Here is a 72,089-nt window from a genome sequence, read left to right as displayed (position 1 = left end):
TTGGTTGTTTTTTTTTGCTGAATGAGATACAAATAGCACAGTAGGTGGAATCTTCTGAAACTGAATATCTAAGCCAAGGATATTTTCCCTCCCAATTTACATTACAGCGTAATTGCTTTTCAGCAAACTTTGTTTTGACCCACTTATTTTTGAGAAGGCATTACTAATCCTCATCTTCTAGTGGTGTACTTTTCAACTGGGCTGGATCCAGTTCATGTAGAAATGTGTCTGTTTAACTGACAAAAGCTCTTTCACCTCTCATCTCCCTCTTCTCTATTGTCACCTTTGTTCCAACCTCGTCTCCCCCAGTAGTGCTCTGCTTGTCTGCTGTCTCTCGTTTTCTTGGCTGTCTCCTGTGCTCTTTTGGTCAGCCTCCTTTTCTGCGTCTTTTCTTCTTTACTTAACCTTCTCCTTCTCCCTCATATCCTCTTGTCTCTTTGTATTTAACATTATATCCTGTCTGTACATTTCACTGTCTATCTTCAACTCTTTGTTCTCTCTCCTCTCTTACCCCCTGTGTTCACTGCCTGTCCCTTTCTTTGTGACTCCTCACTTGTCTCCTTCCAGTGTGACATAAATAATTTAGCAAAATTAGCCACATGTTCTTTATTTCATTCTTTTCCATGAGATTGCATTGTATGCAGTACAGTGTGCAGTACCTGCTGCTCTTCCTTTGTCATCTCCATCGCATTCTCTCTTTCTCCTTTTTTCATTCACCTCTTGTCCCACATCTTCTACTCCTGTCCCAAAGCTCAGGGTTGTCTGTCTTATTTTTTCATTTTCTTCCTTGTCTCAGTGAAGAAAGTAAACACAGGGTCAAATGCTGTATTGAAAGAGAAGCATTTGCTTAAAGTTTATCTATCTGCCGTCAGATGATGGTTACGTTAGCTAGCTAAATCACTGAGGTGATAAACGTAATAGATAGCCACTGAGTGATTTTGGCGCTGTATAAAATCTTTGCTGCACGAAAGTTAAATCATTTTAAGCAGTTTTTTCACAACTTTATTAATATACACAATGGAAAAAAATACAGAGGTCCTGACCTCAGGGACTAGAATGGTGCATATAGCAATGGCTACTATTCTACCTCATTGGCTGTGATCACAATGTCAGCTGTAATGTGTGTTTCTGTGTGTTCTCTGTAGGCTCGGGTTCAAGATGACCAAGAGCATGAGGAAGCAGTACACCTGTTAGAGGTACAGTTACATGAACAAACACATTATTATGTTCAGGAACATTAAACAATTGAAGAAATTTGTATTATAAAAATGTGTATTATTTTCTTATGCAAAATTGCTCATGTGGGAACATTTGGGAAGGGAATTGTTTTGTTTGGTCTGTGCAGTCATTTTTGGTGGCAGTCATTTTTGTTGGCAGTGGATTTTTCCATCTTCCACCTGAATGTGTGCCTGAATCTTTGCTGAATGTCATCACGACACAAAATGCAACAATTAGTTGGAATTAGAAGTGGTCTGTTGATTTGGACATTTCATGTGGAAAATTTGCGGTAATTTAGCAAAACTGCAAGCTAAAATCACTTCCTATTTGATATATGGTGCACCATGCTTACTACTCAATTCTGAATATGAAATATATGCACTATCAAGTGCCCTCAAAATTCCCTCAGTGGAATGACAAAAGTTCTGACTGTGGTATGTACAGCACTTTAAAAAACACTTAAAAGCCTGTTTGTTTTCTCTGGCATTCTCTTTATTTGATAAGTTTTAATTTCATGTGTTGTACACTTCAGTCTACTTGCTTTTATGCAGTATATTTAGTTCTATGTCTGATGAGCAAAATAGATGAAAACACCTGTGTGGGTGGACTGCGGGCCTATCTGGTGAATCTATTGATGCTGGTTCAGCAAGATCATAATCCTTTTTGAATGTCAGTAGGATGTTATGGGAACAGGGTGTTGGCCGATGCCCTCTGCCCTGAAACAGGTGGTGTAGCATTAATTATGGCCTGAAGGTTCAATTCCACATACAGTAAAGTACACTGTACTTGTAAATAAATGCTTTAACATCATGTTGGTTATCTAGTACCTCTTGCCATGTCATATTATTTCCTGTAAAAATTAAAGAAAAGGCTGGGACCCATACATCAGAGTCTCTTTCTGTAGATTTTCTGTGCTGTTGTTGTATGAAATGTCACTCCAAATGTTTTGTTTTTCACAATAGTTGCAGACTCACACCGTCCCATTAATTCAACATCCAGGCTGACTTTGAATATTTCATATATTTCCCTGTGATCAAATTACTGACCTGCTGTGTTTTCATCACTGTCTTTAAGATGCTTGTCGCTGGCTCATCTTCTCGAAATTATTTTCTCATTTCACTCTAAATCCTTTTGTCATGACAGTAGGGTATAGACTCGTTTGAGTGTAGTTCAAGAGAGGTCATGTTATTATCCATCTGAGGCACTTTAATGCGATTGTACTGAGCAGGCAGCCTGAGTTTGGCTCTGACAAACATCAAGAGTTTGGTTGGACAACTCCACTGCCAAACAGTTACTTCTCTTCATACAAATCCATTGAATAACTTTTTTTCAAATTTTGTTCATAGGCCCGTTTCTCCACATTAATGGGTACACACACTCTTCAACAGGAAGGAAAATAGCGCTGCTTTCTATAGGGTCAAACCAACATTTACATTCTGGTTTCCAAGTCTGTTTCTCTTCAGCTCCCTTTACTTTAAATTTTTGTTACTTCTGTATATTTATCTGCATTGATAAATATATTATTTTATTGCATTGCTCTATTCCTCCTTTGTATCATACTAGCATTTATTTCTCTTATCTTTAGTATGTTTTTTGTTTGAATTTTTCTTCTTTCTTTACTTGTTTTCTGTTCCCCCCTTTTTGTCTGAACAGAACAATAAGGACAGAATGTTCCAGGTATTTATTTTCCTTCCTGATTAGTTTGGTCTCCCTTCAGTCCCCTCTGTGGGACCCTTTAGTGGGTATTTAGTGCAAATTGAGAATCTCCATGTATAGTTGAATGAGACTCAATAAGATAATGCTATATTTCTCTCTCCATGTACATCCCATGCATCTTCCTCGACTTCCTCTGATATGATGTCTATGATATGATGTCTTTAATGTCTATTTGTATAATCCTCTTAACTCTTTGCAGTGCTCAGGGTTTGTTATCAGAGTTGAGCAGTGTTATATATCGGCAGCCGCAGCAGTGCAGATGACTCTACACTTGCATATGCATTCATTAGACTGCAGTGGTTTCCATATAACATGCTGCTATAAGCTCGAAAATGACTCTTTAGGGATCATTTTCTAATTGCTTTTGTGTTTGATCAGCATTACCAGATAAAAGATCAGCCATTCCTCAAAGGACTCGTGTCTGTACAATTACATGTGATGAAGTACACTCCATGCTTTGTGTGTAGTGTGTTTTTTCCTTTTCGTTTCACTCTCTTCTCCAATGTTACCACCCCTTCTGTCTTTCCGTTATCTGTCAAAGGTCAAGGTTTGTGACCTGGAGCAGAAATGCAGGTCACAGAGTGAACATTTCCACCAGCTGTCCAAAGAGCTTCTGAATTTTCGTTTGCAATCAGATACTGTGGACATCCTTCAAAATAATCCCACCTCCAAATCCCAGATCCCCCTCTCATCACAGTGGAAATTCCCACAAGACATTGTTGGATTTGAAACCCATCTGGAGACAGGTGAGTCAGTCGTCCCAGACTTAAATACATTTTTAGAGATAAAAACAACAACAACAAAAAACAAAACAAAACAAAACATAGGTACACATTTTCTTTTCTTTAAAAAAACTTCTATAAATCATTATCAATATTATAATAATCATTAGAGCTGGTTGCAGTGGTTATGGTGATGGTTGAAAATGGTTTAATAATGATTTTATAGCTTTACTCACAGTGAGCATGGCACTGTGTGTTTTAAATGTTACTAAGACTATAATGGCTAAATGGTCTACTACCAGTGGGATCCACCCATTCTAAAAATGTATGCAGTCTAAACATGCTAGATAAAAGCATCCTCCAAATTACATAATCAACAGGCTTATGATCAGAATGAAATGAGAATCAGTCATCTAATCCCCAAACAGCTCACATAACAGCTGGATCAGTTCACTTCTGACCATGGGTGGAGACCATTAATGGCAATTCACCTTTTCACGATCAATACCTACCCTAATTGATCAGAGGCCTGATGTATGACATGAATGTAGTTTAACACATTAGTATTCTAATGACATGTTGTGCAACCTGCAGAGCCAGCAGATAGAGCCATATCAGTGATGTAGATTTATACAGTCTGGCTCAGACCAAAGGTCTTTGAAGTTCTGGAAATCCCATTTTATCTTTCACTTGAAACAGAGGGGGTGCTCACTGATGCTTTTGTGTTACTGCATAATATTACTCACTCACAAACCACAAGAACCCAATAATACAGTGGATCCATGTTGTTGATTTTAATTTCCTCAAGGAATTCAGCTGTTTTCACTCTTAGCCTGCAGTGTATATTTTGTATTTCATGCATTTTTCAAGTGTTTTAAAAAAAAAAAATCCTTCAGACGTCAGTGGTATTTAAGGACAAATGCATTGCTGACATGAGGTGTTGATGGGGCAGGAATGGTCTTTGCCATGAAAAGTGTTTGCTGTACACTCGCCTCAACAGGCGATCAATAGCTGTGCAGTGAGCAGCAAATGGAATGACAGTTGCTCTTTATTTGCTATGCAAATCAATGTCTCCCAGGCGATGAGAGCGCGGCAAACACGCCGCTACTGATCTCCCAGTTCTTGCCTTGCCCACCGCAGACTGGAGACAGAGAAAGAAAACAACTGCTGTCTGTCAAATCCAGCATCGTGACAAGGGACCGCCCCAGCAGCCCTCGACAGCTGACCTCATCAGAGGTGGGTCTGAGTGACAACCAGTCAATAAATTTAATCTCAATCATCATCAAGATAGTTTAAAGTTCTCAACATTAACCTAGTTAGATTGACTTACATATTCATACCTGTAAACTTAGTGGTTCAAGTGTACTTTGCTTTTTCCTGGGCTGAATCCTAAATATGAATAGTACATGTGAATGTGAATATCATTTATCTTTGGTTCTCTTAATTTATAGATGGAGGATGAGGCCACCCCATCACCCAGGTCCAAGCCTCGCTACACAGGCCAGGTCCGCCTTTGCACTGCCCGTTATAGGTGAATGAGACCAGCTTCAGGAGTTTGTTGATTATATTGCATGTAATCTTTTTAAGCTGACTAAATCAGTGGTTTCCAACCCTTTTTTCAGACGTACCTCCACCGCCCTATCCACACCACATTGGACAGTCACAGTCATGTTCCAAATGTGTTTATTTAATTAATTTTAAAACTAGATGTTCTTAACACTATTGAATATATATATAGTAACATTATTTTTTTCATACAGTTTATTTAACTTCCAGTATTTAGATTGGTTTGATCAAGTTTGCATTTGTAACAACCTCCATCCAAAACTTTGACCTAACTTTAAACTTTGAATTGTTTATCCAGCTGTTTTTGCTCAAACACCACTTATCCATTACTTTGAGCTGAACTGTGTATTCATTACCTTTAGCTAACAAGCTTCTCTACTCACTTTCTAGCTACTCTTCATGCACTCTCAATTCCGACGTGGTGTTCAGGTGTTGAAAACTGACTCAATATATGGATAAACTATCTATTTCAATCAAATCAAAATTTCTATTTTCAGAAAATTCTATTTTTAGTCTTTTAATTGTATCCCCTGGAAACTACAGAAGTATACCTATTTATACGGGGTATAAGTACCCCATGTTGGGAATCACTACAATTCTTCATTTGTTTGATTCAAAAGAATACTGCTGTGGTGAAAATTTGTTGAAGTGAACCGTTACTTTTTCTTCTTTCAGCTACAACCCTTACGATGGCCCAAACGAGCACCCAGAAGCAGAACTCCCCCTTGTGTCGGGAAAGTATCTCTATGTGTATGGCAACATGGATGACGATGGCTTCTATGAAGGTGCGAAGAGAAACAAGACTCTGTGTTGTGTTTGATGTTGTCCTTGAGGCGGAGAAGACATGGAAAATAATATCAGTATTAAGTGGCAAGTCAAGCCCAGGCAGGCACTTAAATGACAAACGTCTAGAAAATATTGCGGCATAAAGATCAAAGATGACAGCACAGCAGGAGGCTTCCTTTGTTGCTTTTCAAGTTCTGCAGTTTTGCCTGAGTCGCAGTCTGTGGGAAGTCTGTGGGCGCCTAACTCCTGTAGCAGAGGATGCTTGACAGTCACAACAAGTCTGTGCATCTTCACAAGCTAATTATGCACAATTAGTTCAAATGACACCCCAGTGAATTTGTTTTATTTATAGTATTCAATTGTATTTATTCTCTTTGTACCACACAATCATATGTTTAGTAGATGTTATTCTATATGTGCCAGTACATGGCAATACAACATAATCAAAGCTTAGTGTAAAAGGGCTATAAGTCTGATGTAAGTATTATTGTATGCACTGTTACAAAGGTGGCTCTTGTTAGCTTAGTTGCATTACAGTTTGGAGCATTTTTCACATTCATACTAAAAATGTGTGAGTTTTTCTTTGTTAAGGCAGCTCACTGCCACGATTTTCAAGACTGCTGATCCTGGGATATCAAATCATTTTGCAGTTTACTTTGACTGATCCACCTGCAGTTTGGGCACAGATAATTGTGCCCATGTTGTTGCTCTACTATTTGCCAGATGTTACTTTTAAAGTTCTAATATTAAAGTGCTGATTGCCTTTTTTACTGCTAACAAATTAATTTGGGTGCCATTCAACCTGTTATGAGCCATCTTTTTTATCACTGATTGTAAGTTATTATTCATCATTTTCAACAGATGATGACATTATTTTGTCTAGCCATGTATTTATTTCAAACATCAGTGTCACCAAGAAAAAATCCTGCAGACTTTTTATACTCATCGGATTGATTCACTGTCTAATCTCTTCAGAATTATGCTGTCTTCTCCATCAGAGGCAATCCTAATCTCTACTAGCTAGCAATCCTGCAGCAAGTGCAGCCCACCACAGACACAGTCATACTCAGCTGCAGTGATTCATTAGCTGTGGACGGTGAGATTGCATAGCATCATGGAGGAGTCTGGGAGACTGAGGCCTTAGACCAAGCTGTTGTCAAAATGGGACTTTGGTCCCTATCAGCTTGATGACTAATCCAGCGGGGCTCAGTTTAATCATCAGCACACACAAACAACACACAGACACAAATACACAGACACACACAGATGGTCTTAAGGTCTCACAGGCCACTGTGGAAAAAGGGATTGAAGGACAAGATGATAGAAAGCTTATTTGAAGACAAACTTCTTCCCTTTGGGAAAAAAAACTCCAGTACAAATCTAAAACATTTTTTCTGTATTGACCGCAAAATCTAGATGCTCAGGGGGTTTTCCTGGAAATGCTCAAAAGCAGTAAACTAAAGTTGAAGTTCTTTGAAATGTTAAAAGTGTTTTTTTTCATTTCTGTGTTTACTGGAGAGAGTCTAAAAGACAGTATCAGAGTGCCAGTGGTAAATCTTACATCTTAGGGAATAGTACATACTGTATGTTTACATATCTCCCACCTCTCACTCAATGACTCATTCCAACCCGCAAGGAAAACAGCACTCACTGATGATTATGTGTTACTGCTTCCTTTCTTCTTTGCCTTGTAAGGAAGCCATTAGTGAAGGCTAATTTTAACATTTGCAGGAGGTGTCACAGAGGGACTGTTGCACCTTCCTATAGAGACAGTTGCTGAAGGGTAGTGTTTTCAAGTAGCTTGCACTAGGTCAACATGAAGATTTAGGCAGTTAATTTAATTAATTTCTATATTTCCTTCCTTCTTTCTGTGTCACAGGGGAACTGCTGGATGGCCAGCGGGGACTTGTCCCTTCCAACTTTGTGGAATTTGTCCAGGACAAAGAAAAACCAGCAATCCTGGCTGGGGAGGGAGGGGAGGACCATCCACCCCTAGCCTTGACGGCAATGGATGGAGGTGCCTCCCAGGATGGTCTCCTGGGCTCAGCTAACGCCTTGGTTCCCTGTAGCAATGGGACAGGGGGGCCCCTGGACCCCGAGGACCTGGCTGAAGACGTTGTGCCTTATCCCCGAAAGATCACTTTGATCAAGCAGCTGGCACGGAGCGTCATTGTTGCCTGGGAGCCTCCACTAGTGCCTTTGTGCTGGGGGAACATCTCTGGCTACAATGTGTTAGTAGATGGGGAGCTTCGTGCCAGCATAGCCTATGGTGGCCGGACCAAGTCTTTGCTGGAGAAGCTGGACCTGGACGGCTGCGTCCATCGCGTGTCAGTGCAGAGTGTCACCGACCGGGGTTTGTCAGACGAGCTGCGCTGTACTCTGCTGGTGGGAGCCAACGTAGTGGTGGCACCATGCGGTCTGCGTGTGGATGACATCCAGCGTGACACTGCCGAGCTGTCCTGGTTGCCTAGCAACAGTAACTATAGCCACACTGTGTTCTTGGATGGGGTAGAGCACGCTGTGGTAAAGCCAGGAAGGTATAGACTACGCTTCTTCAACCTGAAACCCCTGACGGTGTACAAAGTGACAGTGTTAGCACAGCCGCACCAGGTACCATGGCAACTGCCACTGGAGCAGAGAGAGAGGAAAGAAGCCGGTGTGGAGTTCTGCACTCAAGCTGCAGGTCAGCTCATTTCTAACTCTACATCATAGAGATAGAGCGTCAATAATGTATGCATGGCTTCTTAGCACTGATGGACTTGGTCAATATTTTTTTAAACAATCTTCCAGTCAATATACAGAAAAAGATGGAGGTTGCAGACTGCTAGTACTGTGTTTGTTACAGTATATTGTTGTACAAGTTTTACTATATGTAACATAAGGTTATTTCAATTTTAGGTTGTAGTACTGTGCTGTAAAAGAGTACAGTACAGCTTTGCCTTACTATGCCATTGTTGTGTATTGTATTTTGTCTAGGTCCACCACCATATTGCAGAACAGGTCAGAATGCAACATCAGTCCTGAGCTGGGTTTCCCATTTATCCCAGCACTAAATGATCTTTTTCTATTGAGATCCAATGGGAAGAGATGACATTAGTGCTGTAACACTTTTAGAAGAGGGTTGTAAACATGAAACTGAGAATGACTGTGACACATTCTTCAATATGAGCAATTGAGTCAGGGATCTGGGCAAAACTGCATTTTGTTACAGTACATTTTTCTTCTGCAGACAATGTTTATGTCCGTTTATCTATTCAAATACTAAAAGATGTTATTTGAACCCAAATCCAGATGCAATTTTGCCCAGGTTTGCTTACTGCACAGAGCACATCACTAATTAGAGGACCACAAGATACAATCAGTTATTATTCTGATGAGTCATTTCCTTAGCTTATAGCCTAGCCTGGTATAACCAATGCTATATAAAGCAGTGCCCCTCCAGTGCTCACTGAAATGACTATTTTGTATCAGTGTGCATTTGCTTCTGCTCGAATGCAGTTGTGCATGTTTTATCCAGCGATCCAGGGGAGTGGAAGACAAAGAATGAGCTGGAGTTAGTCTCTCTGGATTGTGTCCTGCATGCAGAGACAACAGTGTTTCTCTCAGTTGTCCCAGAAGCCCACAGTGTTTTATTTTGCATCTTTTTCTCTCCTCTGAGTTTATGGTACAGACAAGAGGAATACTGACTGAAAATACAGTACTGAAAATATTTTGTAAAAATACTATTATACTAAGAGGATTTCAAATTGCAATGCAGTTTTATTATGGAGTATAGTGTATAGCCTTTATAATCTATCATTTATAATCTAAATTATATTTTATAAACACAGTACACAATGTCTTGTGAATGAACATCACATTATCACAAGTATTTGCATGAACTCTGTGTCACTACAAAACAAGCATTTAATGCAGGCTATGTTGGGTTATTAAGTTATTTTCACAAATTTAAATATGAAGTGCAATTTATAAATAAACACAGTTTTCTGTTTCCTTGATCCCTTCCCACCACACCCCCTCTCCTATATGTGGGCTTTTCTGTGCATGACTGTGTGTGTGCCCATTTGTGCATTTGATGAATGCTACACACCCTCTCCCCTTGTTTATGTGTTCATGATATTAAATTATTGCATAACATTTTTAACTTTTTTCCCCCTTAATGTCTTTTCTATTACCTCCCAGGCCCTCCCGTGCCTCCACATGATGTACAGGTGCTTTGTGGGCAGGCTCCAGGGGTCCTACAGGTCCACTGGAAGCCCCCTAACCTCTCTCCCACAGGCACATCTAATGGGGCAAATGTCATTGGCTACGCAGTCTGTACTAAAGGACAGAGGGTGAGTGTTAATATTACCAGCCAGGCCTCATTATATCCTTATTTAATCCCATTGTGATGAAAGAAGGCATTTTGAGAGAGTGGTGAGGAGATTATCTTTGGTTAAAAGCATCATGAGACAAAATACATGTTTATCAAAGGATACATGACTTTGTATAGTATCATGCAGAGTACAGGGCAACAAGAGAATGCACAAGGGATCCATATATCAAAGGCCTACATGCTGTACAAAGATATAATATGACACAATATAAATTGTTTAATCATTTTTAATCCAGTTAAACATGAGAGCATACATCGCAGATGGGCTGCTAATTGCCTCTGTTGTTGAGTATGGCATTATGTCATCAGTGTGCTCAGTGTACTCAGCAGTGCCACCTACTTGTGATTAAGTATCAGTACAAGTCTCTCAATCTGAGACCTGTGAATGTCTTGGAAAGGTCTCTCACTCCCTCTGGTGACTGCCAAAGTAAATCAACACACTATATCTGAAAGGGTAAATCAACACTGAATCACATTGGGCTGGACAGTAAACTGCTGCCATACTGCTCTCTAACTCCCAGTTGAAGTACCTTTTACATCCAAAAAGACAAGTTATTATCACCCTTTGATGGCCTTGCCAGTGGGAATAAAAATAATTCCTCCCTCTGTATGGTGAAAAAGAATGATTCTGCTTTTGCTGATGTGGGTGTTCTGTTTCTTATTTTTACACCCAGATAGCTGAGGTGTTGTTCCCAATGGCAGATTATGTTTCTGTAGAGCTGACAAGGATTCAGTGCCTGGAGGCCAGGGAGGTCATCGTCAGGACGCTGTCAGTACAGGGAGAATCCCAGGACTCCCAAGTCGCCGTCATTCCAAACAACCTGCTCGTGCCTCTACCTCCGCTTCCCCTGCCACCGCCAATGCACCCCCACACAGTCCCCCCTCCACACCCCCATGCTCAACCCCTCCTCCAATCCCCTCACCTTCCTCATGGCACACCCCAACTTCCTGCTCCTCCCCAGGTACATGGACAACCACTCCCACCCCATCCTCCACATCCTCAACCCCATCCTCCACATCCTCAACCCCATCCCAGGCTTCCCCACCCGGGTGGGCCTCCGCAGCCCCAGCTTCAACCCCCACATCCTCATCCCCAGCGCCTACATCTTCAGCCTCACCCACCCCACCAAGGTCCCAGGCCCCAGCACCAACTGCCTCTGCTGCCCCACCCCCAACCCCACCCTATACCTCAGAGACCAGTAAGTGCCAGAGACCTGGATGCCAAAGAGCAGGCGGCCCACCACGGGGGAGCTATTCCACCTGGCCAGCCTGGCTGGGACCCCACACGCTCTCCCTCCTCCCAGCCCACTGTGCCCATGCAAGGCCACACCCTTGAGGCTCCACCCCCTGCCAATCCACGCTCCCCCTCCCCTCAGAGGATTCTTCCGCAGCCTCGAGGCACGCTTATCCCAGACACTGTGGCCAAAGCCATCGCCCGAGAAGCAGCACAGAGAGTTGCAGCAGAGAGTGGCAAGGTCTGATCAAAATGAAAATATTATGCAAAATCCAGTCACGCTATATGTGAAGAAACTGTAAAGATTACAAGTTCAAATACTGCAAAACCCAATAACCACTATCATCCTCCTCTCTCTGTTACTAACTTTCAGGGGGACAGGAGGCAGCCTAGTTACGGCGAGCACGGTCAGTCATTTCACCAGCATCACTCTGACGATGAAGAGGAAGATGAGGAGGGGTTTGCACGCGGCCGTCGGAGAGGACCCTCAGTTGATGAGTTCCTCAGAGGCTCTGAGTTGGGGAGGCCGGTAAGAACACAAAAAGAGTGATGCATCATTTGCGTCCTTTTGAACCTCGATGTGTTTTTCAATGGAAAACCTCTTTATGTGTGTGTATGTTTGGATGTGTGTGCGTGCATGCATGTCTGGGTGATTGCATGCATACACTCCTGTGCCTGTATCCCTGTGTGTGTTCGTATGCGCGTGTTTGTGCCCACTCATGTGTGTTTGGTGTGTGCATGTATGTATGTATGTATGTATGTATGTATGTATGTATGTATGTTTGACTTAAACAATTGCGTCTGTGTGTTTGTGTGTGTGTGTGATTGCCAAAAGCCTCACTATAGTCACAATGAAGATTATCACAGCGAAAGCAGCCGGGGCTCTGACCTGTCTGACATCATGGAAGAGGATGAGGAGGAGCTGTACTCTGAGATGCAGCTGGAAGAGGGACGCCGACGCAACTCACACAACACACCCAAGGTGCAGTTCTTTGCACTTATTCTAAACCCAAGAGTCATAACCTCCCAAATTTATTATCGTTTAGTGAACTGCACAGGCACAGATACTTCAACTGAGACTGCTGCCTTGACTTTTATTTAATGTGTTGTTAGTGTGTGTGCTGAGTTTAATCCAAATATATATAAAAATAGAGCAGAATTAGAGAGAATGTTTCAGCACGATGGACAGAAAGATATAGAGAGAGAGGGTTTAACTGCTTCAGGACCACGGAGAGAGACAGCAAAAACTATGACTGGGCTTGACTGCTTCAGGACCATGGAGAGAGATAGAGACACAAGTAGACCAGATGGAGGAGGATTGGGTTTGAACGTTTTGGCATCAGGAAGGAAGAAACAGGGTTTAACCTCCTGTTCACACATATGGACTCAAACACAAGCGGCGTGAAAGGCTGCCATTCATTGCAACATTACCTGGAGAAGTTGTAAAAGGTTCATCTTCATGCGAATCTCCTCTGATGTGCGACAACTCAGAAACAACCAATGCCTGCATGTCGTGATCCCTCAGGAAACAGAGGAAAGGCTGCGCCGTTTGCTCTCACTCTACTATGTGAAAGCACTTCAAACACGTGTGGGAAAAGCTATTCGGCACACTAAATGACTACCCCCTTCAATATTATGTACTTTAAAGAGCTACTGGAATTTGAAGCAGTATGTGGAAACCCATAATTCAGTAAATGGCCAACTTCACTGTGCACCAGCATAGTGGCAACGGAAGAAAACCGAGTGGAGTATGTCAATTACATGCGTAACACTAAATGTACCTGCAGGCTTTAGGCATGTGACAGCTTGCTTCTTTGAGTCCATATATGCGAATGGGCGTGGATGTTTCGGCACCATGGAGTGAAGCAAAGAGAAAGAAAGACTGGGTTTGAAGGTTTCCTTACAACAGAGTGACAAAGAGATTAAGTATATCAGGTGTGAGTGTTTCAGCATCACAGAGAAAAACAGACTGAATGTCTCGGCAAAAAGAAATTGGGACTGAACAAATTAGCACCCTGGAGAGAGACACAGGGAGAGAGTGAGTTTGAACAGTTTAGCATTATGTATGACAATGCACTGTGCTCACCAATATTTATGACTTATTGTAGCTTTATTTTATTTTTTAAAACATTTCTGTAGTATGTTATGAGCATTTGCTTAATTTTGGAATGTTAAAATTTCTTGTGGGCTTGTGTGTGTGTGTATCTTTGAGTGTGCGTCTATGCGTCTGTGTTTCTGTGTGCCTGCCTGTGAGTGCTGCATGACTTTGTTTACATACAATTTGTATGTTGACGTATGTTTTTTTGTTTTTTTTCACATATCGTTTGTGAGTATGCTTTTGTGTCTGTGAACAACTTGTGAATATTTAATATTTGTGAATGTTGTCTGTGCTTATGTGCATTTCAGACAAACACACCTGCCGGAGGCCGTCATGACCGAGAGACTGGGAGAAGGATTCATCATGGCGGCCCTCAGCCTCAGAGGCGACCTCTAATGGTCCCTTCCATTGGTCAGTATGGGCAGGTGGCTAAAGAGAAAGGAAGGGAGATTTTTTTGTGCCATAGTACAACAGTGTGTGTTAAAACCTTCATGAGCTTCTCTGTGTCTCAAGATCACTTCTGTGTCTATTAACCATGCTCATACCCTTCACTACCTTAACATAAGTTAGATCTAGTAAAAAATATGATGCTGACATTTTTCCCTAAACTGCTCTGCACAGTTGCACACATTGATATGATTATCTACTCTGAGTCCATTACAGTTTAGTAGTTTTCCATAGCTGCTTTCCTGTGTGTATTTCTTATTATCTTGTGTCTAAACGATAAAAAGATTTAGGTGGCAGCACACATCTTCAGTTAACCTTTTGGGAGAGGAAGGTTGAGCTTTTCGTTGTAACCCCGTCACCCTCTGATTGGTGTTTCCTGTAGAGGTAACCTCTGAGAATAACAGTGAGGGAAATCTCTCCCCCATCACCGAGGATGTTTATGGCAGAGTAGCTCGGCACAAGACGTGGTCATCCCGCAGGCACACCAGGTCTCCCCATGGTATGTGCTGCTGCCTGCAGTCCTGTTTTTACCACCACAGCACGGCAACAAAAATGCCACGAGCAACTGGCAAATGGCAAGAAGTAGCTGTCGACACCTGCAAGCGCCTGTTTCTCTGTCTTAAATGATAATAGTTATTATTATGCTTACAGTTGAACAGCATGACTGCACTGCATTGAAATGGTGGACCTACTGGCAAGCCATACCTGGGGTCCAGGATGAACGTTTCCACAGTTGCAGATGATAAATGATTGATTGACTGCTCAGAGAATGCCTCACTCACTGCACTGAACTCCAGATGCCTGCTAAACCCCTTCCCTTTGTGGTACAACCACACCTACAACACTTATTGGAGAATTTGTGCATGAAATTTTCAAAGCGTATTATTGGTAGACATTAAAGAATGACTACACTGTCACTGCTTTCATTTTCTTGAGATGTTTGAGTTTCTTTGGACATTTGGGTTTGAAATATCAGCTATTAGAAATGTAGTTGTCCCTTACATCTGTGTTATACCACAGAAAACAATTACCAACAACTACTACTTCTGTAGGTTGGCAAATGCATACCTGGGAGTGATGCATGTCACACCATGCTTGTATTTTCAAGCATCAAAACAAAGCATTGGCCAGATAGAATCACACTTTGCTAGCTTGTGCATTTTCTAAATATTGCAATGCCCAGTTCAAATAAAACACAAGCTTCCACAACAACTCAGCAGCCTTTATTATACTTCTCACTGCTGCAAGGGTTGGCAGTGTGTGGAAAGTTATGAATATTTGCTTTAGATTTCTGCTTTTTTGAAGTGAAAATAGACATATCATGGAGTTATATCTTTATCTTTATGTGCTTTTTATTTGGGCTTTTTGTAGCATGCCTATCAGAGTGTTGTGGGTTGCTAATGTTGTGTCATGTCCATGAATCACATTCTGTCTGTGTGTATTGCACCATGGTTTGTCTTGCCCCCATCTGTCTCTCAAAGCATATTCAAGTAAAAATAGACAAAATTGTAAAATGTAGAGTGTGAGTGAGTGTGTGTTTGTGTGGTCTGTCATAGGCTACTTTTGGGGACAAATTTCAAACTCAGGACCAGTTAATTGGGGACAGCTTGTCTCTGTGTGTGTGTGTGTGTGTGTGCGTGTGTGCGTGCGTGTGTGCGTGCGTGTGTGCGTGCGTGCGACAGTAAATTATTTAAATAGGCAATTGATCTCTGATAACTTCCTGCATGCTGACACAAATACGCACAAATATGGCTAGAAAAGACAATCAAACCACACCGCAGTACTACATTTAATCAATTAGACATGCAAAATTTAGACTTGGATGCAAATGTCCTCTCTTTGATGTTCTTTGATTTGAGCATGGCTAAGATGCATCACTATGTGCACATATGGACTTGCTCATATGACTTTTGTCGCCAAATGATTTTGAAGTTTTTTCAAGTTGCTGAAATCTGCTCCATTTGTGACCAGATACCACAAACACAGGCTCAATGAATTTACATCAAAGTAAAATAATGACATGTTTTCAATTATTAAATATTTCTAAATATCCTACACATTGCCTGTTTTGTGTGTTGGGTCACTCTTATTGATTGCTCTAGTGATGTGGGATGATAGGACTTCTTTTTGTCTACAGATGGCTACAGGGATCGGGATCGGGATCGGGATCGTCGCTCCCCCACCTACTATGATGAGTCAGAGCCTGAGGAGTCCTTCCGAATCTTTGTGGCTCTCTTTGACTATGATCCTCTGTCCATGTCCCCCAACCCAGATGCCGCTGATGAGGAGCTGCCATTCAAAGAGGGGCAGATCATTAGGGTGGGCATTTTCAATAAACATGATCTGATACAGTATTCTTAATCACTGTGTCTCCCTCCTGAACCCAAACTAAGACAATTTTTACCCTAATTGCAGAAATCTTTGAGTGTTCAATTTTATAACAGTGTTCTTTTTGCAAATCTGGGTTGCATAGAGGACACAGAGGACAGTGTAAAAACAAACCCTTATCAAGTGTATGAACCTTAACAACCTTTAATAGTCTTTATTCATCTATTTAGATGCATTTTACAGTAAAAAAAAAAGTAGTCAGACGTGTTCTTGAATTGAATTGAATTTAAAATGTTTTAAAAATAAAATTGCATATGCCCTGGAATTTTTGTTTGTTAACTAAGCAGAAAAAAAAAATTGAATCATGTCTGCAAAGAAAACAAAGCACTAGCATGACAGTCTAGAAGTTATCTCTCAAGGTACCTGGAGCCTTAAACACTTTCACTCTTTCACTCTGTCTTCTACCAGGTGTACGGTGACAAAGACACCGATGGATTTTACAGAGGAGAAGTGAGGGGTAGGATGGGGCTGATCCCTTGTAACATGGTGTCAGAGATACGAGCGGAGGACGAGGAGACCATGGACCAGCTCATCAAGCAGGGCTTCCTGCCACTCAGCACCCCTGTGGACAGAATAGGTAATATGCATAAGCATGATCACTATCATGCACAAGTAAAGATCTGTGGGCTTGAACAGAGTAATGGGAATGCAGCAGGTCTGAAATGTTAAATATTTTAAATTAAAGAATACAATTAAATACTGTTAAAATGCCATTTATTATCACTTCCAGAGCAGAACAGAAGAGGACTCCGTCGAGATCAGGCCTCCAGGAGGATGGTGGCTTTATACGACTACGACCCCCGAGAGAGCTCCCCTAATGTTGATGTCGAGGTACCACTACTGTACAGTAGCTAGCAGGACACACATATACTATAATATAAGACAGACAATGATATAGATCATATAATAATAGAATTGTTTTAGGAAAGGTTAACTACACATAACTTAACACTATTTTATACTTATTCTCCCCTCTTTACAAGATGACAAAATCTGTATTATACTATATTTGTACTATATGTACTGGACATTTTTGTCAGATATTCTACAAACAAGTATGATCATATTTATTAATCAAGAGAAGAAAAGAGCCATCACAGTAAAATTTAGATGCAACAACATAATCCAAGTACTAAAAACACAAGTTAATAAGTAAATCTTTACTTAAGGAACTTTTGAAAATCAGGATTTCAAAGTGCTGCACATATGCAAATGAAAATATATAACAACAAACACATATGAATACATGTTTAAAGCATAATATTTGATAGAATAAAAACAGAAAAAGTTACCCCACATTTTTTGTACTTGATGTAAAGTAGCTAATAATAAGGATTAAGACATAATTGCTTTTATGCACATTCTTGTATTTCCCTCTCTGTATCTCTGTCTCCGGATAGGCTGAGCTGACCTTCTGTGCCGGTGACATCATGGCTGTATTTGGAGATATTGATGAAGATGGTTTCTATTATGTGAGTTCTTCTTGTCCATGTTTGCTGGTCTTCTCAGTGTAGTCAGTCATTTTCGGACAGAGCCAAGCAAGCTGTTTCCCAGCTTTATGCTAAGCTAAGCTAAGGGCCTGCTGGCTGTAGCTTCATATTTTCCATGCAGACATGACAATGGTATCAATAGTTTCATGTAACTGTGAATTATTGAATCAAGTATATTTCCCAAAATGATACATATTCTGATTCATAAGAACAAATATTTATATATATTAATAAAATCTCCTCCCTGTCTCTCCTCTTCTCCAGGGTGAGATCAACGGCCACCGTGGTCTGGTTCCCTCTAACTTCCTGGAAGAAGTGCCTGATGACGTGGAGGTGTATCTAACTGATACTCCGTCCCACTACCCCCAGGAAGAACCTGCCAACCGCCCCCCCCCCAACTCCGCAGCCTCCATCCCAGAGGGCAAACGGGTACACCATCATCGCCGCTCTCAGCGCTAGGCCCTGTGTTCATCCATCCTCCGTCCTCTCTCTTGATTTCCGTCTCTTGCTTCCTCCACTTGCCGTCTGTGTGCTGTTCATTGTGTGTGTTTGTCCATGTGGTGACAGTGGTGACTCTATACAAACTAACAACCCCCCCCCCCCCCCCCCCCCCCCCCCCCCCCCCCCTTTAACCCTCTCACCCTGGAAAAGGGTACAAAAAAAATCCAGTGTAACATCTTTCTGAGTCTCAGAGAAAGGAAGAAGCAAAGCCTGACATGGACAGAGAGAGAGGATAGACTGTGGGAGCGCTGCGGGTGATTTATGCATGTAGCACTGATTAAGGAGGACTTGAAAAAGGCTCGACTCATTCCTTACACAAGAGAATTTGGTACCTCTTTGCACTGAAACACAAAAATCTAATTGTGGTTATTGTGTATAATGATAATGATAAGTGCTTTATTAACACATAACTATTGCTACCCAATGACACAGAGAAATTCTTTGAAGAAAAAGAAAGAAAAGCATGCCTTTTTCAAACTTGATACATTTTATAATACCTTTTCTTGGCTCAACTGCTGTGTTTCCTTAAGGAGGCTTTGTTTCTTTATGTATATTGCACACACATCAAACAATCTATTTTTCAGCCCTGTTGACAGTGGATATGCTATGTTTGCTCTGAGCTCGAGAGACAAAACTAACCACAGCACTGAGACATACATATTGTATTGTTACGATGGAACAATAAAAAGAGAGAAAAAAAATTGGATATTAAAAACATTCTTTTTTGCGCTTTGTGTTCATGTGTGTTGGTGTTTGTTGTTGACAGTGGTGTTTTTGTCATGGTGGTGGTGGTGGTGGTGGTCTTTTTCAGTTGTCATAGTGGTGTGGGTTTTTTTTTTCTTTTCTTTAACCGACGGTGACGATGCTGCCACATCTGATTTCTTTTTTTGTTTTTCCTCACCCGCTTGGCAAAACAAAACAAACAAACAGAAGAAGATTGTTCATTTCACACCATAAATGGCTCTGTCTGCCTTGTACAGTAAGTCTGCAACTTGAGATACCAAACTTGCAGCTCTAATGCACACAGCTTGTGGTCACAGCAAAAAGTGGCCATTTGAACGCCACTTAGCATTACTGAAGCACGTTGAGTACGGTGTTTTTGTAATGCTATGTTTCATGATGACAGATCAAATCATTTCTCATTGTTTTGTCTCATAAAACGTTGTACAATATTTTATATTTTAAAATATTAAATGTTCATTTCTAGGATATATCAAAGTTGTGATAATAAACTGACAATTTGGACCAGAGCCTGAGATATCTAGACTCATGTTTACTTTAAATCATACAAACCGTCTTTTGTTGAAAGTGTACAAACACTTAACTGTGTATCCAGCTGAGGCATTAGACGAAAAGCCTGGTATCTACAGTTGTGTCCCTGGGTGTTGTACTGTATACGATTGTACTTTATGTTCCCTCATGGCCTACTAATGGTGGACAGCTCTGTGGTGTGCTAATGTCGTGCTCAACATTTGATGGCTTCCTCCTCAGTGTTTCTTCTACATATTTACAATTTGTCTGAGTGTGTGTGTGTTTGTGTGTGTGTGTGTGTGTGTGTGTGTGTGTGTGTGTGTGTGTGTGTGTGTGTGTCTGTCTGAAAACTCCTGTAAATTGAATACAGATTAACAGCCACAATACACTTAGCCAACATTTAGATGATGGAAACAGTCTGCTTTGCTGTGCATCATTATCTTTAATACAGTATGTAGAGAATATTCATGGATTTTATCAGGTAGTTATGTATTGAATAAACTGTAGAGCCTGGGCTGTTATGGCTCATGCTTAAAAAAATAGTTCTCAACAACAACTCTGCTATTTAATTGCAGAGTTTAACACAAATTATGTTCCTCAATGATGCTTCATTACATTACACTTAATTGCACAATTGATTAGATTAGGAAACTCTGATTTGTTTAGAGGGTGCACATCTTTGCTCAGGCTGCATCATCCTTTATTTTCTTCTGAGTTCCAACTTCTTTTAGTAATAAAATGTGTTAAAGAAGTTACAATCTGCATGCATGAATCCAGATCTGCATCAAAATACACACTTTAAAGTTTCAGTTATTCTTCGACTCATGCCCATGACATAACGTTCAACCAAATTTAATCAAGATCATAAAAAAAATAAACCAAATCCATTTGAGGTTTCCTGCTAACTAGAAAACAACCCAACAAACAGGTCTGAAAATAACCTCCTTGCTCAAGGTCATATTCAAAAATATTTTAAATATACACATACCACAGCACAAATGCATAAAATTAACATTTTCCTACACTTCATTTCACAGGAGAGTCAGTTTAAGTACAATCAAACATGTTTTTGTGTAAAAAGAGCTCTAACAGGAGGTTATACACATATTCAGTTTAAAAACATTTCCCTCATTAGTTTTCTTGCCAGATCTTGAGAACGAACAGACAGACAGACAGACAGACAGACAGACAGACAGACAGACAGACAGACAGACAGACAGACAGACAGACAGACAGACAGACAGACAGACAGACAGACAGACAGACAGACAGACAGACAGACAGACAGACAGACAGACAGACAGACAGACAGACAGACAGAGAGGCAGAGTCTGCCATGTCAAAGTGTTGCTTCTCTTGTAATACGCTGCCCCATGCCTCCACAACTCCCCATCGCTTCTTCTCCTCAGGTCACCACAGAAACCACCGGCACTGTCAACAATGACGCCACGCCCGTCCGAGCACCGTCCCCGATTGTCCGGCCCCTCCTCCCAGGCACCATGAGGCCCCTCAGCCCTTCGAGGGGCCCCCACATCCCGCTGGACCCCCGGGACCCTCAAGATCTAGCAAACAAGAAGAAGAAAGGACTGCTCTCCAAAGGGAAAAAACTGCTGAAGAGACTCTCCCCTGTGAAATAAACACAAACAACAGCAAAGAAAAAAGCGTACATGCTGGGCTCTGTATATTGCATCCACACAATCAACTCTGATCCACCAACACACGACAGAGAGGATGTGAGCTTTGGCTCCTGGACTGCGTGAGCCTATTTGAATATAACTCGTGATACAATTATTCATGTTCAGTGATACAAATCAACTAAATTATGTACAGTGCAGTGCCAAAATCAAGAGAGAAGTCACCTGCAGACACAAAAATATATTACTGTGATGTATTTAAATCAAGGGATGATTAAAAAAACAAAAAAAACAAAACAAAACAAAAAAACTAGGATTTTCATGACATGTATTTTTCCTCTTTTGTTCATCAGCATCAGTCAAAGAATACTTACTGGTACATTTATTTCAAGCAGGGTAGCTGTGAAAACAAAGCATCTGGTTACATACAAGTTTCCAAACAGGCTTTTCTCAGCAAAAAACAAAACAAAAACAAAAAAACATCAATAATTTTTGTTGAGTACTGATGTCATTACAAGGAAACAAGGAGACCATACTCCTCCAAGGAAATCTTAAATAGACTACACTGTTATTGAGGCATTCTGTGAAGTAATGCTGGCTGCTAACACAAAGGCTTTATTCAGTGCAATATCATCGAGTGGTGGTAGCATATGTGGGGAGAAAAGACACTTGTACGTCTGATTCAGCAAAGATATTCATAAAAAGAGTTACAGATTGGCAACAGGGCATTAATGTCAGTAACAGCAGACAAGCTTACCTGTCTCAGTGGCCTTTATGAAAACAATATGAGCATGACATTCCTCGTTTGATTACAAGGTTGATTTACACCAGGTTTTTAAAACTTTTTATTTATTTATGACGGGTCGCTTGTGCTTTGTCATTTTGGGAAATCAACTAAGAACAGAAATGTTTGTTGTCCTCGCTGTCAAGCTGTCATGAAACGCCTAGTTCAAGACAAAATTTTGTGTCTGTCTTCCTATTGCACAAAGGTGGGTGTTTTGTCTGATGGATGGTAAAAAAAAAAGACCTGCTTTGTGTGCCTGTGTGTGTGTGTGTGTGTGTGTGTGTGTGTGTGTGTGTGTGTAAGACAGTGTGTGAAGCATTCTTGTTTTGCACCTCATGTTTCTTCTTCACTTATGTTTCTTTTTTTTTTCTGAAGGAGAGGCCATGTAGTTATTGGTCATGTGATCTAGTGATGTGCTGCTACCTCCATTGCCTGTGCACTGTTTAGTTTTATTGTCTCATGGTATTACAGAGGGCCATGTCAAAGCCTCAGAGAAACTACAAATCAACATTGCAAGCTGTGCATTGTTCTCCGGCTGTGGAAAGAATTACTAACATATTTTACTTGAGTATTTTTGTTTTTTATGTAAAGCGCTCTATATATGACTTACAGTACACCACATATTATATACTATACAATAGTATATAGTATACTATACTACTATACATTTAAAAGAGAGTCTGATACAACAGATGTTTACTTTATTCTTATGATCTTGGATAGTTAAACAGTTTATTAAATAAGCAGCTGTACTCAGAGCCTGAGTCAGACTCTAATCAGTAATGCCCATTTCCGTTTGATTTGTTGACTCATTCATCTGATTATGATGTTTATATATGTTTAATCAGTCTGCAAAAACTAACAAACCTACAGTATTTGCATAATGCCGCCGAGAGATTTGCAACAGAAAATGTGATCAAATCAACAGAAGCTACTTAATGTCCTGCAGTTTGTCACATTGACTCTCTGTTAAAACTGTCTCAATTCATTGCTGGTGCAAAAGCTCCAAATATTGTTTCTTGATTACAAGAGAGATACTGCAAAGCAACATCTCAATCTGAGTGATTAGTGGAATTGAAATTTAGCATTTCACTGTGAATTTTTCCACATTTGATTTGTTTATTCAGTTCCACTTTAACAAAATTCTTATGCAGCCACAATTTCTAATTCAAGTCTTGAAAAGTTTGGCAGTGGAAATATCCAGGTAAACTGGAAAAGCTGTCTCACTGAAATATTTCATTTATTATTATAATTTAAAATATACAATTTTACTCCTTGATTCTCTTTCCCAGTCTTGCATTCTTTCTATTCAATATGTTTTTGAAAAATACATTGGAAAATATAAATGAACTTCAAAGACATTCAGAGTGGGATGCTAACTTTCACATCACACAACATTTTCATGTTTCAACATATTCACAGCACATCACTCAAATGTATTTACAGAACGGTCCAAAAACAACTACTTATTGTACAAGATTATAGGAATAATGTTTTAAAGTGGATTTTCATTTTTTAAAGCACTTGGATTACAAAGAGGAAAGGCCTGCATTCTGTACCAACATTATGTGTGCTGTAGTGGTGACCAAATATTCCTCCAGAGGTCAATGAAACTGGAGGGGATAATAAGACTCATAGCTTTAATAATTTAAAACATTTTTCTCTGCGTTTGCTTTTAAATGTCCATTCTATCCTATGAATCTCCAGTTGTCCTTTATGTCAAGTTGCACTTGAAAGATGAGTCAGATCTGCGTTAACTGTGTGTTTGACGTAAAAGAAACAGGATTCTCCATCTCGTTATTTATTACTGTTATTAACTAAATGCAATGACAGGAACGGGTTTGCCAAAATGGAATGTAGGAAAGGTTTGGCTGGCAATAGGTTTATGTTATTTTGTTCCAAAGCTGTTTATGCTTAGTTTCTCACTCAGTCTAAGTTTAAATAATATGGTGTCCCAATACCAAATCATACACTTGTGAATGGGTGTAGTGTCTCTAAAACGCTGTAGCTCTTTTGTACTTTGATCCATTTGTAGATAATTTATAAATGTTTCTACTTGATTTTACGACAGCCTTTTTTTTAGTGCACTGAGATTTCCTCTCCTTGTGAAAAAAAGAAAAAAGAAAATACTGCAAGCATTCTCCATAGTGTCCTTTTGAAAATCAGATGTATTAGTCCACCGTATGTGCTTGCTTTGTGAATCAAAGTAAAAAAAAAAAAAAAAAAAAAAAAAAAGAGAATCATTGGACAGTATTTATGGTGATTAATTATGTGTGGGTGTGCATGTGAAAAAGTACAACTTTTATAACCAAATTAAATTTGATATTTTTTAGAAAAATCATGGTTTACATTCATTTGTGTGTGTTGTTATGTGTTATGTTTTTGAGCAAATCAGAAATAGAATAGTTTTTATCGGAATCCAGAAAGAAATATGAAATATACCTGATGTCATAAGTCTGCACTGTGGGGACAAATCACAGTTAGCTAACGAGACCATCCTTCAACTGACTTCAGCTGTCATTTATGTGTCATATTGTCATTTATGTGTCATATATCATACAGTTATTGAATCATTGTTCTTACTGATTCAATACACCTCTCCTCTCCGAAGGGCTTCACCTATAGAGAAAAAAAAGCATTTTCCTTATTTGGATCAACACAGTTTCACATTATTATGAAAATATTTGAAGCTATATCATTAATTCATAAAGAAAGATTTGAAGTCTGGTTGTAGAAGAGAGAAAGTTGATTCAATTCTCATATCCTGGACTGATGGATTGATATCCTGCACATGGGTATCTTTCATTATCACAGTGGCACACATATTAAAAACCTCTATAGTACTGTCAAAATGTAATAAGGAAGGCAGTTATTTACTTTAGCAGCCGATATTAGTAATGTAGTGATATAACCTGGGTTTGTGTTTAAGGACTAATATACACCATCATTAATGTGGCCAAAAAATTAAAAAAAAAACTAATCATTTTTATGCCAGCCATCTGCAGAGCAACATACTTTTCTTCTTCTCAAATGAATGAACAGATGGACTTAAAAAGACTATTACTGCATAAGGGAATTGTAGGAAGGTTTGTCCATAGAGACTGTGTCCATCTGGGTGCAGACAAATGTATTTTCTGTTAGATCTCAGTATTACAGTATATGGTACACTCAGTGAGAGTTTGTTCTAAATGTGCAGCCTGAAAATGGATCAAACAACTGCTACCTTCTCCACAAAGGCTATCCTTTGTTAGACTAAATAATGACCGTGCATTGTAAATAGGCTGCAACAAGTGTTTTTTTGCACAGAAAAAATCCCTAGATCAGCTTTAGAGAATTCTCTGCTCATGCTCATTAACAAATAACAATACCAAGATGACAGTGCAGTGATCTTCTGTGAGTTTTTGTTATTTAAGACATGACAAATTATATGATTTCATGTATGATGCAAAGTTGATGCTGCTATCAGTAGAATTTTAATTTGTGTCTGTCTAAATTTAAAATGATTACCAGTAGTCTGGTGGGCTTTCAATCACCCCAAAAATTTAATTGCAGCCTTTTCATTAGGCTGACAAAAAGGTGAAGAGGTGGTCACAGTGCTGAGTTCACACAAGTTCATCAACTACTGACTCTGTAAAATGTGATTTCCAATTAACAAGGCATCAGACAGACGCAGTTGTTTCAGTGCAGCAGCAACAAGAAATGAGTGAAGTGCTTCTAAATGAGAACTGAAGTCTAACAGATGCCTGAGGTTTTCACTGACCGCACTGATTCTCATCCATGACTTCACAGTCTTTCTGAAAAGATGAGTCTTATTTTAGTCTGACCCACAAAGAGTGAGTCAAACCGACTCTGTTCAGAATTCACTTTGGATCTCAAAGCTTGACATTCAAGATATATTTGCTGCGTGTACACCATTCATTTATATTATCTCATTAGTCTGCAATAAGAAACATGCAACACACATGTAAACTATAAATCAGTAAATGACAGCTAAAAAATAACACTTTAAATAATATATTTGACCTGTAACATAGTAACATAGTGATGTACTCTTTTTGTAATAATCTGTGGGATATGTCACTCAAATATAATAAACACAAAGCAGTTACCTTGCCTAGATATATCCATGTTAATGACTGAAACATATCCATGTTAATGACTGAAAAGGTATAAAAGTATTTTTCAAAAACAAATGCACCATCCTCGGTAATAGTGCAAGCATGGTCATATTTTCTTTCTATTTTTCTCAATATATCCTTAAAAAAAGAAGAAAATTCTTCTGCAAAACTCAAAATGAGAGGCAACCAGATTTAATGTCAGTGTTCATTATTTTAAGAATACATAAAACAAATCATCATCAAATCATCAGCCAAAAATATCTTAACATGCATGTTTTTCATTGTTCTTTTTTAACAATCTTTTCCCATATGACTCAAATACTGCTTTCATGCTGTTACACCACAATCCTCAGGAGGGCAGCAGTGATTTTCAGTTGGGCAGAGGACAATAGGAGAAGAGTTTAGAGATCAGGGAAATGATATATGCAGTGACAAACCCAGGTCTCAGCAATGTATGCAGTTGTCTGATGGAAAATGTGTTAATGTCGAGACAGTGACCATAAATAAAAAGAAAGAAACCATAAAAAGTCCAAAGTGCTGAATTTGAGAAAAAGGTCCTTTAGTCTCGTCCTCATTCTCTTTTTCATTCTTCCTTCCATATGCGTATTTGTTTTGAGTATTTGCTTGAATGTAATGTTCAACCAACCAAACAAGCAAACCAACAATAAAAGGAACCTCTGAGATTGAAGAGCACAGTACGAAAATACTGCAGTCTTTCAGCAAGGTTCAGAGTACCCATTCTGTTCTCAGGGAATTGAGAAAGAGAGGAGATTGAATTTGTAAATCAACAAATCTTTGTTTTGTTGCTTCTAATAATTTGCCCTATGCTCTCTTTTTCCCGTGTCCTTCCCATGCACCCAAGCCCTTCCCACTTTGCCTCCTCATACACCACCACCTCTCCTCTTCTGCTTGCTCCTGCCTTTATTTTTTCTCTCTATCCAACAGATCTATATTGAGCTGTAAGTCTCTGAAGTGCCTGAGGGCCAGTGGATGTTTAAAATTCTTGCCAGTTGTAACCTCTCTATCACTCGCTTTCGTCCTGCATGCCACGCCACCAGAGGGGGGCATAAGGAGACATCCATCTTCCGCTGGCCTTTCTGAATATTTCACAAAACCTCATAGTACCAGTTAAACACTTAATGTCCATTTGACCCCCCTGCCCCGGTATCACAGCTGGGATCTCCCAGGTAAAATATTTTAACTTGACTTTGATATAGCGAGAGAGCTTTTGTCGCCCGGTGAGTTGGAAATTTCTTTTGAAGTCTCTGACTGAAAACTAAAATAAGTTCATGCAGTAAACGTGTTTTGGGGTGATATGTGCATATGTTGTTGCATGACCCTGTGAAGTTTAACTTAGCATTAAAATGTAAGTTATAATTAGGCCTTCCATATCCATATACATGGTACTTTAAGTTTCTTTGCATATATTTCACAACTCTATGCTTTCATGATATATGTTATGTTATGTCCTTCTTTGAATATAAGGTTGGATTAACCATCTTGGGGGCGCCAGGTTAAAAATGACCCCCATTTCTACCACTTTGTGTGCATTGTGTTTTTATTCTGTTAACCTTCAAGTAGAGTGCACACAGAAAGACGACACTTGGCACCTTCATTATATTGTATTTTTCTGAGAGAGAGAGAGAGAGAGAGAGAGAGAGAGAGAGAGAGAGAGAGAGAGAGAGAGAGAGAGAGAGAGAGAGAGAGAGAGAGAGAGAGAGAGAGAGAGAGAGAGAGAGAGAGAGAGAGGAGAGAGAGAGAGAGAGAGAGAGAGAGTAGTTTATGCTTTACAGATTATAAAGCCCTTTGAGGCCAATTTCTAATTTGGGGCTATCTTGACTTGACATGGGAAAACAGATGGTTAACATATAAAATCACATTTAACACATGAGAGGAAATCTAAGGAAATCTCACATGAATTTCAGGTTTGTTTTATAACAGAACTGAATTAATACATTTATTAAAATGTTGACTCAGGGTTCCTCAAGTTTATGCAAACATGCAAGAACTGCCTGAAGGCCTCTATCATTTCAGTTTAAATTGCGCTTCAGTGTTGCATATTTAATTACCAAACAAATCTACAATTAATCAAATTACCACAAACTAATTGTCACACAGTGAACCCGCAGCCTTCTGCCCCCCTGAGGGTCTCCCATGGGGGTGTTGCTCACTTTGCCCTCCAGTCTTGCATACATAAAATAAAAAATAATCCCTTTGCATGCTTGAAATGACAGTCATGAGACACACTCTACTTTTAAACATACATGGAAACTGGTGATAAAATGGAACCTGATGCTGTGATATGACCTGGAGCTGTGTACAGCAAATTTTGCATAATTTTCTTTCTTAGCTCAGATAAGAGAAATTCTCAGTGAAAAAGCTAGATCACACTGAATAGTACACCTGCGTGACCATCCATCCACTCCAACATTAGTGCAGTTCCCAGTGGGCAGTTGGAGGCAAGCCTCTTACCTGTCCATCAAGGCGCTCTGAAGGCAGCCTGTCGGTGGGAAGATATACCACCTGGCTGGTAACTCATTCAAGGTGTACCGCAGGGGGGAGAAACTGATGTTTATGGCAGCCACGCTCCGAGAGGAGCATTCATTCATCATCAGTGGAGGAATGTTGGCTGATGTCAGCAAAGGGGAAGAAGCCAAAGCACAGGCCTCACCTTGGTGATTCATGCTTTGCCGAAACTGCTTGGAGTGGGAGATGTCCACAGGGCATAACTGGGCTTGAGTGCCCTCAAAGCTTTAGCACCACAAGTGTCAAAAAGACTAGCTGGCTTGCTGGCCAGCTGCCTCCTGGCTGGCTGCAATGCTAAGTGTTATTACACAGGTGTAACGACAGTTTTATGTTTTGAGACTAGACTCCAGCACTCCCCGGAGATCAGAGTGGAGGGTACAGAAGCAGTTTGCAATGATTTCCACTCAGAGTGCTTCATAAATACTGGTTTTGAACCAATACAGTTATAATCATTTCTGTTCATACTGAATGATACCCTGCCAATCACATGCAGCACCTAGGATGAAAGTGATCTGAGTTGATCTAATCCTTATGTTTCTGGTCTGGTGAATAGATGGACGTTAATTTGATCACCATTTGGCTGATGGGCAAAAATAAGAGGCATTCTGGAATTATTACGATGGAACAATGGTTTAGATCAAAATCCATCTCTGAGCTGGATTACAGTAAAGGTCAGTGGATCTACTAATCATACATTGACCATTGTATGCACTGAGGGGTCACAAACCAGTCATAGTTTATCTGGATGTCAACATGCAGGTTAAAAGTCCCACAGGTGATCTCTGATGTAACCTCTCCTGGTTTGTACCATTATGGAAATGATCTGTCAGGGGAATCTGACTGAACATGTGGGTGAATGAAACACTCATTGATCATGATCATTAGCAAGATAAAAGGAGGAAGCCATGAAATGAATTGCTTCATACTGTATGGATGCCTCTTGTGCCTGTTGGATTTCCTCATTTGTTATTTTTAATAGCACCATTGTTTTTTGGAAGTAATTTCCCTCTGAACATAATTAATATGTGAATAATTTTATTGCACTATATAGAACATTTTCTTTTTCTGCTGTTTTCATTTGTTGTATAATGCTTTTGTATTTTCCATTTCCAGCTTGAATCATTTTGAGACTGGGTTGTAATGTCAGCTTGCTAACATGCTTACGATGACAATGCAAACATATTGACGTTGTAGCATGTGATAGCAGTGTTCACCATCTTTGCATATTACCATGCTAACATTTGATAATCAGCACAAAGCACAAACTACTACTGAACCTGATGGGAATTTGATCAGTTTTGCAAGTATTTGTTCATGAATAAGACCATGATAAAGTATCCTGAGGGGAACTTCTGTACTAGATTTCATGGCAATCGATCAAACAGTTGTTGTGATACTTAATTTCAGACAAGTGGTGGAAGCGGTGGACTGACTAAACCACAGATAAACAGTAAATAATCTATTTCCTGAATTCCTGCCAAAGCTTTATATGCAACCAGTAGTCAATGTATGTTTTTATTTTTAAATATTTCAACAGCTCCATTTATAAAGAAAATGAGGTCTTGACCATGTTGCTACACATCAAACCTCAAAAAATCCTTTGAGCCACTTAATAGCAGCTTTATTGTTGGAATCACACATGGTAACTACGACCACCTCTCTGTCATTTCTGCTCTGACTAGCAGCACAGCAGCAGGTCTGTAACAACAACTGAGATCTGGAGGCATTCCCAGACTCAATAGTCGGTGGCCTCTGCCACTGTCAACATTAATATTTGCATCCAGCCAAAAACACAGGCAAGCAGCTCAAATTAAAGCTCAGTGACTTTAAAATGCAATGCATGTAATAACCCTGCACTGTAAACACTAGACAGTACAATTAAGTTACTCTCCTGAGACAATACAAACTCCATTCGTTCTTCAAAGTTTTATTGGCATTTAGAGATTCCTAAATGTCTCTCTAAGGCACATATTTATTTTAATCAGCCTTTGCTGTCAAGAGAGAAACTGTTTATTCACCAGTGATGCCTGCATGCATAATGCTGTCACCTTGGCACTAGTGCCACCTTGTAATAAAACAGGCACTGAAGCACCGGGCACAGTGGGTTTAGTTGGCAGACATGTTCTGTAGGGGGATGTTGAAGATTCGAGCAGTGAGGACAAGTGAGGACAAGTCTGACCAAACTCATTAAACCACTAGGTGTTCTTTACCGTAAATCTGATGTCAGCACTTAGTCCGATGTCTCCGTGCAGAACCAGTTTGGATGGATGCCACAGTGTTTAAACTGCATAACCCCCACCCCCGCAAAACTCATGCATATTATCGTCTCCTTGGTTATAGGGCACACTGCAACAGGACACCATGCTATTCCAATTCAAGCTTTGAACTCACACTGGTGCTCAATGTACCTCATTATAATGAGTGTATGGAATTTTAGGTCAAGGCAGATGAAGTGATACACATAAAAAGAGAAAAAAAATATAATTACCCAGAGTGTTAAGAAATTAAACGTGGCCCGAAGGCCTGCAGTAGCACAGAAAAAACCCATACATTTTACTTTATTTGACTCTAAGCAGACTAACCTTACATCTGTAGATACTATGTGGGCACATTTGTGAGGCAATAGCCTTAAATAGTCAATACACATTTTTATCACTCACACAAGACAAAAGTAGATTTTGCATGAGTGCTGATCCTTTGTGCTGTGCTGCCAAATGTATAGTTCCTGTGACACCACAATGCTTTAGCTATAGTGCCTGCATCCATCTGCTCCAGCCTACGCATCCCATGTGATGCTGTGGACTGAGAATAAGCAGCTGGCAAAACCTGCCATGAACTTTTTTCCCCCCTGAAAAACTGGCTTAAGTAATGTGAGGAATAATGCCAATATTGGCCAAATATAGTAAAACTACATACATACCTTTTTGATATGTTTGTATTTTAAATTATTATTTACAACAAGAAAGGTGTAGCTATAAATAATGCATAGACATTCAGTCACTAGGTGAGAATCACATCCTTAATTTGTTAAATCAGCATTAAAATGACTCGTGGAGATCCCCTTGACCTCATGTGCATTTAATTTGCCCACAGCTCTCCCCCTACCGGCGATTACCCACGTGGGTCTCGTTAATCTGACAGACCGCACATGTTTACTGATTTCTATCATGGGAATAGATGTGCCTGTTGCTGTGCTACCGTGCCAGCCAGAGCCGTGCCCCCGGAGGAAAACATCTCTCTCATCACTTAGAGAAGCTACATTTTAAAAAAACATTCCAGATGCAACAAGACAAAGCTTTATGTGGATAAGGTTGTTTTTTAAAATTCTTTTTTATTTCACTTGTTCCTCTCCAGTCAGAGGAAGTAACTCCATCGGGACACCAGACAATGTAATGATTTGTTTTCAGCGTTTTCTTTCATCCCTGCGCAGACAGTCACCAAAGCTTACCTCGGTACGTGCGCGCTGGAGCACGGAGCAGAGTGGATGGCCAGATCCTGCAACTTTACTGAAATGATGCTCAACTTTCCCCTCCGTGCATTGTTCCCAGTTGTCGCAGCGTCTGTTCTTACAGCTATTGCCAAAGGTGAGATTTCTGTCCAGTGTTAAACAGCTTCTGTGTTTATTTATTTATTAGTTTAACCGAAGAGCAGCTTCATTAAGGATGGAAACCTTTACATAGGCTATGAAGATAACTAGACTGGAAGTAGCTCTAAGTCTTCAGCTGTGTTTACAAGTAAATAATAACGAACATAACAAGTATATTGCTGTAGTGTATGCTCTAATTATATAAACACACACACACATTGTATATGTAGGCTAAGTCATGATTCTGGTATCCACTTTGGATTTCATACATACGGGAGTAGGCTACACCAGGCCTCTTATTCCTTTGTCTTTCAGAAGCCCAAACTTTAAGTTGACCCAATGAAAAACTTGGTAGTTGTTGTGTACACCCGGAAAGCCTTAAAAAATAGAATCAGTTTAGTAAATGGTGACATTGGGGATTATGGAGCCATTTTTCTGAAAACCACATTACTCGTGCTTTGGTAATGTTGTATTTTTCTGTTTTTGAGGGTTTTATATGGTTACCACCCGTGCCCTCTGTCTATTTTGTTGTTCCTCTGTCTAAATGAAAGTGACTAAATGCTCTCCAGTGTGCATTGCTGTGCATCAGGGAGCTTCATCTGTGGGATTAAAGAGGCCTAAAGCTGAGGTTGCACAGCTGTCTCCCTGGTTGTTTAAAGATAACTGCATTGGAATCTATGAAGTCCCAGCAAGCCGTCTGTCTCTCAGTGATACCAATATCATGCAAAGGACTACTTTCTGAGATTGCCTGGGCTCATATCTGTGCATGATATCAGTGTTTGCATTTTCATCATACGTTTACTGTCTGTGTGACCGCTGTATTTCTGCAAGTGCAGGACTCAGCCGTGATCCGTGCAGCTGTGTTTTTAAAGCGTGCCTAAGTGATAGAGTTCAGTCTTTGATACCCTCTCTGCTTGGGAGTCATGAATATGCATGTCAGCCTTATCTTTCAGTCCAGTCACAGATGTGCCGCCTGTTGTGTCACATTTTGAAGTTTGAAGTAACATTTTAATATTTCCAAATGTTCATTTTCCTTCTAATGTTCCAATATGTCAAGGAATACAGCCAGGAATCATTAAATTCATATCTGATCAATAAATAAAAAGTTCACCGAAGTGAACCAGTGTATGTCAGCAGTCCCATCTGTGGGTGGACTCATTTTGAGCTTCGGATCTGAGGCTGCAACAAAGATGAGAATATGCTGATCTTTTTTTATGGCTTCGGCAGGGGTGACGAGCCCAAGACAAATTTCCAACTCTGTGGGACAATAAAATTAATCTTGAAGCTTAAATCTTGAAGAGATTATTTATACAAAATCATTTTGGGACAGCTTAAATTAGACACTTCTATTCTTTAATGTTTGTCTCACAGACCTGTGCTTACAAAAAAGGGATTGTAAGCATTACCAATAACTCATAACTCATAACCATCAAATCATCAACTACATGTATGTCCTTTCCCTGTGGTCACACGTTGCTGCAGACTTGTTTTGGCTACACTAAGATCATTTTCCTCCTCTTCTTTCATTCTATTATTAATTTTTTTTTGCCAAAATGTATTAATTTTGTTGCTCTGATTGTTGCCATGCGATTGGGGACAGGATGTGTCAGGATATGTTTTAACGAGTTGGATTAACCACTTTGAGCCAGCATAGGCAGCTTTAACACATGGACTCTTTATAACAGTCAACAATCATCCTATGTTTTGATAAAAAAAATTATATAAAAATTTCAGACATTCATGTTATGATAGCTGGATAGGATTACTGATGATGAAATAAGCTAGAAGGCACTCAAACTACAGATCACAAACATCTGCCAAAGAATAATTTTTTCCTTCATTTTACTGTAAACAACTTGCTCTAGGGTTTGGAGTCTAGTCCCTTGTGTTTCAACTATGATTTTTTCTTTATGGCTAAAAGCCAGTAATCATCTAAAAACTGCGGACTTAGGCCTTAATTATACCAAAAATGGACATATTTGATCATTGGCCTGTCTGTTCACCAATAATAGTAATAGAAATTAATTATTGGTTTTCACAAGTCTGCTCATACAGTAGACAAACTAACAAAATTGATGGTGCCTGATCATTTCTGTCATGATCTAAAGTAAATAGGGAATAAAACATTGATGGTTGACCAGAATCACTTTGTGTTATGTTTGATTTTATGTATGGTTTTACTTGCCTAATGTGCAGATATCATGAAGCGATGTGTACCAGCAAATAATTCCTCACCGCATCTGTCTCATCTGAAGACAGAAGAGTTTCCTGTGTGCTTTTCTGAACATCACATTATAATATCAACCCTGACATCTTTTTTTTACTTGCAGATTTCTCTTTGATTTCAGAAAGAAAATGGATTTACATGTAGATATATTAACGTAGTATGGTTTGGAAATTAAAAAAAAACTATATGTTGCTTCTAAAACCTTTAGGTGGGGCTCTGCTTTGCCCGATGTTTGCCTTTATTTTTATGAGGTAGGGAAAGTCAAACTAGCTAACACATACATTTTGAAGCACTTTAACATAAAGGGTGGCAAATTACAAAGTCTTTGGTAGGAGGAAATAGGAGCTGTCACATTCAGCATCCTGTTGGGACAAACAGTCATCCCACTGAAGTTACGAGAGCGCCTTTTTTAATTAGTCATTTACCATTCCCTTTAGCAGATCTCATTTGAAATAACACTTTATAGCACTGTTAAAGGACAGACGTAACTGAGACGTCTGGGGCACCGAACAGCACTGTGTTTTAGTGCTAGACATAATAACTACAGTGAAGATGGAGTCATTCAGCAGTGGTGACCATGTGGCAGGAGTTTCATTTGGCTGAACATCTCATCAGAGACCTGTGGATTTGCCATAATTGGTACCATCTGGTTGCATTATAGGCAATAGAAATTACACCATGTGGTATTTTTTTTTCCATCATTCAAAACCGCATTGAGGGATGTTTGGCTGCTAAATCTTCTATTCATGATATTTTGAAATGAATTAATACAGGGAGCCTTGTTTTGCTTTTTAAACTTGGCCAAGGGTCGTGTCAACTGTCCCCAACTTTTAGAGAAAGGAACAGCCTTGGTTTACCGTTGATTGAAAAGGCACTGAGCATGTAACTCATTTCAAGTTTGTTATTGCACAGCAGTTATGATGGCCCTGAACATTTTATATGACACAGATGCAGTTGTAGTATTACTTTTTAAGTTAATTCTGATGTGCAAAAGGGCAGATAATTCCAGCACCTCATACAGCTTTCTGAAACAAACACACCATTAAAACCAAAACAAAGACACCTTGAACTCATTCCATTTCCTGTTCTGACCTGTCTAGTTGTGCCTTACACCTCTCTCTCTTGTTTTCTCACTCCTTACATTTTTTCCAGCACAAACACCTTTTTTATTTCCCTTCACTCTCCTCCTTTTTAATGCAGGAGCTGCGTGGGGAAATGAGCCGTATTTGCTGCATCATCAAGTCATCTGCATCATTGCCTTTTCCTTGAGTCTCACCGCCCTTGGTTTCCTTGAGATGACCCATCTGCCCTGATCAGAATTTTGATCCCCACTTGATCCTTCACCCACCTTGACTCCTTTCCTTTTCAACCCTTCATCCTCCTTCCATTCTCCTCTACGTTCTCAGTTACAGTAACTGATTGACTTTGTAAGTGGTGTACTTAGTGTGCTTATAATTAAAATAGATTTGACACCTACAGTAACACTTAAATGTTGATTTTAAGCAGCAGTGCAATATCATTTCTGCACTAATCTCTCTTTCTTGATGTCTCCCAGTGGCTGAAAGCCAGCAGGTTACTGAAGACACTGGGACATCTTCCACCCCATCTCCTGTTTATCCCACTGTCAACTTCCAGGTCCTCAATGTGGACCATGTGTTTTTGCGGCAGGACAGTTCAGAGCCATCAGGGAACTCCAGCCTGAAGGCACAGACTCAGACTTTTCTCATTACTGATCCAGGCGCTGGGCTCCTCCAGCCAACTGTCATCGCTTCATATGGCCCCCTGACTGTAGATGCACCAATTCCTCCAGACATGCTAACCAGTGGGCATAGGATCCTGCCAGTCATTTTGGTGCGCCAGGTTCGTTCCTCGTCCCCTGTTGTCAAGATCCTCTTTCACATGCCCACAGAAAGTAACATCACTGTTGGGCGAGAAAGTATGGGGTCTGGAGAAGATAATGGGAGGAGAAGCGGTGCAGCAAAGGTGAAGAACGGAGCTCACTGTGTGACAGCTTATGCCTTCTGGGAGACGAGGGAAGTCCGTGGGGCATGCCTAGTGTCTCCAGGTGGATTCTGTGTGGCACAGCTGAAGCCAGAGCCAGCCTGGTTCAGTTCAGCCAGCCGATCTGGCAGTTCTAGCAGGGAAACAGGAAGAACCGATGGAGTAAAGGGGCGTCCAGGGAACCTTGTGGAAGTCTACTTCCAGAGTCGGAGGGTACAGACAGACCAGTGTACGCCGCAGGATAGCCTACAGAGAGTTGGTGTTGGAAGAGGAGGAGGCCCTCAGGGCTCAGGGACACCAATGAGGCGGATAGGAAGTGTCAATCTGCTCAGAACCCCACCAGGAAACCCTACTTTCCTGCGGCTGAGGCTGGGAGGTGCCGTGGTGATCCAGACTTCTTCCAAGCCCCTGAAGACTACAGATGTGGCAACTTTCTATGTCTTCCTGGCTAGTACATCCACCCTGGAGAGTTTCACAATTAGGTGAGATATCTTCACTCTCTTTTATACATACAGCATATATTTACCTTTCAAAGCTCAAACATTTTAACACATTTTCTTGAATTGGATACTGACCTGTCCTCTAATTTAAAAGTTAATACTTTTTTTTTGATAGTGTAGAGCTTGTTTTAGTTTTTTGGGTTACACCTCACATCTGTCTGTGCAGATTTAAAGTAGAGTCTCATGTCTCAAATCAGGTTGCGAGACTTTCTAAGTAAATTGCAAGTAAAGATGGCAGTATTTTAGGTCAGTTCCAATCACAACACTGTTAATGTTATTTTACTTAGCTCAGACCAATTCCTTTCAGCGTTGAGGCCTGATAAATAAATATTGAAGTGTAGATAGAATAAAAACAAATATTATTTTGCAAGACTGAAGTCAGGTCAAGCCTTCAAGGTGTCAAAACCGATGTAAATCAGTTCTCAAGTACAATTATTGAGCCTCCAACTGTGGTGCATTCTCACTTAATATTTGACATTTTTAACATTTGTATACACACATTTTCTGTAGTGGATCCCTTGTAAGGGTATTTTGTTGGCCAATATGTATGCATAGTGGTAATATTAATGGAAAACTTATTATTACTTAATATTACACTGAACTAGTTTAACCACATTCTGTACGTTTGCCAACCTCACATTTTGGCCCTAGATAACTAAATAAAGCAAAATGTTGTTAAGCTTAATGTATCATTCTCAGATAACATTATAATTATTCAACTATGTTGCTGAGTTTGCAAAGAACAAGAGTTTAGGAGGAGTCACATAAAATTTAATCGTCACTGAAACACGTGAAGGAGAAAAAGAGACTGAAAACCAAGCGGAACCATCATGATGTACAGCATACTTGAGCATCTTCATGAAGGATAAGCTCCATGCATTTAAATGGTTACTTAAGGCACTTGAATACTGATGGGGCTTGACATCAAGGCCACGCAGTGAAATGCTTGAGCGGCAACATGACTTGTGTTGTCTGCCAGACTCGCTGGTTTCATAAATTGCTGACATGTTATATATCCTGTCTACTTCAACTTCTCAGTTAGTGGGGGAGTTATGGAGAGCACTCTTCCATAAGCAGGGAAATAATTGGCAAATGATTCACCGGTTTTCATATCTCAACATTCTACTAACATTTGAGCAAGCTTCTCAGGGTATTTGACTTCATAAATAATGCATCTATTTAATGGAGCAGGAAAACAAATAACCAACATCTTCCTGACTCCTTTGGGTGAAAGTGAACTTAATATGAAAGCAGCGTTGTCACACCGAAACACACAGTTCAATCTGTTTTCAAAGTTTCTACTCGCTGCCTTTTGATGCACTTCACTGAATGGAGTAAAATTGTTTTTTTATTAGAATGCTTCAGATCAGTGAAGTGTAAAACCATCGCAGCAAGAGTTGTGTTTCCAGGTTTTACTCAGCTTAATGGTTTTTGTTTGAAACACAAGACAAATTTCTCGCTAATCCGGTGATTTAGTGATATCATGCTGCAAACATACCAGTAGTAATCTGTGGGGGGATGCAGGCAAGTGGAGAGAAATGTTAAGATATGTGAATTAATCCATAGGACACATAGTTAAACATGTGGCTGTATTAGTCAATCCCAGTGTTCCTCTCAAATATCAGACTTACTATCCACTAACACAAACATGCCTACATAAACACACACACACACAGTAGACCAGGTGACCTGAATGTAACTCTGCTTGGCTTTTTTAAAAATTACATGAATTAGATTTTGTAGAGAGACGCTGACCTTTTTAAAGGTGCAGTGTGAAGAATTTAATGGCATCTAGCAGAATGGACTTAGCAGAAATGCAATATAATATTCATAAGTATGTTTTCATTTGTGTATAATCACCTGGAAAAAAGAGTTGTTGTGTTTTTGTTACCTTAGAATGACATCTACATAGGGAGCTCTTCCACTGAGTCCACCACGTTGCACCGCCATGTTTCAACAGTGACCCAGAACAGACAAACAAAACACATGGTTTTTATGAGTTTCATGGGCGTTTTGTGGCAACCTTATCGATCGATGCCACTAAATCGTACATATTGCACCTACACTACATCTGCTGTTGTTTTGACTATTTGGAAGGAATTACAGCCTCTCCACCTGAAATTCCCCTGACTCACACTCGCTGACCATGCCACTGAAATTCCTCCGGTAAGGTCGGTGATTTCAGTCCATGTATTTCTGACCCACTGCCACATCCAGAATGAGATTGGACAAGAAGAGGGGACTCAGTCCAACGGTTAAGTCCAAGTGAAGGCTAGCTCTGAGGAGCTTGGCAAAGTGATTGATTCCCCCTGGGAAAAATCCCTGCTCTACTTCACTCTTTGACCCAAGATTGAGTCCACTCTAGCAGGGTTAGGCCAGATAATCTGTGGCCCTGATTGAAAATGAATCAGGAGGTTAACCCTTTGCAGTAGAAATGATCTGGGCTGACTGCCAGGATTAACCGTGTATATCTGTGTGCATACATGTGGTTCCTCTGCTCTCTGTCTGTGTCTCTTTGACCGAGGGTGGAGCTGAGCTACATATGCACACACATAAGCAGAGCAGAGAGGACCACAGCAAGCTTCTGGTGTCGTTAAGCCTGGAAGGAGAAGCCAACTTTGAATGTTGTGTTTCACAGCAATCGACAAATCCTGCACAGTATGTCTTTAAACAAGGAGATTGACTGAGTTTGGTAAAACAGTGGTGAAGTGTTGTTCAGTTTACAGGTCGATATCCATTCTCTTCCCCACCTGTGGTCGTGAACTCTAAAGTCGTGATTGACAAAGACAAAGAGCGAGGAAAGAAGTGGCCGAAATGAGGTTTCTCTGCGGGGTGGTTCATGTCTGCTTGTGGGCAAGAAACCAGTGATCCAAGAAGATCCTGGCATTGAGTTACAGCTCCTCCACACTCAGCAGGAGGCAGCTGAAGTGGTTTGTACACCTGACAAAGGTTGATCTTCAGGTCCTGTTGTCACTGGACAAGGAGCAAGAAAATTGGTTTTGCTAAACATTGATATGCAGAAAATACTTTTGACGCTCTGAAATCATGTTTATTGAACATTGCAATTGTTCTGAATTTAAAAACAATAATTTGGTCATTTGGATCACGTTTTGATTACAATAATAATCTAATAAATTCAATATTTATCAGTTTAAGAAAACAAAACACGCACGTTTTGCGTATTAATTGTTGAAGCTATCTTGAAATTACTGCTTGATGTATTTGATTTAATATTTGCACATGTTTCAAACCTTAAAAAACCCAGGAGATTTTGCATAGAAATTGATTTCAAAACAAATATGTCTCCAGTATTCGTAATATTGTGCGTCCACTTAAACTGTATGTTTGCATACTGTATTTTGTCCGTCAAACATGTCTATGTCCATCTGACCTTGACCCTGTCTCAGTGGTTATTGACTTGATTAGTCTGGTTGCTGTTGCTGACCTGTATTCAAACATGAACAGATTATGTGGGTGCATCTTTCCTTATGTCAGTATTAATGTTTTTTGCTGACTACATCTCAGTATACACTATCAGACCATTTAGTGGCTAGACTGAAGGAGCAACAGACCAATGTTAGAAAGCAAAACAGTGTCACTTGCTAATAAGTCCTTATCTTCTGTCTTGATATGCTGATGGCAGAAAAATGGATCTTAGGTGTAATATCATGTAAGTGTGGATCAGTCCAAGTATCAACATATGAGATAAGCAATAATGGTTTAACAGTTTCTTTATGGTGTTTACTTTCTGTTTTCTTGGAAAATAAGCATTCGTTGTCACATGGATGCTTCTAGCATGTTGCACCGCATCTCAATATTGTTTTATAGGGGTGGCATTCACAGTTTGCAAACCCAATAGAACACTTTATTGATGTTGATGTTTTTCAAATTTTTCTCAGCATGAATATCCTGATGAAAAATCTGCAGGAGCTGGGTGATGCTCTTGAGTAAGCATGGGCTAAATTCCCTCTGGAGCATTTCCAGCACCTCACTGAATCCTTGCCACAAGGAAATTGGCCCGTTTTGGAAACAAATGTGGCTCCCACCCCATAGCTAGGTGTCTGCATGAGTGCAGATTAGTGGATCCTTGCATTTTAAACACGGATCAGAAGCATTTAATGTCCCTTGCATCACTTTTCTGACTCAAATAACTGCTTTATGACCCTGTACAATGATGCGTGGAGACTCTTGTTATGCAACAACTGAGGACATCTGCTTTAAAAAACCAAAACCTCTGGTAGCCGTTGGACCTGTGGGACTGTCTGGTCCATTCACAGTATTTATAATAAGCACTCTCCTAGCAGAGTGATGTGTTTGTCTGAATCAGACATCTGATTAACTGATTCCCAGTGCTCCACAGGACTAATGGGAATTAAATACCCCTGCTAATTCTCAATCTGCCGGCAGTCTGCGAAACATCAGTCTGTTGGTTACTCACCTCGTTAAGCACAATGTGATCGGCTACAAGCGCAAAGGAACACAAACATAACGTGCCCACAGAAAAAAAAAACAAATGCATGACATCCTCAGTGCTCTCCCACGCAACTCTTGTATATGTCTGAACGTACAGACAACAGAAACAAAGATATGACATCTGTTACAAAATGCTTGAATTACTCATACTGTGCTGACACAAAGACACTCACGGCCACAATATTTGTGCTCAGTGTTACACTAAGAGTATTATCACACCAGACAGTTTATTCTACAGCACAAATGAGCTTGTTATATTAAACATTTGTTGGTAATAAAAGCTTCAGTATAAGCACTCAGAAACAAATACAGAGTACATTAAGGTTTTTTCAGTCTTTTGCTTTTTTTGATATTTTGTGAGCACACTAATAATCCATACTTTGTATTGACTGGACTGTGTGTACGTATTTGCTGCAGGGCAACAGTGAAAACGGGCCTGTCCTTCAGTGCAGCACGGCCCAGTGACTCGGCGCTGTGGGACATTGTGGTGGAGCCTGGCAGAGGAGCGACTCCCAACACTGTCTCTGTCGTTTGCCAGAGGAAGGTCACAGTCACTGCAAAGAGGTCAGTCCACTGCATGTGCAGCACATTTGTGCATTGACAAAGGTTTGTATGTGTGTCTTCAGCAGTCCCTTTGAAATCATATTTCATTTTATATCACATCTTATTGCCTTTGTCTTCTCAGATTTTAATAATCCCCGATGCCACCATAACAGAAGCAATTTGTTGACATGAAAATTGTCTCCAATGTTAAATTTGCTTCGAAGAGCAATTGATATGAATGTTTGGTTTTTAATAGGAAAAACAATAATTTGAGGCCTTGTATTCAGTGGTGCATAGACTATAAGTCAAATGCAGGAAATCTTGTTTTTGTCTGTGTAAATGAATGTATTACTGCACCAGTTTTTATGTTGTATACCTGTCTTTGTATGTAGAGTTAAAAGAGTACGCCTGTGTATCTAAAAAAACAAAAACACATTAGACGAAATGTGTTTTAGAAATTCATGCCTTCTCTGCTTTTTGTAGATTCCTTTTCTTCTGACAAAAAATATTCTAGAGATCTAGAGACTGAACACCTCCACAAACACTTGAAGACTCATTTCTAATACCAGCACAGAGTCCAACAACTACAGAATATTTTATTGATACTGCAGAGAACACCATTAAAAATAGCTAGAAACTGTTTTAATCCCCAGTCTCTGGGTTTTAGTTACATTTGGTCAGCCATAAATGCTGTATGGCTCTGTTTTCTTTTCTCTAGGATGCACTGAAGCTGATAATGGGGCACAGCAATGCTAAAAAAAATACTGTAAAGGATGAATAATGGAAGCTTCCTGTTTGCTCAGCTTACTTACGATTCTGCAGAAATCAAAGTGGTTGGAATTAATGCAGCTCAACTTGGTTTATGGTACATTTGACTACAGTTAAAAAAAACATTTAATAGTCATCATTCATTACTGTAATTTATTCAAAAAGGAATCAGATAGTGTAATCATGATTTGTCATGATTACACTATCAAAAGAAAGAAAGGAACAAAGAAAGAAAAGAATGGGCTCCAAATTATTTTCAGATTTATTATCCTCGTAATTTAGACTCTCTTCTTTCCTCTGTGAAATCTCAAATATATACTTTCAGTTTCCTTTGTATAATGTCTGATTTTCATATGATGATCTCAATACAAGTATGTGGTCAATTATGACCTTTATTTATGATCTTTATTTATCAAAACAAATAAACAAAAACAAACACGCTAAACCACATCAAAAACAAACAAAAATGAATTGAATTCCTAATCCAGGAGTTATCATTTACATTCTGAGTGAACACCAGTTTTTCTATCCAAATTGCTTTGATCAAGGCATTAAGAAATTTAATCAATACCTATGAATAAGGTCAAGTGCTGTTGAAGTGCCTCTTTCTTTATTTGCTTGGTAGGAAATGAAATTTCCCACATGGCACTTTCTCGTTCTGTTATACCTGATAAGGACCAGTTGATTGTATCAGTGTTGCCTAATGCTGGAGGTGCACACCAGGAGCCACCTCTGCCCAGCAACCTCCCGCCCACACAGACACACACCACCCTCCGTCCGCCCGACCCACTTATCCGTAATCATCCGTAATCATGGCTACGTTATCCAGGCTTAAGCGCTTGCACGTTCAGATGGGGAGATTAGGAAGGAGAGATATTCCAAGTCGTGTCCCTTGTACTGAGCTCTCACCAGGGGACGCACACACACACTCACACAGACACACGACACATGCAAGCACACACACATACTCCCACCACTGTGCTTTGAAGTGATGATATGTCCAGGGGTTTAAAGTCCCCCCTAATAGATGGATTTCCAGGAAATAGGGGCATTAACCCCTTCTATGTTTCTCTGTTTCCCTATCATGCACGTTCTCACAGTCTTTTCTGTGTGAATATCTAAATCAGTTTAGTTTTATTTAAGACAGAACAAGTGTATTTTTTTATTTCATTTGCCCAGACAACACGTGACTTCTGCCATGTTGAAAAGATACACAGATGTGACTTTAATCCCATACAATATCCAAACCAGAATTACTTTTTTTCAAGTTTTGTGTTTGGAGCTGCAAAGTAGGAGGTGCAACTAGTTCTTAACATGCTTTTTTAAACAAAAAAAACTAAACAAATGTAAACCATAACTTCAATATCAATGTAAATTTAAATGTGAGAAATCATGCTTTCCAAAATGCTGCCATGCAAAAATGATGGACAGTTCAAAATACTTCAACATCCATGATCTTTGGCCACCATTGCAATAGAGAAGAAGCCAGTCAATAGCGGGAATCAGAGCAGAAACAAATTCAAAATGCTTCACTGTAGAAAAAGTGAATTGATTTCAGCTGCATATTGTGTTCAGTTTTTTTCATATCATATCATATCTTTAGCTTTCTCTCACAGAATTTTAAGCTTGATAATTGGATATTTCTTGCCAAAAGGCACCCAACTTGAAATCTTAATATACACAGTACCTAAGATTTATTTTTAAAATATCAAAGAACAGGATATTTTCGATGTTAATTGTTTGTACTTATGATTTAACTAGGAGTTTCATGCCATTCTAAGCCATAGAGAAACTGTGAGTAACGCAATGCTGTTTACAGGAAAAATTAATGTGACTTATTTTAGGAAACGGGGGTGCCTCCTATTTTGCAATCCATTGCACATTTTGCATATGAGATTCAATTTGGAGGTTGTTGAGGGAACTGCTCAGAATCTGGTGGTTGTTTTAATAAGATATTATATTAGATCAGACTCAAGACTTGTTTTCCTCTTTGTTATATGCTATATGTCAAGTTCATTTTGTGATGTTATCAATGAAACTTAGTAGACATTTCTCTTTGTGGAGCTTTCACCTGTTATCACTGACCAATGATGAGCAGCTGCATGTTGCTCAAAAATGGGAAACATATTTTTCATAGACCAAACTAAAAAGTGACATGGATCTCAGCTTGTCCTGGGCAGAATGCTTATGGTGTGTTTGATTTTAAATGTTTATCGTATAAAAACTAATGTTACTGTAGTCTGCATTTTACTTTTTTTGTGTGCCTTTTCATCAGGTACCTTGCATGTCATACATAACTCCCTTTGAGTTCCCTTTGATACAACATGAATAATTTCTATTATATGGTATATGTTTGCATTTGTCCTTATTGCTGCTGATTTCAACATTTGTGAGAGGTTTAGCCATATAGAGATTCATTGTTTTGCCTTTGTTCAACTTCACAAGTGCCACATCTCTATTCATTTTCTGCTCAATTTTCTCTTTGATCTGTTCCTACTGGCAGGTATGCCTACACACTCTCCAGCATCAAATAACATCACATGCCATTTCTTTGGCAATCCTTTGACCGGAAAACTTGGCCCAAGTCTCTGCCAGTTCACTTAATCTTCCTTCCACACTCTCACCTCATTCTGCTGATGGAAATGAGACCTCTTGTGTATTGAGTTCACTCTTGGTTCAAAGTCTACCATTTGTTTTGCACACATTTCTAAGTAATTTATATTTCCTCAATTTTATTAGATGGTGCCTCTGCACAAATGCTTACATTTCTCCCCCAAGGAAGGATTGCATACCTCATGTCAGCCACTTGCTCATATTTTATATTGAACCATCTTTGTCTCTCGACACCAGGCAGCCATTTGAGCAGCTCTGCGAGGCCATACTTTAGCAGAGCAGTGTTTTAAGTTAAATGGCATTCTAACTTTATTGTTGTTTAACAGGTTTGTTCACCATCTTAGTTTTGCATATTTTTCTGCTAACATTTGATTATTAGAAGAAAGTACAGCTGAGGCTGATGTCATTAGTTTGGCAGCTGTTTTGTCATAAACCAAAGTTTTAGTAAATTTTGACCTGTATGAACATAGATGACATATTTAAGTCTGGACCAAAGTGGTGGACTGACTGACTGACTGATAACCTTACCCCAAAACATCTCGTAGCATGGCTAAAAATCCAGATATGTCTGTTCGGCAACTTTAGATTTTTGGATCGTTAACCTATTGAAATTACACCTGGATATTAAACAAGACATTTTAACAGAAAACTGACCGAAATGATCCCTAACATTACACTAAATGAACTTCAGAAATGGTGCTATCTTAACACTCACTAATAGTTCCATAGTAATGTCATTGTTTATTGACTATTAATATCTTGAGCCACAATTTTCCTATGTGTTTAATACCATACTGTATTTTACCATTTTATCACCAAACAGGGGTCTTCTGGAAGTTTTACAACTGGACTTTGTGCCGAAAAATGTTTCAGAGCAGGAGAGTCAGACCATCTCCTGGCGTCTGGAGTTGCCTGGGAACATCAAGGATGTGGGCACAATGCGTATCTACACCACACAGAAAGACTATGTTGGGCTGGCACCTCTGGTCATGGTGAGAAACATATCTTTGTCAACTTGTGTGCTGTTTAAAAAGTTTAGAGCACGCATCATTCATTATTTACTTGATGGCAGTGTAGTCTGTACTATGATTTGTCATAGCCAGATTAATCCTGATGTTTTACGTAGGAGGTGGTTACAAAAGCCTTATAAACTACTATTTTAGTATATACAAAGGAGGAGAGAGAGAGAGAGAGAGAGAGAGAGAGAGAGAGAGAGAGAGAGAGAGAGAGAGAGAGAGAGAGAGAGAGAGAGAGAGAGAGAGAGAGAGAGAGAGAGAGAGAGAGAGAGAGAGAGAGAGAGAGAGAGAGAGAGAGAGAGAGAGAGAGAGAGAGAGAGAGAGAATAGGCCTGGGTCTCCTACTGTCTCACTCAGTCTTATGTTGGCAGTTGACAGTTTCTTACACTTACACAACTTGGTGCTGAGAATTTATAATTTCATGAATATGGGCTTTATTTTTGTCAGTGTGAATGTGAATGTCAATAGTGCTCTCCTGGTGTTCCCATACATCCGGTCATAGATGTTCCCATCTTTGTTTTGCCACCTGAATGTGTTAAAAGCCTGACACTCCACTCATGTGCAAGGTTCTGTTCACATAGTAATAAGGTGTCCTAGCGGTGAAGCTGATGGAACCCTATAGTTTTTGTTCTCATTATTAGGGATCCATGCAGTGAAACCGCTGGAACCGTATCGATTTTGTTCTCATTCTTCTTCTCCTTATTTTTCTCCAGTAAAAATGTTTGTGCAGCAAAAAACGTGAGATATAGAGGCATCAAAATTGGCAGGTGGGTTAGAAATTCCACCCACCACTCAGGCACATAAAATGACACTCATGGACCTCAAGGTGGCGCTGTAATTATCAAGTCCAGTTTTAACAATTATCTCGTAAAACTTGGCTTAGAGTCAGAATTTTTGCATCATTTTAATCTCTTGAGTCATCTACATATTTGCTCCAATGGTCTTTCTGTTGAAATCATATTAATTTTTCAAGCTTTTTAAGTTCTCGTTTTCTCTAAAACTGTGCATTGTTCTCCCTGTTGATTGCTACTTGCAGCTACTGTATATGTATACGAATGTGTCCTTCACATGCATGTTATGTCATAATATAATGCAGTGTTGATATAAAACAAGGAGATGAAGATTATTTGTTTTTGAAGTCAATATTAGGTAATTACTTTCAAAAATAGTAAGATTGATGCCATGTCATCAGCTAGTCATTCTTCACACAACTGCATTATTTTTATTATTATAGTTTTTTTTTCTCCATAGCAAAATATTACAGGTCTGCACTGCAGTGTTCAATAGGTTTCAAATAATTATGATGCTTTGCAAAAGATAAAGTAATCAGTGCATAATTTGATGGATGCAAACAGTAAATATATTTTTCATACTTACTGAGATTCCTCACTGCCATGTATTTTGGTCTCAAATAACTTTACACTTTGAGGCAGCCACCAGAAATAACAAGGAAGATCCATGTCTGTCTTTGACAGAGATTCAGTAGGCTATTTCATGGTACAATAGTCAACATAAATCAGACAAGTGTTGGTTGGGGAGCAAATATGTTTCATCTCAGTCAGTTACAGGATTCACATGAGAAGAAAAAAAATCCCTCTGAAACAGTGGAGTGAATAGACCTGTTTCTTGAGCAGGCTGTGGCTGAACTAATCACTGTTACATGTGACTCACCGACACCAAAGATGTAAATAGTTAAAGCTGCAGGAAAATGACCTCATGTACTGCTTTGCATGTAAATTAATTGCACTAGACATTTTACACATACTGAAAGAAAGTGAGAAAAAGGCATTGTGGCTAAGCCGCTGACTCGTAGCAAAGACAGCTGTGTGTTAGAATTTCTGACCTTTCTGCTGTGTGTGCAGGCGCTCCCCACATTAATGTTGTTTGTCTGCCTCGCATATCAACACATAAAGGATTTGGCACTGACAGCACAGCAGATCCACTGAATTAACAAGTTGTTGAATGAATGAATGAATGAATGAATGAATAATATTCAGGCATACCATAGAGTGTAAATAATACTCTTTAAAAAAAAACATTTAAAATAGAGCTCAACTACTTGAGCTGAATTTGATCACTGCAAGCCAGATTACTGTTGAGCTCGTTGAAACATCAGACGTCAAGATCTCTCAGCATGGCGCAAGCAGCACCACAGAGCACTGATATTGCTTTCTGATTTTGTGCTTCCCCTGATCCAGTGGCTTATGTTTGGGTCAGTGTCGCAGTCTGAACTAGAGCATGTCCTTTTGAAATTGCGGTCAGCAGCTGTCAAGCCGACAGAGTTCAGAATGCGATGCTGCCAGGGAACATCTGCCGAGTGTTGCTTTATGCTTTAGTCTGCAAGCATCAGGAAGACGGAAAAAAACCCAAAAAACCCCACTGATCACCCAGAGCTTCTTACACACTGCCGCTACCTATAATAAATTAAAAAGACGTTATCAGAGATCTTAACTGGAAAGTAGATGTAAATCCATGTTGAAGGAGGAAATAAAGTGTAAAAATTTAAGCTACATCAGGCTTGACGACAACTTACAGGGTCTATACTGTAAGAGCTAAGCTGCTGCTAAGCATTGGCATAGATGTAGAGTGCAAGGTGGGAAAATGGGTTGGAAGATTAGAAATGTAATCAAGTCTAGGTGTTAGTGAGAGTGAAAGTGTTGATCTATGGATAATACCAGTACAGTAAAGGACTTATTTTGATCCAGGTGTGTGTATTTGTGAGAGAGAGATAGAGACACACACCTGCTGTACACACACACAGAGGTGTTGTTTTAGTTTTTTAGTCCACTTTTTGTGTCTGTGTTGCATCAGCGTCATTTAAATGAATCAAGTTTGCCCGCCTGCAGGGTGTTTTAATCCGTGTTAGTCTTGCTAACACCCACTCTATGCCTGTCGCCCCTGCGCCTGTACAAATACTGGTGATTGTATTGTATAATGTATTAGTCCAGCAGGATATTTAGACAAGTTTGTCATGTACCGAGGGTTTAAAATGGAACAGCAATAAAGCAAATGTATCAAAGCCCTGCTTCCTGAAAGAGTTGTGTGATGAATCCCACAGTGTTGGTCTGCTTTCACCCTTATAACAAGACAGTAGACAAACCTTTTAATGTCTCTGTGTGCAGTTTGAAGGTATACTGAACACGAATACATAATAATATAAGTTGACATATAGTTTAGCTCAGATATTGGGTGTCCACGCAATCAGCAACTACCCTCGAAGAAAGGAAAATACACCTTCTTCAGCATTAGAAAATACATCCACAACTGCATATTATTATTTGGAATTAAGTAAGTGAACTGTATGTTTGACAGACTTATTTTATTTGTGGATATCAAGGTATGATTCAGTCAGAGCGGCCGTTCGTCTATGGAAAAAAAACAACAACAAAAAAACCCCAAAACACTACCGAATTCCTCAGACATTCGTTAATTGGGCTAAGCTTCAACTTTGAAAAACAAGATGAAAAATAAATCATCTGCAAGTTTGACCTTCTCTTGTGAAGCTGGAAAAAGCTCCCTTCAAGCCCACTGTCCTTCAGTCTCCTTGTAAATAACACTATAACATTGTACCAATCCAGATGACTTATCCGCTCTCTATCCCTTCTTACTGCACAGAACACTGATATCTTGAACACGGCGGTGCTGACAGGTAAAATGGTGTCCGTCCCTGTGAAAACTCTGGCTGTGGAGGCTGATGGCTCAGTCACTGATGTGACCAGCTACACCAGTTGCAGATCGACGGAGGAAGATGTACTCAAGGTAAGCCATTACAACCACAGGCCTAAACAACTTGGAATGGAATAGTTATTGTAATCATATCCCTGCTGCATATATCTGCAAAATATGAAAAATATATACACAAAATATTTTGGTAGATATAGTAACAATAAAGATTTTGTCTCAGAATTCCAACCGACATGTGTAAATCAGAAATATAAACGTTTTTTCTATGAGGATGTTATTAATTAATTCTATCTTTTAATTAATAATTAATTAATTATACTCTAAAATAAAAAGTCCCCTCCTAGCTATGTAAGTCTCCAATGTATTTTACAGACAGTTCTGGCACTTTTTTATAGGCATGCCTGCGCCCTCCCCGGAAGGCCCTTGCATTAAAACAGTGTTGATGTTGATGTTGGCCCCCCATGCCAATAATGCCGGGTCCACCTTCAGATATTTGGTAACAAGCATTAATGACACATGGCGAGTGTATTTTAGATTATCTGTATGCATGATCTACTATATCCACAAATAATATATAATCCCTTTAAGGTATTTTAAACAAAGCAAAAACTTTACTCATAACCCCACTGCAGCATTTGTTTCTCTCATATATCAATACCAATGTAAATTCAATAGATCTTTTGCATACACAGCAGGTCTCCTTTTTAAATTGAATTTGGAGGCACTAAAAAAATAAGATGACAATCCACTGTCACTGTGCCGTCACTCTCAACAGGTCCCACTATGTGTGTGTGTGTGTGTGTATGTGTGTGTAAGCATCATGGATAAAAGCAGCCTCCTTCATACGGCATTAAAGACTGAGCTCATGATCCCACCACTCAATCCATAAGCACAGTGGTTTGACCTTTGTGTAATGGATCCATGTTACTAGGACAGTAAGAGCAAAGAGAGAGAGGGAGACAGTGTAAGAGAACCAGAGATGAATAAAATGACTTTTTTCCCCCATTTGACGACCCACTAGCCACCAGCTTCCCAAGTGTGAGGCAGTGTTTTAAGTCTCTAAGCTTAAGACAGTGAGATAGAGGAAGGGAAAGGAAGAGACCGTGCTTGTAATGATTTTCCGTTTCAGTAGTGGAAGTTAATCCAGTTACTATTGTGTCTCTGAATGGACTCTTACGCTTTCTACAGTCACTGACCCCTCTTAGAGCAACGCCATCGACCAGATGAAGTTAAAAAAGACTATCTTTTATAACTTCCAGTGTCTGACTCGCTAATAGGGACTGATTTCCATACAGTACCCAAGATTGAGTGTGTGTTTGCATGCTTTAGCTCTAAACTCTTAATTCTTACTTCTTTATTTTTTCCCCCAGACATTAAATTTGAATATAGAATGATTTCATGGCATTTTCTTAAAATAATGTAACAAAAAAGTAACAGATATGACATTAACTATGATACATTACACAATCTAAGTTGTTTCAGTAGATAGAATAGCCGATTTTCAGAAATACAGAAATGAATGGAAAACAATGGCAGGCTGGAACTGCAGATTAAACATTCAGTCAAGTAAAACTTGCAAAACAATTGATGTTGTCCTTTAAGTTACAACATTCTCAGTCTATGCCTTATTTTCTTTATCATACCACACTATTCTTTAATTTTGCACTGATTTTATGCAGTGGTGCATGAAGACAGGAGACTGACATCAAAAGGTAAAGAGGAAAGTGCAAAAGCAATGCACAAAGCAAAGTTGATCAAATAAAATTCAAATGAATAGGGTGTCTTAATGATTAACGTGCATACATTGTGTTGCATTTCATATATTATATTTCCTCAAATAAAGTTATCTCCATTGAAAATGTGAAAATAAAACATTAATCATTTAAAAGACTTTTAACATTTTTAATTAGTATGGTTTTAGTTCAGGGGAGTTTACTTTCTTTCTAAGTATTCATTGAACCTACAGTATATTTGATGCAACGGAGAGCTGCACAAGACATCACAGGTTTAAGTCCGAATAATTTGGCCTTTTGGGAAAAGGTCTTCACACGCTGACTTCCACCGCATTTCCAAAGGAGTTCAAGTTGACTTACCTTGAAAATCATTCCTCCCTCTGCTTTTTCCTCACTTTATCCACCTCCCTATTTTCCACCTCCCTCTCTCCAGTGCTACACTCTATTCTCCAGTCTAGTGCTCTCCAATTACCTCTGTGGAGCCACTGGTTTGTTAAGATAAGTGAGGCGGCAGTGGAGATAGGCCTCCAATCTTAAATAAAACACACCAACTGCTGTGTCTCACCTCATTGCTCTCCCTGCAGTGGGGACTGCAGCGCTCCCACCTACAGTACTGCACTACAGGAACAGTCGTAAAGACAGCAAATTTATATTCACCAACAGTTTCATAGAGGCCGCAGTAGTGAATTTACATGACATAAACAGGAACGTAGCGTGATTCCCAGACTTTGGAGGTAGTACTAGTATATAGTATATGTGTTGATGCCTCTGTTCACTCCCTCCTCTCTTTGTGTGTACTTTGTTAAAACTTTCTTATTCATTTTCCTTTTAGAGCTTTAAAACTAAAGCTCTATCCCAGTGACTCTAAACTTTTAAAATAACTTCTTTTGTTTTTTTTAATACAGTGACAGACTGGCAGAAAGCAAGGGATGCCATCAAACCCAGGATATCACTCATGAGCCCCTCATTTACCTTAACCCTCTCTTGTTTTTTCTCCTTGGTCATGTTCAGGTATCGGAACGCTGTGATTACGTGTATGTAAATGGGAAGGAGACAAGAGGGAAGAGCAGAGTGATGCTCAACTTTACCTATGGTTTCCTGAGCACCCAGCTGGAGATGAGTGTATGGATGCCCCGTCTGCCCCTGCGCATTGATGTGGCCGACCCTGAGCTAAGCCAGATCAAGGGTTGGAGGGTGCCTGTTACAACCACCAACAGAAGGTAAGGCCTGACATATGCTGTGCTACTATACCGGACAAGTCTGTTAGTGATACTGTTGTGCCAGGTATGGTAACCACTGGGAAAGTTGTTTTCAGCATTTAAAAAAGAACCACTCGTACGTACAAATTCAGTCTTGACTGGAACATGAAATAAATCTTTCATTTAAAGTGAACTGACAATGCCTTAATTTGAATGATTTTTTAGTTTAAATTTGATACAGAAATTGAGTTCTGACTACTTAAAGCCCTGGGGGGGGTATCTCTTTTTACTCTTTACCATTTTTATGAATGAAACACCCAAGGAGTGGAATGGGTAGCCTTACATTAAAGCCTTACATACATTAAAGATTCAGGGAGGTCGATAACAGTAATTATGTAATCTCAGGAATGCACACCTCCTCATAAAATGGTGGTATTCATCTGTCTGAAATGAGCAATGTGTCCAGCTAAGAGAGACTTAATCTGACTTGCAATATTTGTGCAAACAAGCCTCACAGAGAAATATAAGAGACATCTAGGATAAGAATAGGAAAATGTTCTTGAACAATTGTTTTGCCCATGTTTTTCAAGTCCTAAACTTTGTGTTTCGAGTCCTTAATAAATTATTATGGAACAGTGCCAATGCTAACTTTACTGCTGGTGCCTAGAGCAAACGTTGACATAACTAACTTTAGACATTGACAGTTGTTTATTGATTTTAAAATACATAATTAAGGCTACTGATTTTAGGATGCAAAGACTTTATTAGCATGCTGACTGTTATGGGGGCTGGTTTCATGTTTGTAAAATTAAGAAGAATTAGTAAAGCTTGAAATCTCTCTTTTTTTGACCCGAAGGTTTTGTATATTGTCATCTGTTTTGCCATAGTCTTTCTAATCCAAAGTATTCTCTGTCATTGGCCTCCTCAGTTGTTAGAAAAAATTAAGAGTGATTCCCCTCACAATTTTTGATTACATCAATTTTAATCTTTGGGTTCAGAGAGGTAATTATAGAGGTAAGTAATTTCAAGTCAAGTTTTTTTTTTTTCTTAAATATAGACTAGCCCAGGGCTTTACAATCTGTACAGTATCCAACAGCCTCTATACTTAGACCCTTGAATCAAAATGAAGAATTTTTAAAATATTTGTTGTTTCCTGTCAGATTGAATGTATTTTTTCGGCATAGACACTTTTATTCAGCAGTAGACAGACAGGAAACATGGGAGAGAGAGGGGGGTGTGACCTGCAGCAAAGGACATCCGGCCGGGATTCGAACCGGGGTCGGCTGCGTATGTGGCAAGTGCTCTAACCAATTGACCACCTGCACGCCGATTGAATGTATTTGAATTACATTTTCATACAAAAGAAACCAATCACTGGGTTTTGCAGTTGGCCCTGTAGATACATTTACAACCAGGAAGCTTCAAACGGAGTAAAGCCAGCCCTACAAAATATCTCACTGCAACTTTGCAAAGCATACAGTAATAATCGGTTTGACACTGTGTCAGAGAGATTCTGACTCACCTTTGACTCACCATCTGTAATTTTTGAGTTCTTTGTTGGCTGTGATGTTAAATTGGACTGTATTACATTGAGAGATATGCTTCTATTATCCATTTATATACAGTGCACATGTGGTTAGTCATAACAAATATAATATCTGTGTTTGGTGCATTAGTGGGTAGGAGAGTCTAGAGGCAACACAGTTGCCCTGAATTTAAAGGTTAGTGGAATTTCACTCAATACAGTACAGTAAAGTCATTATTTTTCACTCAATACTATGATGATGGTGGACAGATGGGTTGTTAGTTTTTCTCCAGGGGCAAAACTCTTTGATGTTTTGTTGCACAGACACAACTACGTCAGAAATGTGACATTTCTATGGTGTGTGATTGTAATGGGCAGTCTCCGCTGATGCTAAAAAAAAGTGATGGATTTTCTGCTCTGTACTTGTGTCACTGCATGCCACTGTGTTGGATGCATGTACGTACAATGTATCTGACAAAGAAGGACTTACTTTCTTTCTAATTAGAAACCACTTAAAGTATGTTTACTTTTGATCTTGAAATAGTTCCCTTCCAAAAAGTAGGTGGATTTATAAATGATCCCCACCCATGCAAGTTTATAGGTGCCCTCATGTAGCTGTAACAGATGGTGATTTGCAGTAAAGTGTTCAGTGTAATTTTTGCCCATCAGTCAATCAGTTAACAGCAACAGTTTAATCAACACCTATAATAATACTATATTTGGCCATTTTAATGAGCGGTCTGTCAGGCCCAAAAAATGCATAGAAAATTTAGATTCTATGGCAAAGACACTCAACATAAAAAACTTCACATTTTGTGTTTAAGTATTTTTAGAAATCAGTAGGTTAAATGTATTGTTACAGAAATGCAGTTTAACAGTTACTGATGCCAGTGTGAATGCTATAATTTCAAAGATGCTTTGAATACTTTGAATCAAATCAAAGACGGATTAGTACTACTTTCACGATGTACAGGTTATTCTGCAGATGGAAAACCACACAGTATTGATGAGAATGTTTATATGCAATATCCTGGTTATAATTACATTTTTTGGAGTATCCTGGTTTTGTGTTGCACATTTGAGCACTACATTCTTGTTTCAGAAATGAACTGACCTTATAAATTGGACAAAATTATTGAGCACAGAGTAGGAGTTATTTTTCTGTCTGGTGTTGAGTCACACTGATTTAATTCAAGCAGTATCTCCATCACATGCAAAGTTCTAACCTTAGGCTATGTGATAATGATGTTTATTTGGACTGAAGCTCTTGACAGCAGCTTTACCCCTGCCGTGTGAAATCGTTTCACTAACCCTCCAGCACACCTGTGGTGCAGTGTGTGGCAGAGCAGCTGTGCTTATGATAATTATATGATTATTGTTGAGAGGTTTGAGAATGGCTCACAGCTTAACCTCTGTTACCTACAAACCAACTACTCAGCCGTGGGATCATGGTTAATTGCACTTAAAGCCATTTAGAGAGAAAGGTCACTGTGAGGCAATGTGTTATACCTCTACAGCAGCAGCGACCACCCTGCTGGTCTTCGGTATCGTTCTTCAATTGGAATAATTTAGCATTAGCATGATTTTATATTGTATAACCCTTCAGTGAAAAATCAAATCACCTGTAAATAACTGTGTGTTTAAAGGAATAGTTTGACATTTTAAGAAATTTGCGTCCTTGCCAACAATTCGATAAGATCAATACCAGTTTCATGCTACATGTACGCTAAATTTGAAGCTACAGACCATCAGGCAATTAGCTTAGCTTAGCATAAAGAATGGAAGCAGTGGGACAAGGCTAGCCTGGCTCTCCTGGACTGTTTTTGGGAGTCTGTAATTCGGCAAACCCCCTCCTCCCCCATAAACTTCTTGTTTTTATAATTCAGCTTTTACAGATTAAATAAACAAGATACAACATGTTAATTAGTGCGTTTTACAGGCCAGCTGTTTCCACCTGCTTCCAGTCTTTATGCATAGATAAATTTAACTGCCTGCTGGCTGTAACTTCATATTTAGTGTGCAGTCATGGAAGTCTAACCCTCGGCAAGAAAGGCCGCTAAGCGTGTATGTCAGAACATGCCTTCATGAATTCATAACTCAATTCATAAACTGTTCATGTCTTGTGTGACTCATTATGTTTGACTGCTTTTGTGTTTCAGATCATGGGACAGTGAGGAAGAGGAGGAGATGAGGAAGGGCAGGGGCTGTATGCTGCAGTATCAGTACTCTACACTCAAGGTGCTCACTCCCTTCGTAGCCCAGGCTGACTCAGAGGCACTGCCAGACCCGCTAACTGGAGTGGAGCCTGTTGATTACTTCCTTGGTCCTGACTGGCAGGTAAAAACATTTAACAGTCCACACTGAAATAGATTTGCCAGCATTTAATATCAGGATTTAGCAGGTTTGACAAGTCTTGTCTTGACCAACTGCAACCAGATTTGTTACACACCAAACAACTAGTTTTAAAACTGTGATTTCAGTACAAGCTAAATAATTTTTTGAACCATTAGAAATAAATAACAGTTAACAATAAAGATAATTACTTAGCATTTTCCTCTCTTTTGATTGGCAGGTGGATGTGACCAATCTTGTACGCTATTCTCTAAAAGTGGCAGACCCAGATGTAGCCAGGTTGCAGGATGGGGTGGTGCTACAGGGACGGGCTGTGGGTACTACAACTGTACAGGTGAGCCATGAGGTGTGCATACGTATAGTTTTAGCAGCTGTGTGAAAGATGTACATATATATGGATCTGCAGTTTGGATGAGATTGTACTCGTTGCAGGTGCTGTCCCCTCTGACATCATCAGTCCTTGGTGAGAGGAGCATCATGGTGGTGGATGATAAAGTGAGTGTGACAGAGCTTGGGGTGCAGTTGGTTTCTGGACTCTCTCTGTCCCTGCAGCTTAGCCCAGGAAGCAACAGGGCCGTCATCGCCATGGCAACTACACGGGAGACGATCACGCAGCTCAAACAGGTAAGTCACTGGAAAATTGTTCCACACAAACCATAAAAGTGTGGGGTGCACAGCTCAGCTGTTTGTGATGGTACTTTTTTCTATGCACGATGCTCATTTCTAGTCACTTCACATTCTTTGTAAAGAACTATTCAACAGAGTCCAAAAACATACACAAGGACAAGAAATAAACAAGAGTATTGTGTAATACATATAATAATGAATTATAAGGTCGGTGTGAGATTATAAAAGTATTATTTCTTATTGTGGGATTATTAATTTATGAAGAATGAATCATGAATTTCTCTTATTTTCAGAAACCGTCTAAAAGATTGATAGATTTGTCATGTGATACAGAACCATACATATAAGATTAATAGATCTATCAATTAAGTATCTATCAAAACATGCCATAAAATGTACTCTCCATCCAAATGTTCCTCTACTTTCTCTCTTTGTAACTCACATCTTTGGAAACGCTGATCCAATGCCATGTGAATAGCATTCATAGCTTACAAGAGCACAAACACGAATACTGAATCAGATTGCGGTAGGCTGTGATTAAATACCAAAGGTGTGATTAAACAATGTGTTTTCATCTGTATTTATCTTAATAGTGTAATTTGCCCACTTATTGAATTTTTAACAAGTAAGTCATTTCCCCCCGTTTAGTGAGCTATTACTATTGCAGCCATGATTTTTTTTTTTACAAACTCTTAAAACATCCCTTTTTCTTGTTTTGTAATCGTGTGGGCATTCAACAAGCAAGCCCCTGTTATTCGTTAATGATTTCCACTGACAATTTTCCCCTTTTATTATGCACACCAGCCTGGAAACACTCACAGATGCATGCATAATAAGATAGCAGTACAAATAACATCACCATTCTCATGCTTCTTGCACTGTAGATTAGAAAAAAATGATTTGTGTTGCTACTCTTTGATTTGACCATATGCAAATCAAACCTTGTACATAGGACTTGAGTATTGATTTCAGTGTTTCGATTTAGCATTTCACAATTTATCAAAGTCTGGCTTTAACCAAATAAATTGCCTATACTGCATGACGGCTGTTATACCATTCACTGATCTGATGGATTTAATGTTGATACATTTTGATTATATTCTAAATCCACTTGATTATATGTGCTATCATCAGCCTGGAGAGAACATTGTAAAGAAAACACTATGTTCAATGAAACATTTTACTTCAAATATTAGGGTACAGTGGATATAAGTATAAAAATGATCATGCAAGAAATTACACATTTCTGAATTGAAAAGGGAATGATCCTGCCCTTGTTGCTCTCAGAACTGTTTCTCTTGGGCCAAGCCTGATATCTGGACTGAGGTGGCCTCTCTGTTGGAGAAATATAAAAAATATACCACATATGCTTGTTGGGCCCATAGAGAAGTCCAGGCTTGCAGGTCACATCATCTTTAGGAAAATCAAAGAGAAACTAATCACCATCAATAAGATTCATGACCATATTAACCTTAACAGTTTTGAGTGTTGTTTTATAATTATACAGTGAAACATCCAAATGTGATAGCAGTGCATGTTCAATGTCTTAACTTTAAGCACAAAACTCTCATTTCAAGGAAGAATCTCTTTTATTCAAGTTAATAATCACACCATTCCCCACATTCATTTGAGTTTTCTCCAATGAGAGTTCAATTGTTGGGTTTAAAGATTAAAAATTAAATTTTTTAACTTACTATCATAAAATAGTGTTGTTAATGTATCCTGAATGCTTTTTCCAACAATATAATGGTTATGTACAGAGTTGAGTTATAAGAATTGTAACAGCAATGACCTTAGGGGTGTGATAATATTTGTTTTCTCTTTGCCTCTCGGAATGTGAACTCATTTTGTTCACAGCCCCGGCTATCATCTGTGTTTACCATGCGTGAGTGAGAGAGCGGAAGAGGCAGACAGGGTGCACAGATGATCATTTTAAAAGCTCACTCGTACATTTAGCCATGGCAGCTTGCCCATTTTAAACCAGCTCCCCGGCACAGGCATGGGGGCAGCAATTAGGCAGTCCATAGCTGTTGGAACGACAGCTCACTTTACCTACAGTACACTGTCACTGCGGCTGGTCTGCCCCTGTCAATAAACAAACTATTAGAACCATGCCAATGTGTCTGCAATGGCAAGCTGTTAATGTTCTGCTTCGGGCAATTCATAATGTATTCAAACCCAAAATATAGGTTAGGTCTGTGGCGACCCAGTGGCTCACATTAGCAACAGGAAATAGGTCATTGTGTATTAATGTGATTGGACTGGCTAATTCTGCCCTTAGGATGAACCTCACTGCTATATTTTTTGTTCTTGCTTAAAGGACTTTCTCTTTATCCACTTTGGTTAAATTATATTTCATACTATGAGTTCAGATGACTATAATCTATGGTACAATAGCACCCTACTGAGTGCAATCATAAAGAGATTAGCTTAGGCAATTTAGTGTTATTAACAATCATGGGAATATGGCCCTCAGTGAAGGCAGGAGGGGAATGTTGATTTCCTGCATGTGCTCTGACCTGCTTCTCTACATATGAACTCTTTCGTTCTTTCTTTCTTTCTTTCTTTCTTTCTTTCTTTCTTTCTTTCTTTCTTTCTTTCTTTCTTTCTTTCTTTCTCTTTTTCTTTCAGGAGGCTGTGGTCAGCTGCTGGGTTCAGTTCAGTGATGGTGCAGTCATTCCACTGGAGCTGTTTGACCGCAGTATCTACTCCCTGACAGTCTCTACCCCAGACGAGGGGGTGGCCACAGTACGCCGCACCCCGCAGTCAACATTTGTATTGGCCCATGATGAAAATGAAGGCCAAGGGGTGCTAGTGAGAGTGGAGCTGAGGATCTGTGAGGAATGCCAGAAATCCAAGAGGAAAAGCAAGTTGGCAGTGGGCACGGGGCTCCTCAGGATCAACTTCCAGGGCAGCAGAAGAGCTGTAGCAGCAGGTGGAGGTGGTAGTGGTGGAAATCTGATTGGCACTGAAGGAAATAAAGATTATGATGATGGTGCATCAGAAGTAGTAGGGGAACTTAAAACAATGGTGACGTCACAGCGTGCTGTGACAGATGTGGATAAGTGGTTGTTCAGAAGGACAGTACCTGGCCAGCAACAGACAGACACTCCCACCCCAACTACATTTTTAACAAGATACGTGCAGCCAGATGTTGTGTGGATTGGAACTACGACAAGAGCTACAAGAGGTACCACATATACTGTCATTCCCATGACTGCCACTACACCACTGAGCACTGCCAGACCTATAGATACAACAATGGGTGCAGTTAGTAAAGGAGAAGGGCAGAAGAGAAGCTATGGAAGCATGCTCGACAACCCCAATTCACCACCTAATAAAGACGTACCTAAAGCAGAAGTGACACCCAAAAAGGAACCACCTAAATCTAAAACCCCAAAAGTAATTGAGAGTGACCTTATACGGACATTCCGAGCCATGTCTGACTTGGAAATTGGCATGTATGCTTTGGTGGGGGTCTCCTGTGTGGCTATTTTGGCTTTTCTGCTTAATTGCGCTTCATATAAACTCTGTTTCCGTAAACACAAAACTCCCATACAAGCAGGCCCGCCACCAAATGGGGACCCAAAGGATCATAAGCATGACTGGGTGTGGCTGGGGAGCAACAATCATGACCCTCCAGACCCAGGGGCCCCAACTCAAGTGTCAACGCTAAAACGTGAAACCCATCGCCCTCTTGAGTCCCGCCATTCTACTGACTCCATGGGCCACCGCACCCTGGAGAGGACCCTGCCCACTGTGAGCGCCCCCGCTGTCCCTGAAAGAACTGCCACTCTGGGCCGCAGCAGGACCAGCTCCCAGCAGCAGCTGCAGGGAAAGTTAATCGACCCCATGGCGAACCGCTCAGCCACCTTGCTGGCAAGGCCACACCGCAACGAACCACTTCATTCCCCCACCAGTAAGAGGAACCAAGTGCAGTTCACCACCTTCACCACGCTAGACATCAAGCACTTGGCTGCACTGAAGAAGAACGGTGTGGACTTTAACTGGGCCAAACAGCAGCAGATGCAGCAACACCAGACACCTGCTGAGCCCCAAACACCATTACCTGACATGCCATGGCCTGTTGTCAAACCTTTAGGAGAGCCCCAGTAAGTTTTCTGGGGGTGTGTGCATTAGTATAATTACTGTTGTAAAGAGACAGTGAGATAGAACAAAAAATATAGCTATACAATATGTTCTGGTGTAGAATGTTAATAAAGAAGCTGGCTGGCTTTCATTTTTTCAATGAGACTGGTCACTTTGAAGGATGTATTTATTGAGATTACAAAAAAATGTATTTTAGCAAAGTGTGTACTTAGTGAAAGCCTGTAAATACAGAATGGAATGGTGGACGGATACTGTGTCCGTTTTAAGTTTCAAATTGATTTGCATTCTCTAAATGCAATATTCTTGTATTAAAACATGTGCTCTACAGATCCATTCCTGTAAATACACATATATCTATACTTTTATTTATTTCTACATTTCTAATTCGAAAAAAAAATGAATTTTCACTTCCTTTTACTTTGGTACAACCCGGTTGCCCCTGTAGAAACAGCTCTAGATATTAGTAGTTGTCAGGGTAAATGCAGTATGGGAGGGATTATTTCTTCTATTCTATGCTTTTCCAGCCATTTGTACTTTTTTTTAGGATTCTTCTTGAGAATACCTGAAGAGTTTGTACAATTTGTCAGAGAATATGCAACATTTCAAGTTATTTTGAGCAATCTGTCACAGCAAAGTCTTCACAGAATATTTATTCAAATCAAATGCATGCTATGCAAATGTAATCTGTGCAGAGTTTGAAGTGGACATTGTTTCTGAATTTTTTTAACAAACCTACCTTGAGCTTTGGGCTTCTCCTATGGGCCTAGTTCTACAATTTGTAAAAATGTCTAATCTTGGCCTCTTGACAAAGAGCAATACATATTCAACTGTGAGATTTTCATGTGTAAATGAAAAATGATGATGCCTTTTCTATGTAACATCCTCTTATTTTTAAACCAAAATATGATGTGTATTTCCTATGAGATCCTATCAATAAAGAACAAGTGGATACATGTGTTATAGATGAAATTCTATTTAATACAATCATGGTTTCTTAAGTCTTTAAAATAGTATCATTCACAGAGAAGAACAATGAATGGTTCAGATTATAGGCTAAAGCTCTGCTATGAATCAGTGGGATTTAATTATGTTTAATCACTATTGAATGTGATTTAAGGCTGATGTCATCATTCAATGAAATGTCATACTGACAGCAACTCGATGTGCCAGCCAATATTGGGATTCGGTGCTGCTGCAGCTTTTAGAGTTGCACAAAATAACTGTTACGCTGACACTGAGACAAAGAAAGAAAAAAAGATAGAAGCTTGCATATAATTCACGCCTCATTTGTCTCCTTTTTTCCATCTTCCTTTCTGTGTCTCTGAGGTGACCACAGCTACACGTCTCAAAATTACATTCTAGGAGCTGTGATGCATAAACAGAGTTCCCAGCTTAAAGGAACCCAGATAATCTGATGCCCTGCATCTCAGGAATTGGCAGCTGTGGATATGACAGCACGCATCATCACTCCCTGCTGCACAACAGCATCGGGGTGGATTTAAAGGGTTGATAAAAGCAATTTTATTAACTTTCTCCCAAATTCTCCACCTACAGGCCCAGCGTTTTTGTATGTGTATAAACTCTCTCCCCTTTCCAGTCGATTTATCTATCCAGCAGCCGTACAAAAAGTAAACAAACTAGTTTTGAGATAAGCAGCTTTCTCTGCGGTGCATCACGGCCCAGCATCTTTGATTGCAGACCTGCTGTATAATACAGGACACAGACTTTGGAACTAAAAATTCATGAACAGTAATGATGATTAAGATATAAAAGCTGCAGAGTTTGTATGACAACAATACTGTATGTCACCATAGGCTTTTCTGCTGATAGCTTTTTTGATACCTCTCACATCAGTTTTCATCCCATTTAAACAATTTATGCTCCCTACGTAAAGTATTTGGCTTCACCACAGTTCTGAGAGAGCTCTTCTGTTAATCATAGTCCTCACACAGGCTTTAGTTGTAATATTAGTTTGTCTTGAGTGGTTGGGAAAATTCCAGTTACATTATTTATTTTGGAAATAATCCACAGTGAATATAGGTGCATTAATTTAGCAGTCAGGGCTACTTTGTATATAATATAGTATGTAAGTCACGAGCTGTGAAATATTTGTCTTGCAAACAACAAGACAGGAGTAGAGTCTCTCAGTATCATCACAGCAGGATCTCTAATCTGGAGCATCAGCTTCGCTATTGACAGATTTAAGGGATTGGGGTCATTGTGTTGGAGGATTAGTGTGCATTAGTGGACCCTCTCCATGGCACACTACTGATAATGTAGGCCAAAAGAGACAAGGTCGCTTATCTTACAAGGCTGCTTTCCCACAGGTTGGGCTCATGGTCACAGATGGAGACAGGTATTTGTGGAATGGTATAGCTGCAAATGGAAAAAACTGCTACTGTATGCAGCCATTGTGTGATCTGTGTAAGTGAATGGATATAAAAAAGTATTCCAACTAGATTTTAGAAGGGAGAACTAAAAGAGAACAAAAAACAGATGAGCAGACAAAGATAGACAACAAAAAGACAGGCGCACAGAAGTCAGTCCTAAGATGAATAAGGAAAGAAGTAACTTTCTCATCACAGGTGGAGGGGGAACTCAGAATGTATGGCAGCTCATTAAGACAAAGTACCTCGTGCTTCCCTGCCGCACTCGTCGCTGTCATTCCTTGTCAGGAGAGTGTCAGTGCTTGGTGTGCATCATAAGATAATGTCACCAGTTTTACAAAGAAGGGGACAAAAAGCAGAAGACAAGTTCTTTGTGTTAATGAGACAGTTTGAAGAAAGCAGCTTTGTCTGAGCAGAAGAAAGAACGGCCAAAAGATGAAACTCAAATACTGCAGCTGATGAACTTGGCTTCATACTGATGAAGCAGTGTGCAGACAAATGATTGTCACTACTATTTATTTCAACAACAACAAAATGGTCTGATGCCAAATACAACATATAACATATATAGCTCAAAAGACCATTGTGTAAGATTATTGGCATCTAGCTGAATGGACTTGGCATAAATAGAATAAAATATTTACAAATATGTTAAACTAGCTTATAATCACCAGAAAATAAGAATTGAGAGTTGTGTTTCTGTTACCTTAGAATGAGCCCTTTATATTTACATAGGGATCTGATCCTCTTCCATGTTGCACCGCCATGCTTCTACAGTAGTCTAGAATAGACAAACCAAACACTGGCTCTAGAGAGGGACTTATGTGTTTTTTCCCCCAAGTTTCACTTCCACCATAGGTACTCCTACATGCTTAGAAGGGGAGGGGGAGGTAAGTGGTATTCGGTTAGTTGCAATTTTCAACTTCACCACTACATGTCACTAAATCTTACAGACTGGTCCTTTTAAGTTTGCATGTAATCAAACAAGACAGACAGGGACAGAGAAAGACATGGTCACTTATCTCTGCATGACTGCCTGCTACTAAGAAAATATTTGAATTTTCAGATTGCAGTCATGATATATTTTTGTTATTTTTTATACCGGGTGATTAATTGTAAAGTCCCTTTGCCTTTGCAGACACACCCCTAGATGTTGAACCTTTTGAGATCTTGCCAAGTCACAGCCTTAAGAATTGGGCCGTGTTAGTATGTTTGAAATACATCAGTGAACATATGTTATTTAGTTACCAGATCACGACTGAACTTAAATGTTTAGCTTCTTTATAACATGATAATAGTCTAATATTATCAAGAGGAAGAAATGCTTGTTTTCATATCATCATGTATATGAGGGGTCGTCAGGGACAGGATAAATGAGACCATTTTTACAAACACAGTCCACTAAAAACATCACCAATACTTAGCCAATACATGTTCAAATAGATCACTAGAGTGGTTCATCATCAATCTATATGTGATTTTTGCTTGAAATTACTTGGAAAAGAAAGAGACCTGTAACTGTAATAACTACTGTATAAGTCATAAAAAATACTACATAACTACATAAATCAACAATTCAATTATTGAAAGTAAAAATGATGAAGACAGTACAGAAATGTCCATAGTTATATGGATGGTAAATAGGTAGTTCACCATATTAGAACAGAATGACAGAAAGATATGTCTGAGTATCTGACGGATCGAAAATAATTACTCTAAAAAATGGCTTTGGTCACCATGTGTGCAGCTGCAACCAAGTGCAATAAAAGGAGAAATGGTTTACACAAAAATAAGCCCTGAGAGAGCATGAATGATGTATTATTTCATATGGTGTTTCATACCAGGTTGATATCCTGAAAAAGGATCAAAAATTGTTCAATGAAAGAGTAATGTAGATTTGAGTCAAAGCAAATAAACATCCTTGAGATGTGTCATCTTGTTTTCAAGGGGATCCCAAACAAACATTTGGAAAACAAATTGAAAACAGAACAGTGCAAGACACAATGATCTGTAACCCAACAATGATGTAACAAAAAACAAATTAACAAGCAAACTAAATAAAAAAGAGGAGAAAAAAAGGGTCACAACCTTCAAAAATCAATCAATCTATAAATCCATCAGAAACAGTGATGGCATGACCGAAAACATAAACAATTTATTTTAAGATGCGAAAACAAAACATTTTTGAATAAGCAAAATGATGACAGAGAGTGGATATTTGCAGGTAACTTGTTCCAGTCAGAAGGAGCTTGAAACATAAAAGCTGTTTTACCGACTTCCTTTGGTACAAAGGGGACTATAAAGAGGATATGTCAGAGCGCCTAGTGAATAATTTGATGTATAAAGAACATAAAAATGTTTTAGACAGTTTAAGGTAATACATTTAAAAATAAACTTGAACCAATGGAATAAACGTCTTATATCAGAGGGAGTCACCAGAGTGTGTCTAACATTCTGCAATGGTGTGTAAAAATCTGCAGTGAGGGGATGAAGGTCAATTTAAGAATCATTCTGGTTAATAATGTCAGCGTAGTCCATTATTGGTAGTATAAGTTCTGAAATAAGACTCTTTCTAACATTACAGGACAACCAATGTCTGGAACAATACAGAACATCAACTCAAAAATGTTTTCATGACGTGATCAATGTACAGAGTAAATCCACACACATACATATTTCATGTTTTCTACTATCTGAAGAGATCATTACGTCTACCATTACAAGATTAAACCAAGGATTTGGAAGTTGATGTTCTATCTAACACAGGCTCCATTTGAACACACGTCACTGACAAGGAGGCCGTTTTAGGCTTTTTTTCTTCCCCTTCATCTCATTCCTTCTCTGCTGGAGAGAGTGAGGCAAGAGTGGCTGTCGGTCATCCTGATTGTCCCGGACTGCCGGATGCTGGCAGCCCAACCCTTGTCAATGTCCTATGTATGTTTCGGGGGGCTCTCTCCCAGGAGGCGGGTTTGAGGCATACTGCCCACATTGGACCAACCTCTCAAGGGTTGGCAGGATATTGTGGGCTGGACTGTTTGCACAGGTGGTGCAGACCATCCAAGCACTGAAAGCTGGATCCACCATTACTTGCTACAACTCAAAGTAGCTGGTGCAAGAAAAGGAGGCTGGACTCCCTGGCATGTGCATTGGGAGAGGATCTCTCTGGTCTGCAATATCTGATGGAAAAGGTGTTGTCTTATGCCACTGTTAAATGTGGCAGCTGTTTTTCTCTTGTCGTGAGGGCTTAGGCGACAGACCTGGATTAACCCACCCCTTCACCCACCAGTGGTTTCCAACCTTTTTGGATTTTGATGTCTTACAAAAACAGTGTATAGTCTAGGACATATTTTAGATGTCTCTGACATGTTAACAGCTCTAATACAGGCGTTCCCCTCTGCTGAACTCAATGGGTAGTACTCTCCTCTAAACATGCAATGACCCACTAAAATGTCTCACAATGTATAAAAGTCTTGCTGCAGTTCCCATCATTTATCTTACTAATCCAAGGATGGAGTCATCGCTCCAAGCTCATTCCTGCCCTGGTCTCAATGCTGCTGCCGACAGGCATCTCTTCTACTACAAGTGCTTCAGACGAGACTACGCATAAAGTGGCATGATGTAGCGATTGCCCTGTGGGCACTGCCAGGGACTTTCTTTGGCGCAAGGCCAGCAATGGTGGGATCATTTTTGGCTGTGTGATGTCCCATTCCCCTGTGATGTGAGTGAGCTGGAGCACAAGATTGATCTCCATGGTGAGGATGAGTTCACTGTTTTGTCCAGCCCTCTGCCACCACTGGACTTCTTGGCTGAGACTCTATGAGTGGCTTTGCCAATGGACGATGATGACAATCTCTCATCTGTGTCTGCAACATCGCTAACCTTTTGAAATCCACTGCCAGCTTGAGTTTGCCAGGATTTCCTGAGGTTTATTACCATGGCTCCCACTGCTAGCTGTGGCAGCTAACAATCTGGGAGCATTGTGCGTTGCTGTGGCTAACACACTGCAGGGCACCACCCCCTCTCACACAGCAGAACAGGCTGATGTTTTTGGGAGACACCATTGGCCAGATTAGTTGCTTTATTCTGTGTGTTGCTACTGCCGCAGGGCATGTGATGTTACTTAACACAGTGGGCTCATGTCATGTGTGGCTGGGACTCAAAAATCTGCTGTTGTGTGTCGCTATATCGAGAAGAATGTGTGTCTTTCTCACAAAGACAACAACATGAGCTCAGCACTGCGGTTTTTATGGCTAGCACAACTTGCAGCTGACTGAGGCGGCCTGCCATCTGTCTTTCTGACAGAGGGTAAAGAGGCAGGGGTGCCACCTGAGTGACTGCTTTCTGCATTACACAGCCTCTGTGATGAGCTGGATGAAGCCGCCTGAGTCGTCATCATCCCAGGGTCATGGAGGGATGGAGAAATAGAAGGGGGGAGGGTGAAGGATTGTGCATGTCGGAAAGTGCATGTCGGAAAGTTAAAAAAATAACAAATCTATGTGTAAAGTGCCTTGAGATGACTTTTCATCAAGACGGCACAAAAAATCATTGGCTGCCCCCTGCCCTCCCTGGAGGACATTGCAGACTCTCGGGGGCTAAACAGGGCAAGGAAGATCCTGTCTGACCCATCTCACCCCGGCCAAGGCCTCTTCAAACTTCTGCCCTCTGGCAGAAGATACAGGGTCCTGAAGAGCCACACAAACTTTCTGTCCCTGGGCTATCAGGCTCCTGAGCAGTTAACCACCCACCCCCACCCCCACCCCCAGCACTTCTACTCAGCACCTGGTATACAGTACTGTATTCAACACCTACCTCAGGTTACATAGGCATAAGTGCAATATGTACAATAGACTGTGACTGTGTATGTGTGTTTGTGTGTAAATAGCTTTTGAAGTATTTCATTGTTCTTATGTATAATAGTTACATTTATTTAGATATTATTTAGACTTCTTTATTTTTATTTTGACTTTTATTTTGCCTTTTATTTTGCACTAATTTTTATTTTTTATTTTGCACCATGGGAAGAGACCCCGTACCAATCTCGTTGTGACACCTGTTGTACAATGACAATACAGGATATTCTATTCTATTCTATAAATAAAGATTGATTGATTGATTGAACATCAAGACTTGGTAATTCAGTAGTATTTCATTAATTGTTAATGTGATGTACTATACATACAGGTTTGTTTTGTGCACTTTATAAAGAAAGACAAAATAAACATCTTTATTTGTGTCCTCTTATAATTATTCTTATCATCATCTGTGTGCAAAATACACCTGAAACAAATTAGGAGGTTAATGAGTAAGGGTGGTTTTGCTTCTAAGAACATTCTTGACAATTTTTATTTTCCATCAAACTGCCTGACTCAAGCACTCAAGCCAAATGTGCACATTATTAATTATATTAGTTGCAGCTGTGCTCACTTTGTGACATAATTTGTTGATTGTATTCAAGAATAGAAGTGGATGAGCACAGTAAATAAAGATACTCACTTCTTTTGTGTTTATGTTTTTTTTGTGGAACTTTGGGCTGTGGCTCAAGTGGTAGAGTGGGCTTTCTACTAATTGCAGGGATGGTGGTTCAATACCCAACTCCTCTTTTCCATGTGTTGAAATGTTGTTGAAATTGAACCCCAAGTTGGGAAGGCCATCTGTGTGCGTATGTGAGGCAAAATAGGCAAAAGTGCTTTGATGTTACAGTAAGTGCTATAAAAGTGCAGTCAATTTTCTGTGAAGCCAAATGTCCAGTTATTATCATAACACAGTTTAGGAAAACATCGTTTTTAAAGGAATATCATCTTCCAAATAATACAAGTGCAAAAAAATCCATCTCAAACTTCTAATTAGATTACACAGCTGTGATTAAAATAGTCAGGAACGAGGAGTATTGCTTTTATAGCAATCCTGCCACAGATGTCACAACTCTTCTATACATCACAGCAGAGTCGGTTTCTTCCACCTCTACCACCTTGCTTCAGCAATCAGAATTTATTTTATAAGGTTTTTAATGTGTTGCACACAACTAAACCTGTTTTGGAAGAGCCATGAAATACTTTGTTATGGCTTTTCATTAGGAACACATTCTGGCTGATTGCAGTTTGGCCCTTTTTACGAATTGTACGATGCAAAGTTGCAAAGAGAAATAATAGTGTCGGTACCTTCAAGAAAAATAAAATGATGGGTCTGCATAGCAAGTCAGACGTACCATGGCAACATTAAAGGTGTTTGTAATGGAATAGTTGTATTCATCCCTGAGATAGCTGCAGGCGACCGTCTGGCTTCGCAGTTACTTTTCCGTCTCATTTCAGATCTGAAGAGAAGGGTCCGTGTGTGTCTGTGTGTGTGTGTGCATGTGTGTGTGTGTTTGCGTGTGTGTGTGGGCGTCATTGTGTTAAAAGCTTTGCACAGAAATCATACCTGTGTCTGATCGTGCATATATGTGTATGTGTGGGTTAAGGATAAATGTAAAGGAGACAGAGCTGGCCTGTCAGAAACAGAAGAAATAAGGAAAACATATGACAAGTTACAAAATTGGTGTGGAGGAGTTTCTTGAAGCTCACGCAGATGTTTGAAATATTTGTCTTTGTTTAGCTGACAAACACTTTGAAGCAACAGAAAGCATCAATGTCCATCTACAGTATACACATTTGTTTTGGAAATGACGTCTTGTCTTGTATACAGTAAACAGTTCTCTATCCATTTAATCCTTGTCTCTCCTTTTCCCCACTTGATTCACTCACTTTTTACACATGCTGCATTCATCTTGCCTACAGCCCTCAGACAAATACTGCCTATCTTGCGATTTTCCTCACACTCTCTCTCTTTCCCCACACCTGCCACTCTCGCTGCATCCTCTTAATATTTGTTTCCCTTAAGTTTTTTTTTGCTGACGCCCTGTTTTCTTCTGTCTCCGATATATCTCAGTGTCACATACAAGGTGAAGCTACAGGAACTGTAGGAGTTGGGGTTCATTCAGAATTGACTCTTTAATGGACATTCAATTGCAGGTCATTTCTTGAATTCGAATTATATACAGGAAAGCGTTACTTCTTATAAAATTACAATATAATTCAAATCAAAGTGAGTAAAATTCAACAACAGATCACCTCACCTGTTTGAATGTCATATTCAAATTTATATTCAGTTTGTTTTGCATTGGCAGCTTTATTTTAAGAAACTGCTGCAGATTTTTGATTCAGTTATTCGATAACAGGCTCTGCATAACAAGTATAGATTCCTCATGAAAAACTAAAGGCTATATGAAGCTGGCTGCTCATTAAATATAACCTTTATTTAATCTGGTAAATTCCACTGAGATTAAGATCTCATATTTAAGGGAGATCTGAGTAATATGTAAAATAATAGAAGATTCTAAAGAGCAATATAAATACAGAGTTCAGAACAAAACATTAAATAAAAAAGATAGTGGGTTTCTATTGTCTTCCTCATGTATGTTAGTGGGGTGGACAAAACTTTATAAACTGTCATGGTTCTGGCTCAGTGTGCCTCCACCAGTCCACCAAATGCCCTTTTCTTTGTGTTTGTTAAAACTGGGCTGATTGGGAAAATGACATATTAGAGGGGCTGCAAATTATATTTAAGGTCCACTTGAGATACTGTTGCTCATTGCATTGACTCCCTGTCCAGACATGTCCAGACACAACAGAGTCTCACGGCAGTTCATAAAAAATAGTCACAAAATGTAATCCATATGTGTACAAGGACACACATTTCAAACTATATTTCAATTGGACATATATTTTATGCCTGCACTACATTTTTTCTGCCAGTCAGAATTGGGAAAGGACTGTTACAAATTACTGTTTAAAATAATTATGTTTTATGGTTTGACAATACTGTGGTTAAAGTCTGGTTAGGTTTAGGCACAACAA

The 72,089-nt window shown here is 39.6% G+C and overlaps 2 protein-coding genes across 2 annotated transcripts in view; both read left to right on the top strand.

Moving 5' to 3' along the window:
• Positions 1 to 21,429, top strand: part of rimbp2a (RIMS binding protein 2a) — a 68,745-nt gene extending 47,316 nt beyond the window's left edge. The window contains exons 9-27 of the mRNA XM_062434191.1: positions 1,146 to 1,196; positions 3,476 to 3,680; positions 4,735 to 4,892; positions 5,108 to 5,187; positions 5,898 to 6,007; positions 7,888 to 8,691; positions 8,985 to 9,008; positions 10,191 to 10,342; positions 11,058 to 11,862; positions 11,950 to 12,146; positions 12,453 to 12,599; positions 14,024 to 14,126; positions 14,545 to 14,661; positions 16,300 to 16,481; positions 16,959 to 17,127; positions 17,281 to 17,381; positions 17,951 to 18,022; positions 18,305 to 18,469; positions 21,202 to 21,429. Coding sequence (XP_062290175.1) covers positions 1,146 to 1,196; positions 3,476 to 3,680; positions 4,735 to 4,892; positions 5,108 to 5,187; positions 5,898 to 6,007; positions 7,888 to 8,691; positions 8,985 to 9,008; positions 10,191 to 10,342; positions 11,058 to 11,862; positions 11,950 to 12,146; positions 12,453 to 12,599; positions 14,024 to 14,126; positions 14,545 to 14,661; positions 16,300 to 16,481; positions 16,959 to 17,127; positions 17,281 to 17,381; positions 17,951 to 18,022; positions 18,305 to 18,469; positions 21,202 to 21,429 — 3,870 coding nt within the window. The remainder of the gene's footprint in view (positions 1 to 1,145; positions 1,197 to 3,475; positions 3,681 to 4,734; positions 4,893 to 5,107; positions 5,188 to 5,897; positions 6,008 to 7,887; positions 8,692 to 8,984; positions 9,009 to 10,190; positions 10,343 to 11,057; positions 11,863 to 11,949; positions 12,147 to 12,452; positions 12,600 to 14,023; positions 14,127 to 14,544; positions 14,662 to 16,299; positions 16,482 to 16,958; positions 17,128 to 17,280; positions 17,382 to 17,950; positions 18,023 to 18,304; positions 18,470 to 21,201) is intronic.
• A 10,909-nt stretch (positions 21,430 to 32,338) lies between these two features.
• Positions 32,339 to 61,816, top strand: si:dkey-1d7.3 (transmembrane protein 132D). The gene is made up of 12 exons (XM_062434743.1): positions 32,339 to 32,438; positions 36,223 to 36,579; positions 36,619 to 37,150; positions 42,059 to 42,205; positions 46,389 to 46,557; positions 50,196 to 50,339; positions 53,009 to 53,217; positions 56,881 to 57,058; positions 57,294 to 57,407; positions 57,506 to 57,697; positions 60,332 to 60,635; positions 60,711 to 61,816. Exons 1-12 carry the CDS (start codon positions 32,339 to 32,341, stop codon positions 61,814 to 61,816), a joined length of 3,552 nt encoding a protein of 1,183 aa, XP_062290727.1.
• The last annotated feature ends 10,273 nt before the right edge of the window (positions 61,817 to 72,089 follow it).

Source organism: Scomber scombrus, chromosome 15 (assembly GCF_963691925.1).
Source record: "Scomber scombrus chromosome 15, fScoSco1.1, whole genome shotgun sequence".
NCBI classification, from domain to species: Eukaryota; Metazoa; Chordata; class Actinopteri; order Scombriformes; family Scombridae; genus Scomber; species Scomber scombrus.
Note: the sequence above shows the minus strand (reverse complement) of the source record. Positions and strands in the feature narration are given on the sequence as shown.

Coding starts and splice junctions, on each gene's coding strand:
- si:dkey-1d7.3 (XM_062434743.1), top strand. CDS start 32,339: ATGGCCAGATCCTGCAACTTTACTGAAATGATGCTCAACTTTCCCCTC. Junction 53,218..56,880: donor GTTACAACCACCAACAGAAG/GTAAGGCCTGAC, acceptor TTTGTGTTTCAG/ATCATGGGACAGTGAGGAAG. Junction 57,408..57,505: donor TGGGTACTACAACTGTACAG/GTGAGCCATGAG, acceptor TACTCGTTGCAG/GTGCTGTCCCCTCTGACATC.